At 44.8% G+C, this 72,089-nt stretch overlaps 1 long non-coding RNA gene across 2 annotated transcripts; it reads right to left on the reverse strand.

Annotated features, from left to right (window-relative positions):
- Positions 1 to 5,708: 5,708 nt before the first annotated feature.
- On the reverse strand, positions 5,709 to 49,494 carry LOC102395002. 2 transcript variants are annotated; one of them, XR_006553344.1, is made up of 5 exons: positions 48,145 to 49,492; positions 45,311 to 45,405; positions 42,476 to 42,548; positions 41,949 to 42,046; positions 5,709 to 6,113 (listed from the first exon to the last, which is right to left on the reverse strand). It is a non-coding gene; the product is annotated as an uncharacterized LOC102395002 (long non-coding RNA). The 2 variants fall into 2 exon arrangements; XR_006553348.1 differs by lacking the exon at positions 5,709 to 6,113 and adding an exon at positions 36,888 to 39,231 and having other exon boundaries at positions 48,145 to 49,494.
- Between the last annotated feature and the right edge of the window lie 22,595 nt (positions 49,495 to 72,089).

Consider the following 72,089-nt stretch of genomic DNA (forward strand, 5'->3'; position numbering starts at 1 on the left):
GAACAAGGAGATGCAAAGAGACATCTATTAATGCATTCATTCAATGAACATGAAAGATGCACAGGACAGCCAAGCCTGGTACTGCTTTCTGGAGCTTCAGTCTGATAGGAAAGCCAGAGACGGATGAGTTAATGCACGTTACTGTATACTCATGACCACTGGGACACGCGGCAAGGAAAAGTTTACAATGCGATGGGTGTAGATAAGGAGCGGTGACAAGAAATCTGAGGCAGGTCCTTTCAAGGGTTCACTGAGTGAAGAGTGACCTTTCTTGGAAAGAACATGGCAAATCTGAGGAAATGACGGAAAGTGGAGAGACTAGGGTGCACAAGGGAGGTGAGGGAGGTGGGGGACAGGACAGGAGTCTGGAGAGATTGGCAGCAGAGAAGACTGAGAAAGTGGTGGGAAGCCAGGCCGCAGGGAGCACATAGGCCAGGCCGGGAAGCCTCCGCCCACAGGTCTGGGGGAAGCAGACACTGAGGCAGGCACAGCTCTATCTAGGGAAGCTCATGTGGAAACAGGAATTGGGAGATTTAGGAGGAAGCAGGGCTAGAGGCACTGAAACAACACAATCCAGAGAAAAGGTAGTGGGTACCTGGAAGTGTACTTTTGAGTACTTTTTGATGCTTTGGAGCTGTGGTTTGGAGAAGACCCTTGAGAGTCCCTTGGACTGCAAGGAGATCAAACCAGTCAATCCTAAAGGAAAACAATCCTGAATATTCATTGGAAAGACTAATGCTGAAGTTGAAGCTCTAATACTTTGCAAAGAGCCGACTCATTGGAAGAGACCCTGATGCTGGGAAAGATTCAGGGCAGGAGGAGAAGGGGATGACAGAGGATGGGATGGTTGGACGGCATCACTGACTCAATGGACATTAGTTTCAGCAAACTCCGGGAGATGGTGAAGGACAGGGAAGCCTGGTGCACTGCAGTCCATGGGGTCACAAAGAGTCAGACACAACTGAGCAACTGGAGAGGATGGTGGCAGGAGAGGAGGGAAGGGATTCAAGAGAACCAGCAGAAACAGAAGGGACAGGAGCCTGTGATGCCTCAGGGGTCACAGGGGAAAGATGAGTCCATGTGGGGACTGGGAGCATGGGGCTCTTTAAAAACCAGCAGGAAGACCCAGGGGCCATGCCAAGTGCAGTGTGAGCAAGCGCACTGAAGGACTGCTGGAGTGACAGCTTCTGGGCTCTGGGCAGGACACCCAGAAATGCTCTAAGAAACAAATGCCTCTGGCCCCATTTCACTCACCAGCAAGCTGAGGCTCAGCGAGGCAGGCTGATGGTGTCTCCCTGGGCCAAGGCCATCTCCCCCCACCTCCCCAGGCGGCTTCCCTGCAGCTCTTCTTTGGGTTTAAATCCTTCTCTCATCTATACTCATTTGCTTGTGTTCTGCCAATCAAAGTAACAGAGCCTTCCTAATGACCCACCCTGCGCTGGTCTGGGGACTGCCAGTCTTCAGGGAAAAGGTAACTCACAGGGAAGCTGTGTTTGACACACACACAATTTTCTGAAACATGGGTTTGTTGTCAATATTTAAAAATCAGGTAATTCTACATACAAATCCAGATCTCAAAAGTCTCTCAGAAACCCAGATTATCTGGTGACGTTGGGTCCACATCCTCACGAGCCAACAACTGCCTTGAGTGGAGGCACTGCCCTCCTGAGTAACCACAGGACTTCTGGTTTACCACAGTCCTCACCCCAAACAACTAACACCCACAAAAGGAACGCAGCTATGTGCCCACTGAAGAAGCCTGCTCCTTTAAAATCAGCAGTCATTTTTATCTTCAGGGCAAAACGGAGTGGAGCAGACTGGGGCTAACCAGAGAATACAGCCTTCAAGTGTAGGAGAGCTCCCAACCTGCCTCGTCTTCATAGACATTTGAGCCTCTGACCTCTGACTGTTAATATTTTCTTCTTATCAGGAGGTCAAGGAGCAAGGCTGCTTGCTACATGCTTGCATCCCTATCTGGGATCACCCAAGAGTCCCTCCTCCATCTTGCTGCTACCCCTCTCTACCCACTGCCACATGGATTCTAAGTTTCCATTCACAAGGCTGTCCAGCAGACATCCCAGGGAAGTGAGGACACAGAAGTGTATCTGCCCAGAACCAGTGTATCTATTCCCACTGGGGAATAAATACAGTCCAAGTGAAATAAGGGCTCCTGCTGAGGCTGGCTCGGGTCTTCAATAAAACAGGACATTCTTTCAGAGCAGCGTCCTCACGAAGGAGCTGAGAAGGGAAAACACTTCTGATTGCACAGCATCCTCTCCCTCGTGGAGACTTGGCATAAAACAGAAAAATGAAACACACCCCGGTTCCTCTCTAGAAAATCTCAACATGGGGACAGGAGTCAAGACGTAAAAAGGGAGAGGCAGGAGAGAGATCAGGGAAACAAAAAAGGAGGTGCCTGGTGGCCTGCTCTGAAGGTAAAAGGGTGACTATTATTTCAGGGGTCCTGAGCTCCTGGGGTTAAGGATAGGACATGCCCAGTATCTCCCAACACTCTCTAATACTTAGCATTCCTACCCTCTCTCATTTCCATCTTACTGAATTCTCTGAAGTCTAGAGAGGATTTGCCAACAACTGACTAGTTCAGGCCCCTGGGAGAAAGAGCCATGCCCTCCAGCTTTGGGAGCCACCCACGTGCACACACTTGGCAAGCTTCCATCTGTGTCTAGCAGTGCTCTGGAGAACCCAGCCACCAAAGAGTTAAGCAGGGGAGTACACTGGGGTGATGTGATGAGCAATCACAGACATGTTCCCGCCCCTCACAGAGTTTACAGCCAAGTAGGGGAGACAAACAGTAATTGAATGTTCACAGACATTCATGCATGCATTATTCAAAACAGAACCATGCACTCTGAAGACAAGAGATCACCCTGCACATGCATATAATAAAGTGATCAGGCATAGTGAGGGTGGTCAGGGGAGGAAGGATTCCCTGGGCAGCAGCTGCTCAAGAGAATGGGGCGGGAAAAGCATTCCAGCAGAGGGAACAGCCAGTGCCCAGGAGGCAGCCACATCACTGTGTCTCCTGTCCTGTCTCCTCTTAATAAGCTCTGGTTTGGTTCCAGTGTGGTCCACTGGAAGGAGCTGAAGCAAAGCTGAGTGGGCTCTGGGAAGAAGCTGGAATAAGGACAGGTGGGAGAGAGCTCCATAGCCAGCAGGGGCAGGATTCCCCAGAGACACCCCCAACAAGGTACAAGCTGCCTGGGAGGCAGTGGGACCACTGGGTCATTTCTAGAGTGCAAGGATGTCAGCTCCCATCAGTGACAAACCAAACACAAAATGAGGACATAAGACATGTCCCCACCAAGCTCTCTGGAAGGCGGAGTCAGAAATTACTCAAGTCTAATTTCAAATACAAAAATTACTCAGAATTTTTAAAATCATCTTTTGTGATACCTCTGATTCTTACAAACAATACCTTCAATGTACAATCATTTTCAATTTGCGCAAGAGACTTCATTTCAACCTGGCAACTACCTTCAGAGGTGCTTCAAATAGCAGCCAGTGATCTGCATAAAACATGCCTCAGCTCATGAGGGGCCCCAGTTTTCAACTTTCCAATGGCTCCCACTGCATCTAAAATGAGGTTGAAAAGCCACTCCTTGATCTGGCCCTTACCCATGGCATCAAGCTCACCTCATCCCCTCTACTCCCTGCCCACCATTCTGCAATCAAAATGCCCTTTTGCTCAGTTCCTCAACCAGGCCAAACATGCCCCAGCCTCCGGGCCTTTGCATATGCTATTCCCTCTGCCAGAAATGCAATCACCACCTGCTCCCTTTCTCTTTCCTTGGCACTTTCTCTTTCCTTGGATCTCAACTTAAATACCACCACCTAAGAGACAGGCCTTCCTTGTTAGTCACATCATCAGAAGTAATGCTCTTCCCACTCAGTTCATCTCAAGCCTATTTTCTTTCTTTTTCATTTGTGTGTCCAACCAGGAATTCTCTCCAGTCCCTCCCAGCACTTTTCACTTTTCCACAATTTGCTTATTTCTCGTTAGGCTCTCCCACTAGACAAGCTCCAAAAGGAAAAAGATCACATTGGCCCTGACAGTGATGTCTTCCTACTACCAGCACAGTGCCTGGCACATAGGAGCTGTCCAACCAGTGAGAACTGCTGAGTGAATATGTTGTGGGTTCTGCAAAATGCCTGTTGCGAATGCCTCCAAGACGTCCACCTGGCAAAGAAACAAGGCTGGGGAACCACATTCTCGATCACAGGACACCAGAAAGATATGACGATTGAACACCATTTGTCCTTGATTAGACTGAATCAGAAACAGAGCTTATAATCATAAAGGACATTGTTGAGACCATAATGGAGCTTCTAACATGGGCTGAACATCAGACAAAAGTATTGCATCAATATAAAAGTTCCTGATAATTTGATAATTCCACCATTCTAAACTAGGAAAAGACAGATATTTTAGGAGGGAAGTGCCATGAGGTCTGCAACTTACTTTCAAAAGTTCAGCAAAAATAAATATATTTGTGTATGTCTACAGACACTCACATACTGCATTTGTTCTCTCCATGCAATTTTTCTGTAGGGTTTTCAAAGTACAAGGGGGGAGGGGCAGGGGGAAATAAACTGATGGACAAATAAGCAAATAAAAAGAGTTTAATTTCTCATTTTTGGTTGAAGTGATGTGATTTACCCAAGTCATATGTATAGCCTCTGGCAGGGTTGAGATTTTGACTGAAATATCCAAACTCTCAGACTTTTTACATTTCCACTGCAAGTGACTCACCTGGACTTGTGACAGTTTCAAACAGGTAAATTTCAGGGCCCTGAACTGAATTACTGGTTGGATATGCGCCAGCTTAAAGAAATCAAAACGATGTTGGGTGACTTTAATCTAGGACTCAGGCTTCCAGACATTTTGCCTTATGAAATAAAAGCCTTCTCATTTGCATATATCTAGCACCGAAACAATCATTCAAACGTAAACCCTTTCTGCCTGCTCCCACATGCTATGTGGATTATACCTCTAATAACAGTGAGTTACAGAAGTGGTGGAGGGAGAAAGACTAGTAATGAAGTTTTAATTTTCTATTTTTACTATAAGTATTAAAACAATCTTTCTTGTTTCTTTTCCACCTACGACCATTAAAGCCTGTGCAACTCTGCATGGTCAAACTCCTATTCACCCTTCAACTCCCAGCCTAGACTCCTCTTCCTCCTGGAAGACTTCCCTGATTTCTCCAGGATAATTTAGGAACCCTCCTTCTGGGTTCCCATGAGCCCTCTTCTTTCTGAATAAAAAATTAAATCTCATCATACTAATTTTTATTGCCTGGTTGTTTGCTGCTCCCCATCACAGAATTGCACCCCTCACGAGGGCAGAAGCTGGGATGTCAGTGGTAAACCTGTGCCTAGCCCACAGAGCACATGTGGTAATCCACTGAGTGAGCTGGCCCATTCCCACTCCTCACCAGATCTTAGATGACCTGCGGAGGGCAGGCTGGGGCTGGCTCTCCCCAAGCAGCTCTAGTGAAGCTTTTCTTCTGCCTGTTGTTTCAGGTGTCCTGTATCACATCCCCTTTGGGACAGGAAGTGTCCTATGTCACTGTTTTCTCCTCTTGTTCTGTTATCAAAGGCTGGACCAGGGAGTTCCTGAGCCAGAATCAGGGGGCTTGGGTCCAGTTACCCACCACCTGCTAGAACAGTGACTTGGCCACAGTGCCAAATAGGGAACAACACATGCTTTATTAAATAATAATAACATACTGCTCACTCCATCTGGTCATTTCAGCTGAGGGATCAGCTTTAAAGTCTTGCCAGGGTGGGATAAGCAGAATGGCCTTCACGGGTGGCAGAAGGGGCAGATATGCAGGATAGAAGTTTTGGGGGCTCTGTGGATTTGACTACGGGGCTGTTTTTCACTTGTTCATTCCTTCCCAGGAAGAGTCCAAACAGAAACTGTACGCTTCTGGTGTCCATTTCAGTAACTGCAACTCAACATGGTGGAAAAAGCAGTCCAATAATGCAGGTTTGATTCCCAGCTCCCTCCCCATCTGGGCGTGTTATTTAACCTCTTGGAAACCCAGTTCCAGTTGCCATGAGTGGTGGCCAACACCTTCCTCATGAGACTGTGAACAGAAATGAAGACAATAATCAGATAACCCAGCATGTTGTAAATGATACACACTGCACAGAGTATTGCAAAACTGTGACAGGATTCAGGAAAACCGCTCCCTTGAACAGATGACCTGCAGGAACTGGGAGAGTATGAAAGAGGAGGCGTGTTGGGGGCTGCAGACTCGCTTAGGAGAGACAGCACAGACACCTGCTAGAAATTCATCATGTACTCAGTCAGTCACCGTTATAAAACTTGCTGGGGCCACGTGGGTACACAGGGAGGCACAGATGCTACATACGTTTTCTCATTCCTTAGCCCCACTTGCCACTCCTAGGCCCAGGATTTTCACAAGCCTAACACCTGACATGATGACACTCTTCATTCACCTAAGGGCCCTACGAGGGTTGAGAAGACTGAATCTTTGTACATTACTGCCTTTTCTATTTTACACACACACACATCACCAGCTAAGAATTAAACTCAAAACTCTTTGTGTTTCTGTTTAGGGAAGTGTTTGCCCACATGGGGATCTTCTGGTCCTTGAACAGAACTCAGCATTCAGGAGACATCATCACCCTGGGGGGGAAGCAGGAAGCAGAATCATTGCCCGCGTCCATGAACAGGATCTTTGTCCTATGTCCCAACATCCTTGAAAGCCACCTTCTGTGGGATCTGTCCCCCACGGAGCCTTTCTCCACCAAAGCCTGCCCGTATCTCCTGACTTCCGTCTAGCTCACCCCCCACACCCCAGCGACCAGAGCCCTACCTTTGTCCTCGTTACCTCTCAACTGGACTAGAGCCACGGCCTCCCGCAGTCTTCCTGGCTACGCATGCTGATGCCCCTCCCCTCCCCACACCCACCCTCCACTCTGCCATCAGAAAGGGCTGACTATAATGCTCGGAGCACAGAAGCCCCTTCCTGGGATCCCCCAGGGGCCCCATGGCCTGCGGGTTCCATCCCACAGTCCCTAGGAAAGCACAAAAGCTTCATTTTGTTCTGCAGCTTCAGCCTCCATGCTGTCCTTTCCTCCTCCATCTTATCAAAATATTTGCAGCTTTCCCTCCCCCTCCCCACTGCCCCCCAACCCCCACCCTGGGCTTTTGCTATCTCTTTCTACCTCCCGGAAAGCCTCTCCCATCTCTGCCTTACTCTTATCACTCTTGATGACTCACTGGACACTTCCTCTAGGATGTGCTCTCGAAAGCCACAGCTGGGGCCGAAGACCCTTCCTCTGGTCCCACAGGCTCCCATTTAACTAGTTTAAACTGGAATTACAGGTCCATGACCCCGATTCCCCAACTAGGTATTACCTTCCTCCAGGTAGGGAGTGGACTGGATCCCCAGCATTCCCCAGCACCTAGCACCTCGGCTTAACACTGCCAATGACCAACAAGTGTTTGCCAAGCTGAAATGAACCTCCAATCCCCAAACAGAATCGCAATGAGCACTTCAACCAAGAGCCCCCTCCATCTGAGGAAGGGAAGAAACAAAAGGCTCCAGGTTGATGGAGCCCACACTGCCCTGGAAAACCTGGGACCTGGATACTCAGTGCAACAGGAAGACACCTAAGCGCTGCCTAAGGAGAGAATAGGCATTACCCTGAAGCTGCCTCAGGTCAAGGACACCGTATCAGCCCAGCCCGCCTTGGGACTGTCCATCTCAAAAGCAGATGTGTACATCTGAGGGCACGTCCTTATGCCAAGGACTGCACGAAGCCACAGGACAAGAAGGGACACTTTCCTGGACAGTCAATCTAATACTCTTCAGCTTTTTAATAACAGGCTCCCCTGGTGGCTCAGTGGTAAAGAATTCACCTGCCAACACAGAAGATGTGTGTTCAATCCCTGGGTCAGGAAGACACCCTGGAGGAGGGCATGGCAACCCACTCCAGTGTTCTTGCCTGGAGAATCCCATGGACAGAGGAGCCTGGTGGGCCACAGTCCATGGGGTCACAAAAGAGTCGGCAAGACTTAGTGACTAAACAGCAACATATATGGCGTTCTTGCTATGTCTTAGGCACATATGTCAGTTCGTTTAATCTTCAAATTGGTCCCACAAAGTGGGTACTACGAGTTGCCCCCATTTTATGATGTAGAAACTGAGGCCCAGGAAGGTTAAATGAGCTGCCTGAGGTTATAAAGACAGCAAGCGGCAGTAGTGGGGTTCAGACATGGGCATAGATCTCAAGTCCACTGCTAACCACTACACTACACTGCTTTTCTTCAAACCCCTTTACAGAAACAGAAAACAATGTCATGGAATGAGTTGCAAATCTCATGAGTTCTGGTTTTTTGTTTTTAAGATAACATATAGGACTTCAACACCCAGGCCTTGCTCACCCACCCCTCCAAGCTCTTCTCCAACTCCCTCTCTCCACTTCGGCTTCTTCTCAGTTTCTGGTAGGTGCCAAGTTCATTTCCAACAAGGAACTTTCACACATAGCGACCCTCTGCTGGGACTGTTCCACAGACTTTGCCAGGTCTCCAGCCAGCTGACCCCCTGGCTCAGGTTTCACCATCTCAGATGGACCTTGCCTGACGACCCCGCCCAGGTCTCCTCTGCTTCTCCATCCCAGCACCATGGTCATCCTCTCCACAGCAGGGCTCCCGGTGGGTGGCCACATGGTTGCCTTCTACAGCTGGACACTGTTTTCCCCATTGCCCCACAAAGCTCATGAGGACAGGAACCTTTCTGTTTTGCTCACCTGGCACCCAGCAGTGAAGCAGTCAAATGTTTACTAGATGTACAAACAACCGGGTGAACTGAGTGAACTCATTAATCAAAGGAAGGAAGAGCTGCAGGAGAGGAGGAACTGCCCCCTTAGGCTTTCAACTCTGGGAGATAAGCCTTCACTAAGAGCAACGGTATTTTGATGGACAAAATTAAAACGAGACTTAAGATTATGAGCCCATGCTTTTGGAGAAAGTGACCTACAGTAAACTCCAAGTGGCTCATCTGTTCTGATTTCTGTGAACATGAACTTTGCCCTTAAAGAGGCAGTCCTTGGAGAGGACCATGGAACTGCCCAGGATGACTTGCTTCAGGCAAGATTGGGCAGGCAAGCACCCTTAATGCTGTTTGAAATCTGCCTCAACTTCACCGAGCTAGAAGCACCTCGAATCCCTAGAGGAACATTCCTGGGAATGAGCTCACACAATTACTATTACCCTCAAATGTAACAGCCAAACCTCCAAGTCTGTACCATCCAAACTTAAGGCTGCAGTTCACCTTGCAAAGGGGTGGGTTCAGGCTGCTGCAGCCCCAGAAGTGGGGGGAAATCAAGCCTCAAACACAGCTAGCCTTTGGGGCACACAAGCACACCCCTGAAGCTTTTCCACCCTGGCCCCTGGGAACATGTTTATGAAAGGCAGCAGAGGGGTAGGGGGTGAGGGGGGGATCATTATTAAAAAGAAAACTGGAACCACAGGAGAGGAAATGTCTCTGCTATTACTCCCAGCAGGTCACTATTGTAGAAGAGAAGTAATACCATTTTAAAAGTGCCAAACAGGAAGGGAGGGCAAGGTGGGGGATAAAGGAGGTCAGAGTGGGTCAAAAAAAATAAAAAATTTTTAATGTCCTTCTTAAAGCAGAATTGTTCTGCAGGGAGACACCTTCAGAAATTTCCCTTCCTCCGTTCTAATGAGATTTTTTTCCCCCTAGTGTACAAATTTTTTTTCCAGGAAAGGGCAGGTCTTCTCTGCTTTTCTCTTCCTTTCTTTTTGGCTCCCTTACCAGGCCTCTTACACCTTCTGGCTTCCAAGAGCATCCTGAGGATACTTACTAACAGGAAGCCAGGCAAGAAGGGAACTGACACAGTCACGAGGTGACATAAGCCCACTGACAAGCTGCCACTTCAGCCTATTGAAGATGTAACTGAAAAGCCAGCATTTCATTCAAACTAGGTCACCTCCAAGTGCTGAGGGTGTCAGCTGTTCATCACTGACAGAGAACGGAGGAGCCAAGAGGTTAGTGGTTTCCCTGGGGACACACAGAGGCCAAGGGGATGAGGGAGAGACAGAGAGCAAGGAGGGAATTTGTGAAAAGAGCCGGAGCAGAAGAATGGGAGGGAGACATGCGCAGGCAAGTGGGTCTCTGAAAGCAAACTGTGGAGATGCCACTTGTGTGGTATTCGACTTTCATGTTTCATACACTCCCTTCTTTTTGCTTGCTAATAAGCATTGTCTTCATTCAACAACAAAAGTTCCCCCAGATGAAGTGTCAGTACCTTAAGGCAAGGACTGTTGTTTTGTTGGTGTCCTCAGTTTCACCAAATAACAAGCCACACCCAAAGTCAACATCTAATAGATGCCTGATGACTAGGTGATTGTAAGGAAAAAAAAAAAAAAATACAGTGAACTGATGCACATATGGGCTCTAGGGTCAGTCAAGCTTGGGTCTGACACCTGGCTCCTTTTCTCATTAGCTGTGTCCCCGTGAGTAACTCTTCCAAGCTCTTGATACTTCCAGCTCCCCATTAATAAAATAAGGACCACAGTATTGCCCAACTCCTACAGTTCCTAGAGATACTACATATGAAGCCCTGAGTGATGTGCCTGGCATAAAGTAAACATTCAGTAACCGAGTTATCCTTGACTATTACTATTGCAAATGATGACAAGCACGCCCTGGCTCTGGGTTTCCCTAAGAGTGTCCTCATATGCCTGCCTTCTGCCCTTAACACCTGAGAAAACACCCATCTATTGGGCACTCAAGCTTCACTGGGCAGACTGAGGATGAGAGTAGCCCCAGGTTTTAAATAATTTCCTTTCTGAATAGGTGAAAGACTGGCAAGATAAACTGGTTTTCAGCAAGGCATTTTACATTATCTCTCATCTTACCCTTGTGGGTAAAAACAGAACGTGGACCAGATGATAAGACAATTAAACAACTGATAACTGGTTGAACATCTACATGAGCCATTTCTCCCTCAGACTGTGCTCTCTAGAATATTTGTTTACAGATCATTATTAGGTGTATCATTATTAGCAGGGCAGGGGAGAAGACTTTATGGTCAAAAATATTTAGAAAACTGTGTTTAACAATTCCTTTTATTAGATTTTTTTAATGTACTCATAAGCATCATGAGTCTTCAAGAATGGGTCATGGTCTGTAGCCCGATCCCTATGTATTTTATTATAGGGTTCCATTTTTTAGAATCATCCTGCAGTCTACAATCCTTCAGAATACACTCTGAGAACTGTTCATTCAAGTCCAAAGGGTACATGACACCAATCGGCAGGAGTGTCCAGGCAGCAAGCTGTGGCTCTGTTCTTGAACCTATGTGGTTCAACATCACTAATCTGTTGGCACGCTGATCAGATCTGAAGATGACCCTAAGCTTAATAGGGAGGCTGATAGGAGAGATGGTATCATCTGGGTTATGGGCTAACAAGACATGTCAAAGCAATAAATATCAGGTCTGGCATATGTGGTCCAAAAACAATACAAAGCATTCAGGATGGTGGAAAATGGGGTTCAATGTAGTACATGTGTAAATGACTGGAACTGTTTTGACTATGCAGAGGGAAAACAAGAAGCTGGATCCTTGGTGAATGTGTCTGAGCTGCTAGATCAAACTTCACCTGAAAGCAGAGCCAACCCCCAGCCCAGCTCTGTTACATTTATCAACAAACTCTAAACAATGAGTTTTCTTTTTTAAAATCTGCAACATAAACATTCCAAATGGACTGCACTGTCAAGAACACTGAGGTTTCCAAAGGAGACATACTTTAAAGAAGAAATGAAGTGAGTCTCAGGTCAAATCAAGGGGATATGTCTTACCGTTCTGGCTGGTCAGATGACTCCTGGAGCTTAGCTTGTGCATACTGGGGGGCCAACCTTAGAGGGACACAGACAAACTAGGAAAATTTGGCAGGATGAACTGGGTGCCTCAAACCATGTTACACAAAGAATTACAGAAAAAAAATTTTTTAAAGAGAGACACACAGACAAGAGATACAGAGATTTGGGAGGGTCTAGCCTTCCAAAGAGAAGATGTGTGAGGGACACAGCATGCCACGAAGTAGGAAGCCAATGCTCCTTAATCTTCTAGAGGGAATAGAAACACTTGAAAAACTACTGAAAGCTATGGAAACTCTCTCCAGGAAAATGTACATGCTAACAAAACTCTGTAAATATTTTCAGGGCATTGCTGCTTCCCCACCCCCAACTTCCATTACTACCATAGAAGCCCATTCATGGACTTACACTATAGAAGACCAAAACCAAGTTAAATCCTCACCAGGATTAGGCATTACCTGTATGATGTCCCCGCACCCACCCCTGCCACAAAAATGAGATAGGAGCATGTGTGCATGCAAAGTCACTTCAGTCATGTGGAACTCTTTGCAACCCATGGACTATATAGTCCACCAGGCTCCTCTGTCCATGTAATTTTCCGGGTAAGAATACTGGAGTGGGTTTCCATGCCCTCCTCCAGGGGCTTGTCCTGATTCTGGGATCAAACCCACATCTCTTACATCTCCTGCACTGGCAGATGGGTTCTTTACCACTAGTGCCACCTGAGAAGCCCCAATGGATGCTATTATAAGGAGGCAAGCATCAGCTCAGTAAGAGATACACAGTCCCCCTCCTACACTGTTGGTGGGAATGTAAACTGGTACAGCCACTATAGAAAACAGTATGGAGGTTCCTTAAAAAACAAAAACATTTTGCATTTCTCTAACAATGAGTGATGGTGAACACCTTTCACGTGTTTAGTCGTCATATGATTCATGTTGATACATGGCAGAAACCAACACAATATTTTAAAGCAATTATCCTCTAATAAACAATAAGGAGATCCAAACAGTCCATCCTAAAGGAGATCAGTCCTGGGTGTTCATTAGAAGGACTGATGTTGAAGCTGAAATTCCAATACTTTGGCCACCTCATGCGAAGAGCTAACCCATTGGAAAAGACCCTGATGCTGGGAAACATTGAGGGCAGGAGGAGAAGGGGACGACAGAGGATAAGATGGTTGGATGGCATCACCGACTCAATGGACATGGGTTTGGGTGGACTCCGGGAGTAGATGATGGACAGGGAGGCCTGGCCGTGCTGCGGTTCATGGGGTCGCAAAGAGTCGGATGTGACTGAGCAACTGAACTGAACTGAAACAATAAATAAATTTAAATAAAAATTTAAACAAGAGTTGTCACATGATCCAGAAATCCCACTCCTGGGCATATGTCCTGGGAAAATTCTAATTCAAAAAGATACATGCTACCCCATGTTCACAGCAGCATTATTTACAATAGCCAAGACACGGAAGCAATCTAAATGCCCATCGACAGAGGAATGTAGAAAGAAGATGAACTATTACATGAACTATTACTCAGCCATTAAAAAAATGAAATAATGCCATTATAGATGGCATTGAGATTATCATACTAAGTGAAATAAGTCAGAAAGAGAAACACAAATACTATATGGTATCACTTATGTGTGGAATCTAAAATATGACACAAGAGAACTTATTTACAAAACAGAAATGTACTCACAGACATAGAAAACAAATTATGGTTACCAAAGGGAAGAGTGGGGGGATAGGGGAGGGAGGAGGGATAAATTAGGAGTTTGGGACTAACAGATAAACACTACTACATATAAAACAGATAAAACAACAAGGTCCTACTGCATAGCTCAGAGAACTATATTTGATATCCTATAATAAACCATAATGGAAAAGAATATGAAAAAGCGTAAGTATATATATGTATAACTGAATCACTTTGCTATATACCAGAAATTAATACTACATTGTAAATCATCTATATTTCAATAAAAAACAAGAACACACAAGCATGCAAATACACAGTCTAAGTTGAGAATCAGTGTTTAGAAAAATTAAGCTTTCTTTAAAAAAAAAAAAGACACAGACTTCTATCATGTCCTGCCATCTGGAAACAGGAAGGGCTGCCTGGCAAGTGGGGGGAGCTTATCTTCAGTGGAGATATGCAAGCAAAACTGGAAGAGCATTTTCAGGGAGGTAATAAAGAGGTTCAACCATCCTGGACTCAGTAAGCCAAAGCCTTTCAGGTCTTTGCTACTTTAAAGGTGGTTTAAGGACCAGGAGCATCACCTGGGAGCTTGTTAGAAATGCAGAATCTCAGGTGACTTGTATGCCTGTTGGTGTTTAAGAAGCATTGCTCTAAGGTATCTCAGATTCTCTAAGAGGAGAGAAATAACAATACTGCAGTCCCTCAGCAACCTATGCCTCCAGAGATCTGTCCTTTTAAGTTATGGGTTTTGAGGCTATGAAGCAGGAACCTTTCTCTAAATCTTTTTCCTGTCCTCAACCCACCATCCTCAATCCATTGCTTGAATTATTTCTTTGTCGTCTCAAAAGCTACAGATGGAAAACTAAGGGGAAGAATGGAATAATATCCACTTTGACTCTAATCCAGGTCCAGAACCTAAAGAATGAAAAAGCAATTTATAACAGGCATTTCAAGATGATCTCCTTTAGTAAAAATAAAGGTAGGATTTATCATGTTCTCATATGGGCCATAATACCTATACAGGTTTTTTAATCCCTTATTGTACTTAGTCTTCATAATTACAAGGTAATGATTATCATTTTTTTCTTTCATTTTACAGATGATGAATCCGAAGCTCAGAAAGGGTAAGTGACTTGCTCAGCCACACACAGCCAGTAAGAGGGGGCAACAGGTCTTGATGCCAATGTTCAAGTTCTTAACCACTAAGTCACAAAATTATCGCCTTTAGAGAAAACCTCTGGTCTTCTGTTCTCTTCAACAAGCGGTAAAAGTAGTCCGAATCTGTCAGGTTCCCATAAAGCTCACCCAGGTTCTCCAGGGATGCAGCCGGGCCACTGGCTGGGCAGCTCCAAACACAGGTGCACCGGGGTCTCAGATCTCAGCCCTCCATTATATTCTGTTCATTACACAGGAAGACTTAGAGGTCATGCTTTCAAATCCTGGCCCCTTCCTCATTATCTGCTCCAGCATCAGAGTCCTCCCAGTCCTGTATTGACTTGCTTTATCTCCTGGCTGCTGTCCCATCGCCATTAGATCCCAGGCATTTGAGCAAAGCACACAGCTATCCAGTTCTGGCTGAACAGAATTGACTCGCCATTTCTCCTCTGTAATTTTGGGCATAGTCTGAGAGGATTTAGAAGGTGTCATTGACTTGGAATTACAGTTCTTTGTTACAGAATGAATTTCCGGACCACGCTGAGGAGGCCAGCATTCCCCCTGGCTCCCACACAAGCAGCTTTGTTCCCCTTCAAAGTGTCCCTCTAATTGCACTGTGAACATTCACTCTGGACTCTGCTGCGTCTCGAGGAGGAACCTTATCAAAGAGAACTCAGACTTCCTCTAGCTCTTAACATCTGTGGCCTTCATTTGGAAATTCATCACGGGCTGCGTATTCTCCCTTTTGCTTCTTATTAAATTTTTAATTTCCTATAGCTACTATACACTTCCATGCTTTTGCCTTATATGCCCCAACTGGGTCCCTTAAGGCAGGGACCACCTTTTAGTTAACTTTGTTCGCATTGCACCAGTCTGGCACAGCATCTTACCTGTGTTAGATAGTCAATGACGGCAGAATTGATTCAAAACTGTTTGAATTTTACATATTACCAAGCACATCTGTTGTTATGTTCAAAGTGGATTCACTCTTCCAGATACAGAACTTATTTGGAAGAAGGGGATCACAATGGGGAGAAAACTAAGCATATTGAGCGCCTGAAGCAGATGGTGCTGTGTAAAAAACCCTAACATTACAGTTTCGGCCCTAAAAGAGGTAACAATAAAACTTGCTCCCATGAGGTAAGACTAAGCTACTAATCCCCCTGGTACAGCTGGAAACACAAAAGTTTCTTTAAGTTCAAGGATCCCAGCCCACCTGGTTAGACAATACCCAAGCCAAAACCTTCTTCCTCAGCTGCTCTTATTAGCACATACTCTTAATTTTCAAACTGCTTCAGGAGGATTCTGGGAATTTTAAAATAAAGTAGCCTGAGAAATGGGCCACATAGTATTTTTTTTTTTTCCTTTCTAAAAACAAACAAACAAAAATCCTGCTAGAAAAAGCAGGGTATTTCCTCTAGTAATAAGGGGCAGAGGGGAGTTAAGTAAAGTATTTTAAAACTTACATACGAGGTACCGATTCATGTTTTGAAACATTGTCAGGTTTCTCTCCTCTCTTCAAGAATAACTCTTTCTGGTCTATTTTTCACTCAGTGAATGGTTCTAGAGAGCCGACTATGCCCTGTAGCGGTCTACTCTATGCACAGACAAAAACAGACGTGGGCTGCTGGCTATTTTACACTGGGTTCCTTCAGTATTGCAATTTCTTCTGCTCTAATTATCAGCCTTTACCCTAGAATCTCGAACAGGGTCAGAGGAACCCCCAGCCCCCAAGGCGAGGCAGAATAATACAGTAACCAAAGCACAGACCTGGAAAAAAGTTCATGTCTGTGTTACTCTACATGATGACCTCACAGGGAAAATAGGGCTGAAAACACGCCTCATCTTGGAGTGCCTGACACTTTCATAAATATTCATTCATATCTACAAATATTTTTCTAATTTATAATGTATGTGAACAAAAGAGAAACTTCTATCAAGAAGTTCCCATAAAGCCAACACTTTGAGACATTAGTTCTGATACACTCATGGGGCACACACCTCAGCCTCGCACAGCTGCAAAGGCTGAGTGAGAAGACACTCTGCTTCTACTGCCAGCCATCCCAAGGCTCGGGGACTCTGTGTAGCTAGACTATGGAGGGTTCTGGGCACTACATGTTAATGCATATCAGTTATCTCTCCTTGCTGGTCCCCTCACTCCCCAGGGGTAAGAGTGAACTGAGGCCTTCTCTGCCAGGAAGCTAAGGATGCCTCCTCAGGCAGCACCTTTAGTCACAGAGATGTTCTGGGCACAAAGAGCCCAGTGGAAAGCATGGTCCTGCTCAGGAATTCATGGAGCTTTTAGCCCAGGGCTACTGCATTATTCCTTCCACAGTATTTTCAGGACCAGCCATCACCCTGGGGGCTATGAGGCATGGCAGGCCTAGCTTCCTGGATCACTACAAAATTGCAAAGAGGCTTTCCAAGTCCCTTGCCTATATGTTTGGCATCAGCCCATGCAATTCTCTCACCTCTCCTCACACTGCAAAGTGTTTTCTCCAGTTCTTCTTACAATTCCTACTAAGCTAACAGTGATGTATCTGCTAGCACTTAACAATAGAAGGCTTAGTTTTTTTAGGTGGTTAGAATAGGAAAAAGGAGTCCAGAATGGTGGTGGCTAAAAGACAAGGGAAAAGCCTGCGAAAATAGGACAAAGGAAGGTCCCAGGACCAGAGTGAGGACCTCAGGTAGAACAAAGAGCACTCCTGGCTAGCCCAATTTACACAGGGCAGGCCCAGGGGGAGGAGAAAAAACATAAAAAAAGGAGCCAAAGGGCCAGCGACCTCCCTCACTCCCTCCCTGTCGCACGCGCACTCTCTCTCCTCTTCGTGCTTTTTGGGTCGACATGCCCTCACGCTTCAAGGCTGTATTTTCCTTTTATTTTCTAAATAAAACTGCGCTGTAACACGGAGCTGTAACACTGATCTGTCCAAGAGCTGAGACACGGTCTGTCCAAGGGCTTTAACGTCCATCGCTTCAAATTTTTGTTGTGATGAGACAGAATCGAGGAAATTACACACTCCCACAACAACTAAAAAGCCTCTTGATGAAAGTGAAAGAGGAGAGTGAAAAAGGTGGCTTAAAGCTCAACATTCAGTAAACTAAGATCATGGCGTCCAGTCCCATCACTTCATGAGAAACAGACGGGGAAACAGTGGAAACAGTGTCAGACTTTATTTTGGGGGCTCCAAAATCACTGCAGATGGTGATTGCAGCCATGAAATTAAAAGACACTTACTCCTTGGAAGGAAAGTTAGGACCAACCTAGATAGCATATTGAAAAGCAGAGATATTACTTTGCCAACAAAGGTCCATCTAGTCAAGGCTATGGTTTTTCCAGTGGTCATGTATGGATGTGAGAGTTGGACTGTGAAGAAGGCTGAATGCTGAAGAATTGATGCTTTTGAACTGTGGTCTTGGAGAAGACTCTTGAGAGTCCCTTGGACTGCAAGGAGATCCAACCAGTCCATCCTAAAGGAGATCAGTCCTTGGTGTTCATTGGAAGGACTGATGCTGAGGCTGAAACTCCAATACTTTGGCCACCTCATGTGAAGAGTTGACTCACTGGAAAAGACCCTGATGCTGGGAGGGATTGGGGGCAGAAGGAGAAGGGGACGACAGAGGATGAGATGGTTGGATGGCATCACCAACTCGATGGACATGAGTTTGAGTGAACTCCGGGAGTTGGTGATGGACAGGGAGGCCTGGCGTGCTGTGATTCATGGGGTCGCAGAGTCGGACACAACTGAGTGACTGAACTGAACTGAACGACAGTTTTAAAAAAAAAAAGGAGGGGTTTGAGGGGAGATAGTAACTAGAAGTCATATCTTCAGCCCTTATAAAAAATTGTCCTTTTCTTCCTTTGATTTCCTTTCATCTGGTCTCATTTCTTTCTACTGCTATGTTTTCCTTCATAACAGTAACAACAAAAGCTAACGTTTATCAAGCACCTCACTGATTTCAGATCCTTACATCCAAGCCTCACAACCACCCCTGGACATATATACTACCAGGATCCTAATGTTCTAGATGAGGAAACCTAGCGCATAGCCCGGAGAAGGCGATGGCACCCCACTCCAGTACCCTTGCCTGGAAAATCCCATGGACGGAGGAGCCTGGTAGGCTGCAGTCCATGGGGTCGCTAGAGTCGGACATGACTGAGCGACTTCACTTTCACTTTTCACTTTCATGCATCGGAGAAGGAAATGGCAACCCACTCCAGTGTTCTTGCCTGGAGAATCCCAGGGAAGGGGAAGTCTGGTGGGCTGCCGTCTATGGGGTCGCACAGAGTTGGACACGACTGAAGTGACTTAGCAGCAGCAGCAGCAGCGCATAGCCTGTAAGAATCTTGGCCACAGTCACACAGCTGCTGCTACTGCTGCTGCTAAGTTGCTTCAGTCGTGTCCGACTCTGTGTGACCCCAGAGACGGCAGCCCACCAGGCTCCCCTGTCCCTGGGATTCTCCAGGCAAGAACACTGGAGTGGGTTGCCATTTCCTTCTCCGATGCATGAAAGTGAAAAGTGAAAGTGAAGTTGCTCAGTCGTGTCTGACTCCTAGTGACTCCATGGACTTCAGCCTACCAGGCTTTTCCGTCCATGGAATTTTCCAGCCAGAGTACTGGAGTGGGATGCCATTGCCTTCTCCAGATCACACAGCTAGTAGGTGGTAAAGGCAGAGGTCAAAAACAGGTGTGTGAATGCAAAGCCCACGTGCTTACCCACCTGAAGAAATGAGAACATCCTATTTCTGTCAAGTGATAGCTGAGCTTTCCTAGGAACAGGAGTACAAAGCTGCAGTCCACACTCACACACTAACTTAGACATAGCATCCACCCCTCCTGGACTTCACCTCCCCCTTTACCACCCCAAAAAGTTATCTGAAGGTGAAAATCAGATCATAAGGTAAAAGCAGCTTGCATTTTAGGAAAATGCTACATAAACCTAAAATGTTAAAATTAACCTAAGAATTAATTTTGGAAAGTATCTAAAATAAGTTTACAATAGTAAGTCTTACTGGTCAGGCATATATGTTAAACCTCTGTAGGGTTTTTTTTAATTTTTATTTATTCATTTATTTTTGGCTGTGCTGGATCTTTGTTGCTGTGTGAACTTATCTCTAGTTGCTGCAAGCAGGGGCTACTCTCTAGCTGTGGTGCACGCTTCTCATTGCAGCAGCTTCTCTTGTTGCGGAGCACAGGCTCTAGGGCTTCAGTCATCGTGGCCTGTTAGCTCAGTAGTTGCAGCTGCCAAGCTCTACAGCACAGGCACAATAGTTATGGCACACAGGCACAGTTGCTCAACAGTATGTGGGATCTTCGTGGATCAGGAATGGAACCCACGTCTCTTGCACTGGCAGGCGGATTCTTTACCACTGAGCCCCCAGGAAAGCCCTGTGTGGGTTTTTTAATTACTAAAGCAAAACATGCTCATAACAAGATCAAATGATGCTGAAGCATATAAAGTGATTTTTTTTAAGGGAGAAAATGAGAAAGAAAAGAAGTTTTCCCCATTGGATTCAGCCCAAGTATTTTTCAAGATTTTTCCAAGAACATACTAATATAGTATACATACATATTTATATGCATATACTATTTTGTTTCTCAGAAATCAGGATCATATTCTATACTTCTGAAACTTCTTCTTATTCAATACTGTATTTTTTACATATCTCCACATCAGAAATATTTGTACAGAACTACCTCAGTGTTTTTAATCAACACAACAGCATTATATGCATCAACTACAATTTAATCAGTTACTTGAAAAACACTTGGATTATTAATATTTCAGTCATATACATAAGAACCTTTAGTTGACAGTATGTGTCCCAGTGACTCATCAACTGATTAGGGTTATGATGTTTGGTATCAGTGCTGAAAGAGAGCATTATCTTCAGTAACTTATATATAAAACCATCCCAGCTGCCGAGATCACTGTTTTTCAACAAACGTACAACTGAACACCAAATTGTTCCTTCGTTCACTCATTTATAAGTACTTCTGGTCTACCAAACTCTATTCTAACCCCAAAAGGTTAAACTAAACAAAAGACCAAGCTTCACTTCCTATACTTAAGGAACTGAGGATTCAGGGGGCAGACACAGTAACAGTGCATTCTGTATTATGTTTAAGAGCTATTCTAGATTAAAGTCGGAGATGGCAATGGCACCCCACTCCAGTACTCTTGCCTGGAAAATCCCATGGACAGAGGAGCCTGGAGGGCTGCAGTCCATGGGATCGCTGAGGGTCGGACATGACTGAGCGACTTCACTTTCACTTTTCACTTTCATGCATTGGAGAAGGAAATGGCAACCCACTCCAGTGTTCTTGCCTGGAGAATCCTAGGGACAGGGGAGCCTGGTGGGCTGCCGTCTATGGGGTCGCACAGAGTCGGACATGACTGAAGTTACTTAGCAGCGAGATTAAAGTGAAGGAGCATGTCAGTCTGGAGGAGATGCAGGTGCCTGAGAACAAACAGCTAAGAAGTGCCTGCAGTAGGAGTTTGCTGCAATAAGAAAGCCACAATAAGAGACAGGGCAATCTGATTTTACAAGATCTTATAAAAGCACTCAGGGTGTTCAGAGAACTTAGATCATTCACTACAGAGAGCTTCTAGAAGGGAAATGCCAGGAAAGAATGATGGAAAGAGAAATTGAAATTGAGGTTGAAGGGCCTTGACTATAAAATTATGAAATTTGGATTGGAGGTTGCCAGAGGGGAAATACCTCTCTAGGGGCATTTTAGATATACCACAATTTCTTTATCCATTCATCTGTAAATGGACTTTTGTGTTGTTTCTGGGTTTTGACCACTACAAATAAAGCTGCTATGAATATTCATATATGAGTCAGCTTGCATCCTTTCTTTTCTCTTGGGTAAATAACTAGAAGCAGAATAGCTAGATAACGAAGGAGGTGTGTGCTTAACTTTTTAAGAAATTTGCCAAACTATTTTCCAAAGTGGCCATACTATTTAACTTTCCCACCAGGAGTGTAGCAGAGTCCAGTATCCACATCTGTGCCAACGCTTAGTATGGTCAGTTTTTCAATTTCCAGCAATTCTAACAGGTACTAGTGTTATCTCATAGCATGCATCAATCAACATATAAATTGTTTTAATTTGTATTTTCCTAATGACTAATGAGTTAACTCTTCGGAAAAGGGTACGACAGAGGATGAGATGGCTGGATGGCATCACTGACTCAATGGACATGAGTCTGAGTGAACTCCGGGATTTGGTGATGGACAGGGAGGCCTGGCATGCTGTGATTCATAGGGTCACAAAGAGTCAGACACGACTGAGCAACTAAACTGAACTGAACTGAATGACTACTGATGCCAAACATCTTTCCATATGTTTGTTATCTATATAACTTCTTTGATGGAGTCTTTTCGTATTATTTCCTCATTTTTCTTTAATGGGGTGGTTTTATTATTCTATTTTAAGAGATCTTTATAAATTACTGTACAAACTCCTTATCAGAATTATGCTGTGCAAATATTTTCTCCCAGTCTGTGGCTTTTTATTCTTGTCTTTTCATTCTCTTAACAATATCTTTTGAAGAGCAAAAGTTTTCAGCTTTGATGTAGTCCAATTTATCCATTTTTTGTTTGATGCATCAGGCTTTTAGTGTCATGTCTAAGAAATTTTTGCCTAAGTAAAGATCACAAAGATTTTTCTCCTATGTTTTCTTCTACAAGTATTATAGTTTAGGCTTTAGATTTAGGCTTATGATCCATCTCCAGAGGGCATTTTGGACACTTGTGGGGGCATTTTTGCCACAGTGACAACCAGCAACTGGTGGGCAGGGACGCTCGAGGACTTACAATACACAGGGAACATATATCCCATGCACCACAGGACTCTCAAATGTCCTGCCAAACATTCATGTGGGTAAACTGCTTATAGTCACATGGATATCTATTTAGTTCTTGCTTCAAAATACCAAAAACTTTAAGTAGTTGACTCTCCTTAACTTCTCTTAAATCTAAAGCTTTTCCTTAAAAGCAGCAATTTCATGTCTTCTAGTACATTTGTGCCTGTGTATTTATATATCAAATTATATATTTTATTATAAGCTAACTTCCTTTCATCTTTCCTTTTAAATTCAATTATGGCATTAATCTTTTATCTAGTGTGTGCAGCTGGTTATGTTATCATACATTAGCAACACAAAGATATTAAAGACACTGAACTAAGAAACAAAATGACTTCTGTAACAATACCACTTAGATATTAAAATATCACAATTATATAATTGAAGGTTTTAGAAACTTCAGCATAAACTATACAAACTTTCTAAAAATGCATAAAAAAAGGCTACCTCTTCTACACATAGAGCCTAAGGAAAGGAGGAAATGGAAGCAGGGGAGGAGGAGGATCGGGAGCCAACAGCATCACAGGAGGGGCAGGAGCCTTGCACAGACAATGACAAGACTGTGCTGCACACAGAGAGACACACTTCATTCAGTGCCCTACCCTTGAGGACCAGCCACAACACAAAATAACATTTTAAAAAATTAAGTTGCCCAGGGAACCCTGCCTATCCTAAGACTCATTTATAGTTACACACCTAAGAAGATGAAAGATGCAGATGGCCTGACAGCTGGCAAAGGAGAGCTGGGTATTGCTCCTGCCACATTTCCAGTATCACCACAAAGGGCAGGGTCCCAAACCACTAACATGGGCCCCGATTCTGGAGTGAAGGTCCTCAGACGCAGTGTATAGAGGACTGTGAAACTGCTAAAGAGATACAGATATGGGCCGGGAGAGAGGCAGAAAGGAAAGAAACTTGCTCAAGTACAGGATAAAGCAAAAGTGTCCATTCAGCACTTCAACACTGGACTAGAATCCAAGCCAGGGGCATAAAGCCAGAAAAATAAATAAAAAGCATTAAATTGGAAAAGAACAAGTAAACTGTAATTTGTAAGCAACCTGATTGTATATGCAGAAAATCCTAAGGAACCTACAGAAGAATTACTAATACTAATAAGTAAATATAGCAAAGTTGCAGGACAGAAAATCAAAATAGTTAATATATAGTAATCAACTGTATTTCTATATACCAGGAATAAGCACTGGAATATTTATTTTAAAATAGTGCCATTTACAACAGCACTTTAAAAACTTAAAACACTTACAGATAAATTTAACAAAAGACATGCACGGCCTATACACTGAAAACCACAAACCACTGCCAGGAGGAAAAAAGACCAAACCAAACCAAAAGGTCTATCCTGTGCATAGTTTTGAAGATTCACTATTTTTAAGCTGAATCTATAAATAATTTATCAGTATGAATTAATTCATTTGAATATGTTTTAACATCTTTTATGTACTGGATGGTTAGTTAGCATCACCGATTAAATGAACTCAAATGAATTTGAGCAAACTTCGGGACACAGGGGAGGAGAGAGGAGCCTGGCATGCTGCGGTCCATGGGGTTACCAAGAGTCGGACAGAACTTAGTGTCTGAACAACAAAATGCACTGGACACTGTTCTAAATGCCAAAGACACAGCAGTGAAAAACATTTTAAAAAATCCCTGCCCCCACAGGGCTTACATTTTAATCAGGAAAGACAAAAACACACAGAATATGTACTTTAAACACAATTTTAAGTGCTAGGGAAGAAAACAATGCAAAAACAAAAAGGAGAAGGGGATAAGGAATGACCCAGGAGAAAAGAATGAAAACTCAGAGCGGGTGGAGTCACTTAAAGATCAGATAAAAGAGTGGCAGTGAGGCTTATCAATACCTGGAGGGACACTACTCCAGGCAGAGGAAATAACAAAAATTCTGTTAGATGGGATCAAGCCTAGAATGTTCTAAGAACAACAAGAAAGGCAGTGCAGCTGGGGCAGAGTAAGCAAGGGGAGGGTAACAGTAGATGAGATCAGAGAAACAGCAGATGGCCAGTTCCAGTATGGCTTTGTAGGTCACTGCCATTTTAAAAGACTGGCTTTTATTACAGGTGACACGTGCAGCCATTGAAGGATTTTGAACAGAGTGACATAACCATGACCTGATTATACTTTAGAAGGATCCTTCTGGCTGCGTGTTGAGAATGGCAGGGTCAGGAACAGAAGAACAGTTAGGGTCTGATCACTATATTCTAAGCAAGAGACACTGCTGCCTTGGAGCAAAGTTGGTGATGGAGGTGCCAAGAAGGGAATGGCCTCGAGATAAACTCTGAAGAGAGTACACAGGGTCCACTGAAGCACTGAGTGTGAGTGGATGGGGGGCGGGGACAGGGGTCCAGGTTGACTCCAAGGTTTGTGGCTTGAATTCACCTTGGAATAATTACTTCCCAGGGTCAGGGAAGACTGCAGGAAGAATAAAGTTGTAGAGAGAAGCAGACAAACTGATTTGGGCCTTGTTAATTTTAAGATGACTGATGGTTCGAGTAGGGAGGCTGAATTGTTGGATATATGAGTCTGACACCGAGGAGTCAGGTCATTTGAAGCTACAGTTGAAGGTCACCAAGAGAGTGAGGGTAGGCAGAAGAGATCCAAGGACAAAACCCTAGGGACCTCAACAGGTAAGGCCTGAAGGAAGAGGAGGATCAAGAAGGGAGTCTGAGGAGGAGTTGCTAGGCAGCAGGAAGAACACCAGCAGAGTGTGGTATCCTGGGAGCCACATGGAAAATTGTTCCAAAGAGAAGGGAGTGATCAGTTGTGCCCAACAGTGCTAACAAGTCAATTAAGACAAGGCTGGTGAAATGACCACTGGATTGGACAAGAAGGGCTAGAAGGGCAGGCAGCCAGGCTATTTGGGGTGCTATTTGGCACAGACAAGGTAGGCAAGGCTCTCTCATTGCCCCTAGGAGGCTTTTGTCCTCTCCTCCCAGCTTCTCTCTCTCACCACCCTGTCTTTGAACAGCTGTGCCCTTGACCTCAGCTCTCCAGGAAGTCTTCCCAATCAGGCCAGATCCCCACCGTAGACTCTCATGGTAGCAGGCACCCATCTCACTGCCAGTCTGGGTCCCACGGGATTTTCCTTTGGTAGGTTGGACAGTGGGAGCAGTGTCTTAGTCTACATGCCTGTACTCCAGGGGTAGGGACCAGGCCTCTTAACTCAGAAACTTACTCCCTGCACCAAGCATGGAACTGGGCACAGAATAAGCACTAAACCAACGAAGAGGAGACTGAGGAATGGGAGACTTACAGGCACTAGTGTGATCAGGCAGAAGCAGAAAGGTGATGAGGTGAGATGTGTGGCCAACTCAGAGTGGGGAAGGGGATCTGGCTTCCAACGGAGAGCAGGAGAAGGCAGTGTATGAACAGAAAAAGCCTCCCTCCAACATGCAGAGCTAGACCAGGTCAGGAATCGGAAGCCACTGGAAGAGAACTGACTACCAGGACTGGAGGAGACAGCAGAAGGCTCTGAAATCCTCTCTACCCGTTTTAGACCCTTGTTTTTGACAGAGAAGCCAGCAGAGGTGGACTTTGTGATCACAGACTGAGAAGCCCATTTGGCCACCATGGCAGGGAGACAAGGCTGCTCCCAGCATATCAAGAAAACAGAGGTTTTGTTTGAGGGTGGAAATCCATCATCTACTGCTGCAAATTAAAAACCCCAAAGAGAGTCAGGAGATAAAATGTTCATCCTTGAAGCAAGGGTAATAACCATATCTAGCACCTATCACATGCTGTAGGGAGTTATCTCATTTAATCCTCAACTCCCTGACTACCCCATTGGAGATCACTCTCTCCTATCACCTGGTTATTCCCTTCAAAGAATTTTATCACCATCCACAGTTATCTTGTTTGCATGTTTCTTTCCTGCTTATCATCTGCCCTCCGTGTGCAACTTAAGCTCCTCCGGGCAGGAAGCTTCTCTGATCTTAAGCTACATCCCTCTGCTATCACAGCGCCAGGCACAGAGTACACCACAAACATTCAGCAAGAGAACTGAAGAGCTTCGTGGAAATCCTTCTACCTACCTGTCCTACACATGGAAGATTCTTGCTCCTCTTTCTTTTTTTTTACTACCTAAATGTTTAAAGTATTTGTATGAGGCAGACCTACACAACCTCGCTGCTTTTCTACTAACGATGAGGCTGGTCTCAGTCCCAGCTTCTCTCTCCAAACAGCAAGACCTGTCCCTTCCCAGGGTTTAAAGTCCCAGCACCCGCCCCCTGCCTATCTGAACAAGCCCCTGCTCCCTCTCCCTTACCTGCCTCTGCCTCCCTTGGGTGTGCCCAGCAAATCCACTCAGCTGCCCTTGTTTGTTCTCTTCCACGCCCCTGTGTTTGTTCCCTAGGACTGCCATAACCAGGTACTGTCAACTGTGGGGCTTAAAGCAACAAATGAATTCTTCCAGTTCTGGAGGAGAGGTCCAAGTCAAGGTGTCACAGAGCCATGAAGGATCTAAAGGATCTACGGAAGAAACTTTTCTCTCTACTTTCTCTCTGCTTTAGGCATCTATCAAAAACAAGCCTTGACGCTTTTTGGATTGCAGCTACATAACTCCAATCTCTGTCCCACAAAGAGATTTTACCACATGTACCAACTCAAACATATAATTAGTAAAAAAATTCTTCAATGGACAAGTGTCGTCACAGGTGAAGAAATAAGGCAGGGACAAACGTGGGCTTGAATGGAGATGTGAAGCATGGCGGGGAGGTGAGGGACTCCTGGACAATTTAAGTTTGTGATAACGCAAATTCTAATAAAGTTGGGATGCAACTTGGAATTCTGCATTTCTAACAGGTTTCCTGGGGCTGTTGATGCTATTGGACTATGGACCATCCCTGAGGGCAGAGACCAAGTCTTATTATGTTTGTATTATACATTGCATGGTTTAAGGCTGAAAGAATGAGTGAATATTAAACTGCTGCAATCTACTTTAAAAACCAGGGCAACTGAACTCCTGCTATTTCTCTCATTTAGTTGCCCTTCAGAAAGACCCTCTGGCAGGCATGCGTCAACTGCTGACCTGGAATGTTCTCCTGGTAGCCCACCACTTTGTTTAGGGAGGGCAGCTCTTCATCCCTGTAGATCAGCTCTTAACCCCTGCAGACCAGAGGTCTCAGCTCTGCAGACTGAGCTTTGTAGAGCTAGGGAAGTACAGTTTCAAGGCCAGTGCAAGTTCATCTCCTCTCACTTGCATCAGCTTGGATAGGCTTCATGTGAAGCAATTCCATCTTTCTGTGTGTCTCAGAGGATGGTGGGGAACAGGACTCAGCATGTAATGAGTTTAGAGTGGTGATGCCCTTTAGCAACCCTAGCTTACCTGGCAGACGAGCTCTCATTGCTGTTTCAGATGGCACTCCTGTAAGTTACCATCCTCCACCCTGGCCCAGCCAGCCCCTGGTCTGGGACCCAATCTCCACCAAGAGTGGCCAGAAAGTTCAGCAAGCAAGAGCTTGGTCCCCAGCGCTCAGGAGGTCCATGCAGACCACCAGACGCTCGTCAATACCTACACAAGAGCACGCGCATGTGCATGCACGCGCGCGCGCACACACGGACACACACGCGCACACACTGCACAGGTCAACTATCTGGGATTTCTGAAGCAGGGTGGGTGGGGGTCTAGAATAACCCTGCTTTGCACTCCCACGGCTCCATGCACAAAATCCAGCAACCGTTTGGTCAGAGCTCCTTTGGGGTCAACTAGAGGGCACCCTGATTTTGCCAAGAAACACGTGTTCAATTCCATATGTGAGCCCTGCTTTTGCTGACAGGCCATGACTGTGGCTGGGAAGGGAGGGGAAGCAGGTGGATTCTGTCTGTTTGGGGGGTGACAAAAGTGGAGTGGACTGGCAGTTAAAGCTCAGAATGAAGGTGGAAGAGAAAGCAGTAAAGAAAGGGCCTGGCTGGGGTCAGGTGACAACTGCTTCTTACTTGGACGCTGTATATTTAACCAAGAACTACTGAACTAGGTTATCAGGTATGATGCATTTTAAGTTCTCTATTTTAAAAAAAATTCAACATTAATAACAAACATAGGACTTAACCTAATAGGAAAGTCAATTTTCTGGTTCTGACAGTCTACTACAATTATACAAGGTATTACTGGGGAAAGCAAGGTGAAGGCTACACAGCAATTCTCTGAGCTATTTTTGCAACTTCCTCTGAGTCAAACTATTTCAAAACAAGTTGTTTTAAAAATTATCAAACACAGAAAGATATTACTGCATCTAAAATGTTATTAAGGTCAAAAATCTAAATTTGAGGTTTTATGTAAACCCTCAGCTTTCTCAAAATTTGAAGTTTTGTGTAAATCCTCAGCTTTCTCATCAAATAAGATGTTTAATAATAAAACTATGACTGTCTAGTCATAACAAAAGAGTCCAAAATGCAGTGCTTAGGTCCAGTCCAAAAAATGACAGAATGATCTCTGTTCATTTCCAAACCAAACCATTCAGTCACAGTAATCCAAGTCTATGCCCCAACCACTAATGCCGAAGAAGGTTCTATGATGACCTACCAGACCTTCTAGAACTAACCCCCAAAAAAGATGTCCTTTTCATCACAGGGGACTGGATGCAAAAGTAAGAAGTCAAGAGATACCTGGAAGAACAAGCAAGTTTGGCCCTGGAGTGAAAAATGAAGCAGGGCAAAGGCTAACAGAGTTTTGCCAAGAGAGCGCACTGGTCATAATAGCAAACAGCCTCTTCCAACAACACAAAAGGAGACTCTACATATGGACATCACCAGGTGCTCAATACCAAAATCAGATTCATTATATTCCTTGCAGCCAAAGATGGAGAAGCTCTAATACAGTCCACAAAAACAATACCAGGAGCTGACTCAGATCATGAACTCCTTATTGCAAAATTCAGACTTAAATTGAAGAAAGTAGGGAAAATGGCTAGACCATTCAGGTATGACCTAAATCAAATCCCTTACAATTATATAGTGGAAGTGACAAATAGATTCACGCGATTAGATCTGATAGACTGCCTGAAGAACTATGGATGGAGGTTTGTGACATTGTACAGGAGGCAGTAATCAAGACCATCCCCAAGAAAAAGAAATGCAAAAAGGTAAAATGGTTGTGTGAAGATGCCTTACAAATAGCTGAGAAAAGAAGAGAAGGGAAAGGCAAAGGAAAAAAGGAAAGATATACCCATATTAATGCAGCGTTCCAAAGAACAGCAAGGAGAGATAGCAAGCCTTCCTCAGAGATCAATGCAAAGAAACAGAGGAAAACGATAGAATGGGAAAGACTAGAGATCTCTTCAAGAAAATTAGAGATAGCAAGGGAACATTTCATGCAAAGATGGGCACAATAAAGGACAGAAACAGTATGAACCCAAGAGAAGCAGAAGATATTAAGAGGTGGCAAGAATACACAGAAGAACTATTAAAAAAAAAAAATCTTAATGACCCATATAACCACAAAGGTGTGATCACTCATCTAGAGTCAGACATCCTAGAGTGTGAAATCAAGTGGACTTTAGACAGCATCACTATGAACAAAGCTAGTGGAGGTGACAGAATTCCAGCTGAGCTATTTCAAATCCTAAAAGATGCTGTTGTGAAAGTGCTACACTCAATATGCCAGCAAATTTGGAAAACTCAGCAGTGGCCACAGGATTGGAAAAGGTCAGTTTTCATCCCAAACCTAAAGAAAGGCAATGCCAAAGAATGTCCAAACTACTGCACAATTGCACTCATCTCACATGCTAGCAAAGTAATGCTCAAACTTCTCTAGGCCAGGCTTCAACAGTACGTGAACGGTGAACTTCCAGATGTTCAAGCTGGATTTAGAAAAGGCAGAGGTTCTGATGTTTGGCAAAACTAATACAGTGTTTCAGGTTTAAAAATAAAATAAAATAAAAAAGAAAAGGCAGAGGAACCAGAGATCAAATTGCCAACATCCACTGGATCATAGAAAAAGCAAGAGAATGTCAGAAAAACATCTACTTCTACTTTATTGACTATGCTAAAGTCTTTGACTATATGGATCACAACAAACTGTGGAAAATTCTTAAAGAGATGGGAAGAGCAGACCATCTTACCGGCCTCCTGAGAAATCTGTATGCAGGTCAAGAAGTAACAGTTAGAACCGGTCATCGAACAACGGACTGGTTCCAAATGTGAAAGGAGTACGTCAAGGCTGTATATTGTCATCCTGCTTATTTAACTTATATGCAGAGTACATCAGGCAAAATGCCAAACTGGATGAAGCACAAGCTGGAATCAAGATTTCCAGAAGAAATATCAATAACCTCAGACATGCAGATGACACCACCCTTACAGCAGAAAGTGAAGAGGAACTAAAGAGCCTCTTGATGTAAGTGAAAGAAAACAGTGAAAATGCTGGCTTAAAATGCAACATTAAAAAAACCTAAGATCATGGCATCTGGTCCCATCACTTCATGGGAAATAGATGGGGAAACAATGGAAACAGTGACAGACTTTATTTTCTTGGGCTCCAAAATCACTGTAGATGGTGACTGCAGCCATGAAATTTAAAAATGCCTGCTCCTTGGAAGAAAAGCTATGACAAACCTAGACAGCATATTAAAAAGCAGAGACATTACTTTGCCGACAAAGGTACATATAGTCAAAGCTATGGTTTTCCAGTAGTCATGTATGGATGTGAGAGTTGGACCATAAAGAAAGCTGAGCACCAAAGAATTGATGCTCTTGAACTGTGGTGTTGGAGAAGACTCTTGAGAGTCCCTTGGACTGCAAGGAGATCCAACCAGTCCACCCTAAAGGAGATCAGTCCTGAATATTCATTGGAATATTGAAGTACTGAATATTGGAAGTATGGAATATTGAAGCTCCAATACTTTGGCCACCTGATGCGAAGAACTGACTCATTGGAAAAATCCATGATGCTGGGTAAGATTGAAGGCAGGAGGAGAACGGCATTACAGAGCATGAGATGGTTGGATGGCATCACCGACTCAATGGACATGAGTTTGAGCAAGCTCCAAGAGTTGGTGACTGACAGGGAAGCCTGGTGTGCTCCAGTCCATGGGGTCACAGAGTCAGACAGGACTGACTGACTGAACTGTACTGATGACTGTTTAAGAAAAGCTGTACTGTCACAAGAACATCTAGGTTGATAGCGGTACTCTATTTCTTGATTCAGGTCTTAATTACAAAATTGTTTGCATTATAAATATTATTAACATTCTATATTCTTTTTTGCTTTTGCACTTCTCAGTATGTGAGATATAATTTCATAATAAAATGATAAAATTAGTAATAATAATAAAACCAATCACTGGATTGAGTAATTAAATCAGTGCATACATGTAAAGTGCTGGCAAATAATAACATTCATATATTAGCCATCAATTAGATTTTATTTGACATTAATTCATAGTCATTAGGAAAGAGTCTGGAAGAACATAGAAACAACAAAACCATCAGTAGCCACTATCCTGAATGATGTTTGTTTTTTTTTTAAATAAAAGTATGGTTGCTTTACAGTGTTTCAGGTATATAACAAAATGATTCAGTTACATATACATCTATTCTTTTTCAGATTTGTTTCCATTATAGGTTATTACAAGCTACTGAATTTATTTCCCTGTGCTTCTTGTTCTTGTTGTTTAGCTATATTATATGCAATACTGAATGACAAGGTTGCAAAGGACTTTTATTTTTGCTGATATTCTAATTTTCCCACAATCAATACAAGTTAAAAACAAACCTACAGTTCTTAGGATAAAAAAATGCTTTAAAAAAATTTTAATGTGCATACTGTTTCCATATAACACATGGAAGAAAACCGGGGGAGAGAGTTTGTAACAAAAACAAAATAGCAGATCCTACCGGAAGTCTGACTTTTCTCAGTGTTTCATAGTAGTTAGTCGCGTGTGTCCCACAGCCCATGGTTCTCAAAAAATATGGAGAGAGCAAGGGGTGGAACACACCCATGCAGGTCAAAAAATGTAATGGCGATATATTTTTAACCACACATGTAATCCCATGTCCAAATATACCTCATACACGTAGGTACATATTACCAAAGAGAGGAGATATTAAATGTAGGTTAAACCTAGTTATGGGAAGCTCCTTGGCAGGCGGTAACCAAAAGCACAGAGACCATTCTGTAAGTTCCCCACAATATGGCTCCCATGGCGGTCCCAACCCCAGCGCCTTCTGCGGACCTATGGCTGCCTGCCTTCTCCCACTGCCACCACCTCCCTCACTGACACCAACCATAGGGAACACTGAAGAACCATGACAAGCCAGGCCAGCATCTAGAGGCGCCGGGCATCCTGCCCCTGCCTCCCTGAGGCTCACCTGCCAGCAGGCTGTTGCAGGGGGTGGGCGGGCTCCTGCTGCCCTGGACCCAGGTCCCCCCGCCTCCCTCCACAGGCAGGGTCCCAGGCAAGCCGCTGCTGGAGAGCTGCCCCTGATCCACTGGGCTCCATTACGTGAAAATAAAACACCAGCCTGTTCTGGGCCTGCCCAGCACATTACGGGGAGGAAGCTATAAAAGCTGCCAACACGGGTTACCTCAAGCATGTTCCTTCTCAAATACGCTGGGAGCGAGGCATGGCCTTTCCTCTCCTCCCCGCCTTCCATCTTTCAGGCAAAGGCTTTCTGTGTCCTGTTTATTGACATCCTCGCCTCTTGGCTGGTCCAGCTGCGCCAGAGCCAGTTGCCCTCCTGGCCATTCAAAGTGCCCCCGTTCCGACCCACTGCCTGTAATGCGCACTTCCAGACCGCATGGCCCACTGGCTGCTCAAAGTCTGGCTCTGAAACCAAATAAAAAGCTTTTCATTTACACTCCAGTTTATGTGCAACAGCTCAAAAGCCTTATTTTCATGTCTTAGGCAGCTCCCACCTGAATAAATTCGCTCTAAGTGCCACTTTTCCTTTTGTGGATTATAAAGCAGTGAGGAGGGCTGAGGGATGGCCCTGCAGGATGCCACAGGCAGGCAAGGATGCAAAGTGACCCCTCGGGGACCAAGACAACTGAGCGATGCCAAGACCCTCGACGATGCACACCACAGCCGGGAAGGGCAGAAACCACAGCTACTCTTGGCTTTGTCATAGTTGAAAGCACAGCCCTGCCCAGTCCTGGTTCCAAATCCCAGCTCTGCGGATTTCTCAGTGTGTATCCTTGGGACATGGGCCTGCCTTAGAGCTTATTTCTTTACATATAAATAGGGAGAACACCTCAGGGAGGGGCTACTCTAATGACTGAACCTGACGATAAAATACATAAAATTCTTACCACAGTAACTGGCACATAGAAACCCCCTGAGAGGTAGCATCCATTATCACTCAAATTCATTTTTAAGTGTTTGAAGGATGTACTTGATGCTAGGTGCCAGGTATAAGCAAAATCAACATGGTCCCTGGCTTCAAGGACTCAGAGGGCAAAGGGCAACAATCCTAACCCTTTGGGACCTCTGCTACAATGGCTGTGCACACACAAGACAGGGAAGGAGAGCTAAACCTGCCTGCGAAGGTCTGGAAATAATGAATGTCTAAAACATTCAACTCATTTAAGGCTGATGTTATCTGGTGGTTTCCAGCACCTATCTCTCCCTGCCGCCCCCAACTCCTGGGGGCCTTCCCACTATACCAGCCCCACCCTGGGGCCTCTGCCTGGGATGTGCCCCCCTCCCCCAACATTCCCATGATTGGCACCCTTGCTTCACTAGGCTTTCTGTTCACATGTCACCTTCCTGGTCACTCCAAAAAGACTTCTGTCCCCTTCTGCTGCTGTATTATTCTGCACTCACCAATACTGCATTCAAATCTATCTGCCTGCTTTTTTATTGTGCACCTTCTCCACTAGGATGGGATCTCCGTGGGGTTGGGGACTTGGTTCATCGCTGTGAACTCTGAATCTAAAACAGTGCAGAATCAAATTAATGAGCCACAGTTAGAAACTGGGGACTCCTCACCCGTAAAGCACGAGGCTAAGAGTGTCATGTACATGGGCATTTAATCCTTACCACATCCTACTGGCCTCTTCTGCTGGGCCATCACCAAGAAGAGTGGAGGTGAATCACTCTAGGAGTGCCATAGCCAGCCCTAGTCTTCCCCATCATCCTTCCAAACTTCTGATAAACAGCTCCCAGGGAAACATCCCAAGAAGTAAGTTAAGCCCAAGGTCTCTCCTGTATCTGAGAGGCTTGCCCTCCAGAGTCTGCCCTTCCTAAAGATCAGAAAGGGCTCCACAAGTCCTACACAACCAAACAGCCACCATGTATTAGATGCTTCTTGTTGTGGTTTAGTCACTCAGTCGTGTCCAAGTCTTTGCAACCCCATGGACTGTAGCCCACCAGGCTTTGCTGTCCATGGGATTCTCCAGGCAAGAATACTAGATGGGGTTGCCATTTCCTTCTCCAGGGGACCTTCCCAGATCAGGGATGGAACCTGCATCTCCTGCACTGATAGGTGGGTTCTTTACCTCTGAGCCACCAGTTAAGTCCACATTGGCTACTCATGTACAGACTTTGTCTCACATCCTCCCCACACTCTCCTTCATGGTCATGACCCCTCAATCTAGAGGGGAAACCAAGGGTCAGAAAGGTTAACTCACTTTTCATAAACACACAGTTAAGAAGTGTCAGAGCTAGGAATCTGAACCCTGGTCTGTCTGATTTCAAAGGCCATGCCATTACCCACTATTTCGCCAGTGCCTCTGGGTGCCCACATGGGTTCTCCCCTAGCTTGGGTCAGCCTCCTTGGTCACTGATGGTGCACAGCAGATCAGAGAGCATGAGCTCTGGGCCAGACAGACACACTTTCCCCACTTCCACCAGCTGGGTCGTGCCCAGGGGCCACCAAAGGCTGGGTCAGAGGCTCCCTCTGCTTCACAGGAGAACTGCTCCAGGAAGGCAGAAGACAGGGGCTCTGCCAGCACCTAGCAAGTACCCAACCCACTTTAAGTACATGAGCCCCAAACTCTCCGTGCAGGTCAGCATCATCTGTGGCCAAGTTATATGATTTATTAAAGTCTCAGTTTACTTTTTTATGGGAGAGATGGTCATTTATCTGCCTTCAGTTATTAGTCAAAGAGGTGAAACATGTCAAATGCTTACAGCAATACCTGGCCCATGAGAAACACTCAATAAATGTTAGCTCATCATTGCATCCTATTTCGTAACCCAGGAAACAGACAACTAGGAAGGCAACCAACTTGCTTGACACCTCTCATCTGGTTCAGGGATTTGACCCCAGCCTGCCTGACCCCAGGCCACTTCGAGGTTGACATTAACACACCCACCCAGTGACCAGCAACACGGTAGAGAGAAATGTTATGTTTCAATAAAAAACTACAGCACACCCTTGCTGCTAAGTCACTTCAGTCATGTCCGACACTGTGCAACCCCATAGACGGCAGCCCACAAGGCTCCCCCGTCCCTGGGATTCTCCAGGCAAGAACACTGGAGTGGGTTGCCATTTCCTTCTCCAATGCATGAAAGTGAAAAGTGAAAGTGAAGTCGCTCAGTTGTCAGCACACCCTTATGGCTATCCAATTCTGGTCCTGCTCTTTGTCATTGACATAGTTTTCACCTCTTGGTAAATTGCAATTTTTACTTTGTTACCCCCCTGTAAATTGGATTGGATCCTGCCATCATAGACATTTCTGTACTCACCAAATTCTCCATTCTTCTAGTTTCCCACTTTTTCCCACCCTCCTGGCATGGATTCCTTGAGAACTACAACCTGACCACCCAGTTCCTTATCAGAAGTCCAAGCTGGTGGTGGCTGACCTTCCCCTCCAGATCTAAAGAAGTCTCACAAGCTGAAGCCAGACTACAATGTGATAAAAACTTCAAAAGACTCATCACCACAGCAGATCGTGAACTCTCTCATTTAAATGCCTGACCGTTCACACTATCCAGCAAACACCCTCCACTGCATGAGGCCAACAGGCGGTTCAGCTGGTCCTGCATGAACGAAAGGTGACTGAGCAAGAAACGAACTTACACCGTTCAAAAGAAGAATGCATCCTCTGTCCTTGAACAAGAGGACGGGCGACAAAGACTCTCCCCTTGATCAAACTTTAGCTGGCTTCTCTGAGCCCCAAGCCCTCTTCTCAAAGGGCCCTGACCTTGGCCTTCCTAGGCAGGCTTGCATAGCCCAGTCTTCGCAAGAATCCTGCTGAGTCAGTTCAGAGACAATCTCCCACCTTTGATGTGTCAGTACTTGGCCTGCCTTTAGCAAGAATCCTGTTAGATCAGTGTAGTAAGAATCAGCTACCCTGGATGCCTCCTCTTAGTAATTTTCCATCCACTGAGGCCTTCATCCTGCTGCTTGGGGCTAAATCCCCACCTGCCCTTGTGTTCAGAGTTCAACCCGATACTGCAGTACCCCTACTGCAATACCCCTGAATAAAACATTCTTTATTATTCTAACAAGCATAAAAATAATTTTTTCTTTAACTACCCTAAGGCTTGCTTCAAGTAGGAGGGCTTCCCTTCCTGAAAATTCTCCAGTCATGTCCCAGTCAAATCCCATCCCAGATCTCCTGCAAGTAACCTTTCTCTTCTGCTCAGCACGAGCAAACCTCCAACAACCAAGGCGCTGCTTCCCTGCTCTATGGATCTTTGCCTCTCGCAGGCTGGCTGCCAGCCCACCACTTCCCAGCCGTCTATGCACGCAGAGAACATGAAAATACAGAAATGCCTTCCCCATCTGGAAACGCCTCAGAGCTAAACATTATGTAGGATGTGATGGTGTTCGTCTACCCAAAGCGAGACTAAGAGAAACAGCGAGACAGGAGGAGACTGCTGCCGAAGGCCAGTGCGTCAGCAAGAGCTAAATTTAGCAACCGAAGCCTCTAACTTATTCTTTTAGGAAGAAAGAGCAGCAGAAGAAAAAAATGTATGCACATATTTAAGTGAAAAAACCTTTGAGAGAGGTAGAGAGTCCACATCCTTAGTGACCTGAAGAAATGCATGAGGAGGGACCACTCTTGGGGACCCTGCCTCAAGTCAGGTGGTGGGGGGGGTCCTTTGGACCCAGTGAATGCATGATACAAAGGAAGCTGTAGACTGAGAAATCCAAACATTAAGTGCTGAGGGCAAGCGGAACATGTGGATTCCGAAAAGTTACCAATTCTGGAAAAAACCGTAACACAGGTTTTCAAACAGATTTTGTCTTCTAGTAGAGTGGCTAGTATAAAAACATACATCAAAAAAATAAATAAATAAAAAGAAAAACATACATCATCTAGGCCCCAGTGCCTCCAGGGAGGGTCTGGAAACCTGGGAGAAGAGATGGAGACGTTCCAAGTGATGCAAAGTGGTCATCTGAGCACACGTGGGGAGCCTCAGCTCTGTCTGTAGCCAGCTCTGCCCGGTTGAGCCATTTCCCCATCTCTGGGCTAAGGATAACTGTCTGTGAAATAACGGTACAGCCTGGCTGCACTGAGACATTATAACATAGGGAGACACACTCTGTTCTGGATTTATGTGTGGGGAAGCTGGTGGACATTATCAGATTCTACCCCACTCCCACCAGAATCAAGACTTCTGCCTTGACCTTGATAAAAGATCCGTTATTAAGGTATTTCACCACGCTCTTAGAAATGTATCAGTTCCCACAAAGGGCTAATAATCTCACTGTAAACAGAGTCCTCATAAGTCAGTAAGAAAAATACAAGAACCTCAACTGGAAAATGAATGAGGGACATGAGCAATTCACAAAAACATACAATAACTTAATTCTAGGGGCGAGGGGGCGGAATGAGAATCCTTACTGGTAACAAGAAAAAGGACATAATTAAAATAAACATGAGACAGTTTTCCCCACATGTCAATTAGCAAGTTCCTAAAATCTCAATAATACCCAGCAAGGGCTGGGACTCAGAGAATTTCAAATCCTAGTGTATCATCAGTAGACAGCAAGGCAGCCTGACTTAACCAGTGGCAACCTGGCCAGATGACACCCCAAGCCACCTAGTAATTCTGTTGGGGAAGCACCGCCTGAAACCGTTACTATGGCCAGACACCACAGTAACCACGCGCACGAGCTGTTTTACAACAGGAGGCCCTGGTAAGGAACACAGAACTAATAAGCCATCACCGACCGGAAGAGTTCATAGATCAAGAACTTCTTATTTTCAGCATATGAGTCAGAAATCACTCAGCCATGATTAATAGAAGCCACCAAAGTTGACATGGGATGGCTTAAGTGGAGAAAAATGGAATTCATTAGCTCACGTTACTGGGTTGTCCGGAGCACACATATAGCTTTAGGCATGACTGGATCTAGGTGTTCAAACATCAGGGCTCTATTTGTCTGACTTTCTCCATTTATTGACCAAGATATTCACCAACAGAACCAATAAATTGCCTTCAGTGGAAGAAATTTTTCAATAAAAAAGATATTCGCCAACAGGCTTACATTTATACCCTATCAATCCCAGCAAAAGTACATCATCTTCCCCAAGAGCTCTGGCGGAGAAGTGCCGGGAAGGACTCAACTGGCTACATTCAACAGGCTACTCCTAGGGACACAGGGCAAAGGAGTGCCTTCCAGTCACACGGAAAAGGTATTCTCTTCCTAGAAGGGAGTGGGAGCTGCTGGAAAGGAAAAAAACAGTTCCACCTTAATGAATCTCTCCCACTTTAAGAACACGTTAGTTTCTTGGCACAGGCATTCACTGGCAGTGGTAGGCATGAATGACACCATCAAGCTGGGGTTACTTTGCCACTAAGGCAAAATGAATTATTAGTCTACATTCAGACTACAACAACAATCTAAGTGAGAATGCATTTTTTTTAACTCACATTTGAGGTATGAGTTACATATAGTAAGACTCACCTTTTTTAGTAAAGAGTTCTACCCATGTTAGTGAATGCACACAGCTATGTGTGACCACCACAATCAGGATATAGAACATTTCCATATCCCCCACTCCCAGCCCCTAGCAACCACTGATTTGCTCTGAAGCCTTATAACTGAGTACAATGAAGTTATATTTCCAGAATATCATAAAGTTCTTCAATGTGCAGCCTTTTAAGTCTGGGAGCAACCCACTCCAGTACTATTGCCTGGAAAATTCCATGGATGGAGGAGCCTGGTAGGCTACAGTCCATGGGATCGCAAAGAGTCGGACACAACTGAGCAACTTCACTCACTCTCTCTCACTTAGAACACACTTGAGATTCATCATGTCAGCGCACGTGTCAAGTAGTTCACTCCTTTTATTGCTGATCATGGATACACTCCCCCCAACACACACACACCCCATACCCCAAATGCTTAAATTTCCTGTATGTGCCCAGGAACATGGGTTACATCCAAGAGCAAAATAACGTTTTTACTTTATTCTCGTGGCACTTTCATTTTAATGGTAAGAAACCAAAAATGGATAAACACACACAGTTCATCAGGAAGTAAGAAATGACATGAATCTAAACAGAGCAGGCTGGCACATGGAGGGGGTGGTGCCACTGCAATAAAGGATCAAGAAGAGCCTCCGAGGGACGCACAGCAAGCAAGGCAGACACCTTACCACATTCCAGACAGAAGCAATCACCGGAGCAGAGGCCTGAGATCTAAATGGGCTTGGGGTGTTGGAAGAACAGCAAGCTGCCCAGAGGCTGCAGGGATCACAAACATGGAGAGGACAGGAGATGAGGTGGGAAGGAGGGCAGGGCCTCGTAGACAAGGGTGATGAAACCTTTGGGTTTCACCCAAGTGAGATGGCAAACTGTCTAATCCAGACACCCCACACCCTCTGCCTTCTCCACACCGACACACAAGAGGCTGGGTCCTGCTGGAGACCTTTCCAGAGCCTCCCAAGTAAGAGCCACGGCAAACCCCACCTCCACACCCACCGCCTCCCCTGCTCTGACACCTCACAGAGCAAGCTCCTTGGAGCCTGCCTGCGACTCCACTTGCTACCCATATACACTGGGTCCTATGTCTTCCCAGCAGGACCAGCTACATCCTTTGCCAGTCCCAGATGGGACTGCCAGATAAAATGGGTTAACCTTGAATTTCAGATATACCATGAGTATTTTTTAATGAAAGTATGTCCCAGATACTGCATGGGACCTACCTGGGCCTCTCTTCCAGCTACTTTACAGAGGAAACAAGTATCAGCCTCTCCGTACTACACTCTCCACAGCTGCGTCCTCACCCACTCAGACAGTCTTTGCCTCAGCCCTGGATCCAACGCACTCCTGCCTACTCAGTTTTTTGTACCATGTATTCCCCTTCTCCTCTCTGCATCTTCAACTTCTGGTCTCCCAGAGGTCTACTTTTCTCCTGCAGTTCAACGTGCTCCAGTCTTCCCCAGTTTGTTAAACCCTCCCTGGATCCTCCCATACTATTACCCTTCCCTCCGTGTTCAGATACTTTGAATGATGTATCACCTTCCCTCGACTTCCTCACCTCCCCATGTCCAGTCAACTCCCCACTCCCTGGCCATCTCCTCCTGAACTCAAGGACACTGCTCTTGCTACAATCATCAGTGACCTTCTCGGCATTCAATTCTCAAGTGCCATCTTTCTCTCCATCTTAAAGCTCTCTTGGCTTGGCTTCAGTGACACCAAATTTCCTGGCTTACTCTATTGGAGGCAGCTTCTTCACAGTTGGCTCCTCCTCCATATACACTGGGATCCTGAGTCTCTGTCCTGGACTCTCCATGGACACAGTCCATGCTCACCCTCAGTGGAAACCATAGGGTCTACATGAGGAAGAAGTCCTCATCTCTCTACACTTCTCTCCTGAGCTTCAGATTCTAATGAATACAAGGCAGCTCCACTGTTACCTCCTTGAACTCAGTATGTCCAAAATCAAACTAAACCAGGGAAGAGTGGACTCATATTCCCAACCTCCCTCACCCCTGGCATCACCTCCTATTTTCCATATGTGACTGGCACATCCATTAATCCATTTCCAAGTCACAAACTCAGGTTTCAACCTTGGCTCTTCTTCCTCCTTCTCTCTGATATAGAAATCCTATCAGTTCTGTTCTCTAAGTGTCTCTTGATTACATACATTCTCTCCCCTGTTTCAGTTACTGCTCTCTCCCCACTACTGGAATCTCAACAGCCTCCCAGCCTGGCCTGTTTCCAGTCTTGCCCCTTCTGCTTGCACCCAGCAGCCCCATCCCTCAATGCCGCCTCTCAAAGGATAGACCAAGGTTCTCTCAATATACCTCAATCCTCAGCCAGACCACACCATCTCTGGCCTCCCTCCAGGCTTCTGCACACCCCCCTTCCTCTGCCCAGCATGCCCTTTTCACCCCATTTATGTCCTCACTCCCCAGCAGAGCTAGCCGACTCACCAGCCACAAGCAGTCAGCAGTGGTGAGGGTGCCAGTACACTCGGGTTCCCTGGGCTCCAGCCACAGTCTCCCCACTTCACGGGTGTGTGCCTTTAACCCTTCAGGAAAGGAGGAGTGATAATTGAGAGGACGTCATTGGTTAGGTACCAAACCATCTCCGCTCCTTCCTAACAGAACCCCAAATCTGTTCAGGGGCCACATGCTCATTCCAGTGAACCCATCATGATTGGTATAACTTATAGAAACCTGCCTTCTTTTTGCCCATGATTAATTCTGGCCAGTGCAATGTAAGAGGAAATCTACAGAGGACTCTTGGAAAATACGACACTAGTCTTTTAGAACCAGGCAAGAGAACCCCCTGCTCAGGGCCCCAACGGGCAGGAGGGTCCCATTGATCATAGACCACAGGTACAAGTTAAACAACACATTGGCACCCCATCCCTCAGAGTCACACAGCATCATCCATAACCCTCAACATCTGCTTTGAAGACTAACACAGTTCAGGTCCCAAAGAAAATACTTCACACCTCTTGCCCTAGGTCTTGAAAACAAAAGGTAACTGCGTCCAACGGAGAAGGTTGGTAGATGTGCTTTGGCCAGCTGAAGAGACAAAGACAAACACTGCTGTAGAGTGTTGGGAGCACTTGAGAGCAGACAAATGAGCTTGTCAAACCCTTCCTCTCAGCACAAACACAACACGTTCTTGCAAAATGAGAAATTCAGGAAGGCTTAACATCATGAGAAATTCAGGAAGGCTGAACGTCCCTCTTCTTGCTTCTGTTCCTATTCAAGGTTCCACAGATCAGTGTTATATTAGCACCAGTGACACACGTGGCTGAGCAACTTTTTGCAAAACTGTATCATTTTTCCATAGATACATGTTATATGCAGATACACAACTCACACATATACGAAATAAAACACGCATGAAGCATAATACTAATTCTTATTTTTGGAAATGAAATGGACATTGAGCACTGTAATTACAGACATTAAATTTTTAAAACTAAAACTAAGATTTAATTTTCAAAACATTAAATGACTTTGGGCTTTTAAAGAATTTTGACTAAAATGTTAATATTAATTATTAATTTTATTCTGCCTCATTATTTTTAATAGATAAATCTAAGTATTTTAGAAGAAAAATAGCTTCTTAAAAAGACCACACTACTATCTTATTTGAATATAATTGTGAGTATAATTGTGTAATTTGGGTAATTTTGTAGGCAAGGTAAATGCTCTTATGTTTGCACCTAACACTGGCACTGCACAATATAAAGATAAACGGCAAAACTCATGCTAACAAGTTAATTTTTCTTTACCTAGAATGTTCAACAGCAAACAAAAAATGACGAGAGACAACAAAACAAAGTCAAAAGCTCTGTTTTAGTATCTTAAGTGGCAATTTTTTCCTGCTTTTTGAAAAGGGATCTCACACTTTTCACCTTTCACTGGGCCCCCACAAACTATGTAGCTGGCCCTGATGGCAGAGCAGAAAGAATCTTCATCCTTTTGGTCACTGGCCAGCCACTGCCAACCTTAGGCCCACCAATCCCAGATTTGTCGGTTGGTTATTTTTTTTAAGGTTTTTTTGATGTAGGCCATTTTTAAAGTTCTTATTGAATTCATTACAATATTGCTTCTATGTTTTATGTTTTGGTTTTTTGGCCACAAGGCATGTGGGACCCTAGCTCCTCAACCAGGGTTCGAATCCACACCCCCTGCATTGGAGGGCAAAATCTTAACCACTGGATCCAAGGCAGTCTCCAGATTTCTTGTTTAATCAACAATCAATGTCATTCTGATTAAAGCCACTGTAAGGCTTTGACTTGAGGTAAGTGACTAACAAATAGCTCAGTTTTGAGTACTCACTATGAGCCAGAACAATGCTGAAGAGGAAGCTCTTGCAGCACTGCTCGGCACATAGTAGGGTGCCATGCAATTCACCATCTTAACTGAGTACTTTTCAGAGTTAAAAGAGGGTACATAAAAAACAATGTCAGAACCAGAGGACCTTACCAGGCCAGCTAAGAATCATCACGCTATTGTTAGCTCTTCTTCCCGTGTATTAACTTGAACAATATTCTCTGTTCCCCAAATCTTCATGAAGGGCCCACAGCACCCTTCAGGTGCTCTGCTGCAGCACTGCTCACAGTCTGTAGCTCAAGGATGTCTTACAAGTCCATCTACCTGAGCAGACAGCAGCTCTAAGGAGGTAGGGGCTGGGTGTGTTCTGTCCTCCACTGCAGGCACCCACAGGGCCTCCTGAAGAGTGGGTGCTCAATTTCTTCTGCAAAATGAACTCATCTGGTCTCTCCTGTGGATGCCTGCCTGACCATGGTGATGCCACTATAGAGTGAAATGCCCTTACATTTTCATTTGGGTTCTGTGGGAATGGGCCCTTTACTTCCTTCACTAACATGTCCCCTGAAGTCCTAAATGCAGTGCCCAGGAGGTAACGGTACTCAGGCAGTGCCTGCTGTGCTTCCAGCATCCTTTCCAACAACCAGGTAACACCTGGGGATTTTAACAACAGAGGGAAGGTGAACCTAGCATTCCTACTGCGCTGTATCTAGTTATAACGTCTTGTTCCAGAAGATTAAGGATCAAGACAAGGGAGCCCATCCTACCTAGGCACTAGGCCTTATTTCTCTCTTGTCATGTGACTTTTTTAAGCTGTGCTTTTCTGGCAGAAGCTCGCATGTATCTCACCGGATGAGGAGGAACCCAACTTCCTAGCCCCTTCCGCCCCCAGACATGGCTCTCCATATCATGAGATAGTAATCCATCTCTTCCAGCAGACCCCAGAGCACAAAATCCTCTCCCAAGAAGGAAAAGACCAGTCCAACACAGGCTTCAATGAGCTAGAAAGGAAGGACAGAAGGAAACACAAAGGCTGCTCTCTTTCCCGCCTGCCTTCTTTTCACATGCAATCAGCGCACAGTCCCTTTGGGAGTCAGATACAACGGTGGCCAAGCAGTTCAGCTGCCTCACCCCAGCTGCCTACCACCATCCAACCCCACTGGCAGAGCCCCATTCCACTCTCCAGAAGAAGACGAGTCCTGCTCTGGACTTTCATCAGCATCAAGGACCAGCTGCGGTTTGGGGGTTAACATCCTACCAGCTGTCCAGCTGCCTGCAGCCATGCCAGAGACATCACTCTACTGGGGACCCTCCCCTGGCAGCCAATCAAATCCATCATGGCCCACTTTACATCACCTCTCCTATGGTCTGCTCTCAGGCAACCCGTCCTGCAGAACACAAGTGGTGGTGAAAGCCATGCAAATACTTAAACAGCTCCCATAAGACATTAGCCACTTTGTTGCTCCCACACTGTGTGGGATTTCAGAAACATGCCTTACCTTTCACTACCCAGGGGTACTCTTTCTCCATCAGTGAGGGATCCTTTTTCTCTTCCCCCTCATTAATGCAGATGTCACTGGAGCAGCCATTAAACCTAAAATGAAATTTTGAGGTAATTATCTGTCTTTAGACATAGAAGAAGGCTTTACAACGTAAAGTAAATTCTTTCTGGAATTTTGTGGATTTTTCTTCCTGACCCTTTATATCTCACTTTCCTACTTTATAGGACTTAATTTTTTTTTCCTGAGTCAACTTCACTAGCTAAAAAAAGAAACACTTCTGGTTGTGGGAGGAAGGGAGGGGGAAACAAGCAAATACAATGGGGTCCCCTGGCCCCCATCTGTTCCAAATCTTCCCCTCACAGGATGTAATGTCTAAAAAGCAAGAAAAATACTCCTTCCTCTTCCAATATTAGGCAGGATCTTGCATGCTAAGAGAAGAATGTCTGGATACTCAGTGGGTTTTCATCTGTTTTTTAACTCACATATGGCCGAATTACCCTGGCCGCCCAATCCCATTTCCCCCTCTCCCTCAAAACCTCAGGTGCTCAGCAGGGCTCACGGCTAGCAAAGTGCATCCTGGTTTAGCCAAGGAGCCCCCACCCCTCCACACCACACCACCAACCCCTCTGGCACAAAAGATTTGCTCTAAGCCTCCCCAATAACTTCTGCAGATTGCTTAGCTGATGACCTGCCAAAGGGAAGCCAGGACCCCCCGAGGAAGTAGGCCACATGCTCAGTTGCTCAGTTGTGTCCGACTCTTTGCAACCCCATGAACTGTAGCCCGCTAGGCTCCTCTGTCCATTGGATTTTGCAGGCAAGAATACTGGAGTGAGTCGCCATTTCCTCCTTCAGGAAGTGGGCCACCCGGGGAAGGTAAGATGAGTGGGCTCACTGGTCTGCACTTCTCCTGCGCCCTCATGTCCTGCTTCCAGGGACGACACAGGCGCAGATAAACACGCGCAGCCAAGGCCAGCGCATTCCAACAGGAAGGAGGTTCCCCAGTAGCTGCTACAATCCTACCAATGCCTTTCCAAGACAGCGAGAACGCTATTTATAGGAAGGGGAGCCAACTGGGCGAGGCCAGTCCCACCAACCCTTCTTCCCAGCTTCTGTAGTTCTCCTTCAAATTAAGTGAAGAGGGCTTCCTCCCTGAATTGCCCAGTTTTTACAAGGGCAGAGCTCTCATTTAAATGACTGAGAAACCCCGACTGAGACGGCAAAGAATCTGCTTGATCTGCCCCTCCCTCTCTGGCCCTCCAGGTTCCTCTACTCTGGCTCCACAGCCACCTATGTTTTTCCCACATCGTACACCTAGGATTTCAGAAACACTCCTTTCTGCCCTCCCTGAACCACGTTCCCTCATGCATCTTGGCATGTGATCCAAATTATCCTTCCTTCCTGCGCTCTCACCACTTCTTATCACAACCAACAAGACCCTGTGTGCTCTACCCTGGCGTGCTACCTCCTCCCTGCTGTTCCTCAATATGTCCCAGGGACTTTGCACTTGCTGTTGCCCCTACCCAGACCACGTTCTTCTGGGTGTTTGAAATTCTGGCTCCTTCACATGATATAAATTTCTGCCTTAAAATCACCCCCCTAGATGGGCCTTGCTCATAGAAACCATCTCCATTATTCTCTCCTTGCTCTACCCCACATGCCACACAAAACAGTCAAAAAAAAATTTTTTTAAGGGGAAGAGGAAGAGGAGCCCTCTTGGGATCAGCTCTCTGCTCTCTAAAACCAAGCCCAAAGAATGAACGTGCAGACACAGGAGTGGAAGGGGAGGGTGGAACAAATTGGGAGAGTTGGATTGACATATATATACTACCGTGTATAAAATGGCTAGCTCCTAGGAAGCTGCCGTGTAGTACAGGGAGCTCAGCTCAGTGCTATGTGATGACCTAGAGCAGCGGGATGGGGGGATGCGGGAGGGAGGCTCAAGAGGGAATCCATCTAGTGTACTTATAGCTGATTCACTTCACTGTACAGCAGAAACTAACACAACATTGTAAAAGCAATCATGTGCGCCTGCTAAGCTGCTTCAGTCTTGTCTGACTCTTTGAGACACTATGGACTGTAGCTGCCAGGCTCCTCTGTCCATGGGATTTTCCATGCAAGAATACTGGTGTGGGTTGCCATGCCCTCCTCCAGGGGATCTTTTTGAGCCAGGGCAATTACTCCAATAATAAAATAAAAATCAAACAAATTAAAAAAATAAAACCAAGCCCGGCTTTGTCCCCATCTTCCTGACTTTCTCTGCCCCTCTATGCCCAGCCCCCACCAAAGACGCCATTTCTGTTGGCTGCCCTGCAAGAGGGTGATGGATTCCACAGGCCAACCCCTCTCAGCTCACTTCTCTGCTCCCCACAAAATTAGAAGGCCAGCGAGGAGCAGAGTGAGCTGCCCGAGCCCTTTTGCGCTCTACTGCTCAAAGCAGAGAGCCTGGGAGGAAGGAGAGTTCATTAGGCCAGAAAGCCACGCAGGGAGGCCCACGCCCTAGTGGCTGGTGAGTTCCAGCGGCTAGCTTGGAGGGCGGGGAGGGGAGCTGGTTGTAGAACAAGCCCAAGTAAGTTTCCACATAAAGGAAAAAAGTAAACAGATGAAGGCTCTTCCTCAGCCCTTTCAGCCTCTCAGAGGAGAGCAAACCTTCAAGTGTTTGTCAAAAAGCTAATCCGATTTAAAAATGCTTTGAAAGGGCTGAAAGAGGAAACAGCAACTACTGACCACCCCGTGCACTGGCCTGCAGCCTAGGCGCGCCCACTTTCCCCTCGCTTGGCTCGCTCTGTCTTGCGGGTACTGTTCACACAGAGACCCAGAAAATCGGAAGGTACCTGGGTGGAAGAGGGAACCAACCCTCATCCCCTCAGTCGTCCACTACGGTCTGCGGACCCCTTTTCCCGCCAAGAAAGAAGGCTTCACGAGAGCAGAAAACCGGCCAGGACTGGAAAACGCGGATTCCACACAGCCATCACTCCAAGACACTCATCCCCCTCTCGCGCATGGAATCTGGGAGCTACTGAATGGGTCTGTCCCTGTCTCCCAGAAGCAGTTCTCTCTCCCACCCCAACCCCCCAGCACAGGTGGGCCTCGTTAGTGGCAGCACGTTTAAGTTCAGGTGGAAGGAACTTCCAAATGGTTTTGCCCAGCAATTAAAGGAATGAAGCCTCCCCAGTGGCTCAGTGGTAAAGAATCTGGCTGCAGTGCAGGAGCCACAGGAGACATGGGTTCAATCCCTAGATCAGGAAGATTCCCTGGCAGAGGACGTGGCAACCCACTTCAGTATTCCTGCCTGGAGAACCCCATGGACAGAGGAGCTTGGCAGGCTACAGTCCACAGGGTCACAAAGAGTCGAACACAACTGAAGCCACTTAGCACACAGGCAACAATTAAAGAAATAGAAACCCTTCTCAAATATTCCAGATTCTGGTTCTGTCTTGCTTCGGAAATTTTACCAGATGCTGTCACCTAGTACCATCATGCTACTTACGGTGACCAACCACCCAGGTTGCTGGGGACTTGTCCAGGTCTTAGCACTGAAACTTCTGCATCCCAGGATGGTCGGTTAATGATCACTCCCCAACCTCCTCCCCTCCCTTTCCCACAGTTTCATGTGGGCACATATTTTGGCAAAGCGGACTTCCTGGTATTGCTCCCTAATCCTTATGCCCTTGCTGTGTGTTAGAGGGAAGAAAAGTGATGAATCCAGAGGCAAGTCTCCTTCTACCAGAGCCTTTAACTTAAAAAGAGGAAAACAGATAAGAATAATATCAAACCTGCAGCACTTTGCTGTATATACTTTGTTTTGATTAATCTATGAGGTTGGTACCATTTCCAGACTGGAAAACTGAGGCCCAGAGTCACACATAATAAGTGGTAGGGCTGGTAGCCCAGCGCAGACAATTGACACCAGGGCTCATAGACTAATTCACTATATTGATTTGTGATCTGTAAAGATATAAAGAGGCCTTGTCATTTTGATCACAGGGGAAGGAAACAACATCAAGCTACTTATGTGAGACCGAAAAGGCATAAATTCACACAGGTGGAGCAAAACACTAAGAAAGCACAATTCTGAGAGAAAAGGGAACCTTCATACACTGTTGGTGTGAATGCAAATTGGTGCAGCCACTGTGGAACACAGTTTCTCAAAAAACAAAAAATAGAATTACCATGCGTGTGCATGTGTGTCTTAAGTCACTTCGGTCATGTCTGACTCTGCAACCCCGTGGACTATAGCCCCCCAGGTTCCTCTTCCATGGGATTCTCCAGGCAAGAATACCTAAGTCAGTTGCCATGCCCTGCTCCAGGGATCTGCCCAACCCAGGGATCAAACTCACAGTCTCTTATGTCTCCTGCTTTGGGAGGCAGATTCTTTACCACTAGCACCACCTGGGAAACCCTAGAACTATCTAACATATGACCTAGGAATTTCACTCCTGGGTACAGATCTGAAAAATACAAAATCACAAGTTAGAAAATATACATGCACTCCAATAGCAGCATTATTTATTACTGCCAAGATATGGAAACAACTTGTGTTCATCAACAGATAAGTTAGATACGAGAGAGAGATATATATATATCAGTTCAGTTCAGTCGCTTGGTCGTGTCCGACTCTTTGTGATCCCATGAATCGCAGCATGCCCGGCCTCCCTATCCATCACCAACTCCTGGAGTTCACCCAAACTCATGTGTATCGAGTCAGTGCTGCCATCCAGCAATTTTATCCTCTGTCGTCGCCTTCTCCTCCTGCCCCCTATCTCTCCCAGCATCAGGGTCTTTTCCAATGACTCAAATCTCATGAGGTGGCCAAAGTACTGGAGTTTCAGCCTCAGCATCAGTCCTTCCAATGAACACCCAGGACTGGTCTCCTTTAGGATGGACTGGTTGCATCTCCTTGCAGTCCAAGGGACTCTCAAGAGTCTTCTCCAAAACCACAGTTCAAAAGCATCAATTCTTCAGTGCTCAGCTTTCTTCACAGTCTAACTCTCACATCCATACATGTCCAATGGAAAAACCACAGCCTTGACTAAACGGACCTTTGTTGGCAAAGTAATTTCTCGCTTTTTAATACACTATCTAGGTTGCTCATAACTTTCCTTCCAAGGAGTAAGCGTCTTAAATTTCATGGATGCAATCACCGTCTGAAGTGACTTTGAAGCCCCCCAAAATAAAGTCTGACACTGTTTCCACTGTTTCACCATCTATTTCCCATGAAGTGATGGGACCAGATGCCATGATCTAAGTTTTCTGAATGTTGAGCTTTAAGCCAACTTTTTCACTCTCCTCTTTCACTTTCATCAAGAGGCTTTTGAGTTCCTCTTCACTTTCTGCCATGAGGGTGGTGTCATCTGCATATCTGAGATTATTGATATTTCTCCCGGCAATCTTGATTCCAGCTTGTGCTTCTTCCAGCCCAGCGTTGCTCATGATGTACTCTGCATATAAGTTAAATAAGCAGGGTGACAATATACAGCCTTGACGTACTCCTTTCCCTATTTGGAACCAGTCTGTTGTTCCATGTCCAGTTCTAACTGTTGCTTCCTGACCTGCATACAGATTTCTCAAGAGGCAGGTCAGGTGGTCTGGTATTCCCATCTCTTTGAGAATTTTCCACAGTTTATTGTGATCCACACAGTCAAAGGCTTTGGCATAGTCAATAAAACAGAAAAATAGATGTTTTTCTGGAGCTCTCTTGCTTTTTCCATGATCCAGCAGATGTTGGCAATTTGATCTCTGGTTCCTCTGCCTCTTCTAAAACCAGCTTGAACATCTGGAAGTTCACGGTTCACATATTGCTGAAGCCTGGCTGGGAGAATTTTGAGCTTTACTTTACTAGCGTGTGAGATGAGTGCAATTGTGCGGTAGTTTGAGCATTCTTTGGCATTGCCTTTCTTTGGGATTGGAATGAAAACTGACCTTTTCCAGTCCTGTGGCCACTGCTAAGTTTTCCAAATTTGGTGGCATATTGAGTACAGCACTTTCATGAACAGCATCATCTTTCAGGATTTGAAATAGCTCAACTGGAATTCCATCACCTCCACTAGCTTTGTTCATAGTGATACTTTCTAAGGCCCACTTGACTTCATATTCCAGGATGTCTGGCTCTAGGTGAGTGATCACACCATCGTGATTATCTGGGTCATGAAGATCTTTTTTGCACAGTTCTTCTGTGTATTCTTGCCACCTCTTCTTAATATCTTCTGCTTCTGTTAGGTCCATGCCATTTCTGTCCTTTATCGAGCCCATCTTTGCATGAAATATTCCCTTGGTATCTCTAATTTTCTTGAAGAGATCTCTCGTCTTTCCCATTCTGTTGTTTTCCTTTGTTTCTTTGCATTGATTGCTGAGGAAGGCTTTCTTATCTCCTTGCTATTCTTTGGAACTCTGCATTCAGAAGCTTATGTCTTTCCTTTTCTCCTTTGCTTTTCGCTTCTCTTCTTTTTACAGCTATTTGTAAGGCCTCCCCAGACAGCCATTTTGCTTTTTTGCATTTCTTTTCCATGGGGATGGTCTTGATCCCTGTCTCCTGTACAATGTCATGAACCTCAGTCCATAGTTCATCAGGTGCTCTATCAGATCTAGCTCCTTAAATATATTTCTCACTTCTACAGTATAATCATAAGGGATTTACGTCATACCTGAATGGTCTAGTGGTTTTCCCTACTTTCTTCAATTTAAGTCTGAATTTGGCAATAAGGAGTTCATGATCTGAGCCACAGTCAGCTCCTGGTCTTGTTTTTGTTGACTGTATAGAGCTTCTCCATCTTTGGCTGCAAAGAATATAATCAATCTGATTTCGGCATTGACCATCTGGTGATGTCCATGTGTAGAGTCTTCTCTTGTGTTGTTGGAAGATGGTGTTCGCTATGACCGGTGCGTTCTCTTGGCAAAACTCTATTAGCCTTTGCCCCGCTTCATTCCATATTCCAAGGCCAAATTTGCCTGTTATTCCAGATGTTTCTTGACATCCTACTTTTGCATTCCAGTCCCCTATAATGAAAAGAACATCTTTTTTGGGTGCTAGTTCTAAAAGGTCTTGTAGGTCTTCATAGAACCGTTCAACATCAGCTTCTTCAGCGTTACTGGTTGGGGCATAGGCTTGGATCACCGTGATACTGAATGCTTTGCCTTGGAAATGAACAGAGATCATTCTGTCATTTTTGAGACTGCATCCAAGTACTGCATTTTGTACTCTTTTGTTGACCATGATGGCTACTCCATTTCTTCTAAGGGATTCCTGCCCACAATAGTAGAAATAATGGTCATCTGAGTTAAATTCACCCATCCCAGTCCATTTGAGTTTGCTGATTCCTAGAATGTCAACGTTTACTCTTGCCATCTCTTGTTTGACCACTTCCAATTTGCCTTGATTCATGGACCTGACATTCCAGGTTCCTATGCAATATTGCTCTTTACATCATCGGACCTTGCTTCTGTCACCAGTCACATCCACAACTGGGTATTGTTTTTGCTTTGGCTCCATCCTTTCACTCCTTCTGGAGTTATTTTCCACTGATCTCCAGTAGCATATTGGGCACCTACCGACCTGGGAGTTCCTCTTTCAGTATCCTATCACTTTGCTTTGTTCCTAGTGATGCTTTCTAAGGCCCACTTGATTTCACATTCCAGGATGTCTTGCTCTAGGTGAGTGATCACACCATCGTGATTATCTGGGTCCTGAAGATCTTTTTTGTAGAGTTCTTTGGTGTATTCTTGCCACCTCTTCAGTATCCTATCATTTTGCCTTTTTATACTGTTCACGGGGTTCTCAAGGCAAGAATACTGAAGTGGTTTGCCATTCCCTTCTCCAGTGGACCACATTCTGTCAGACCTCTCTACCATGACCCCTCCGTCTTGGTTGGCCCCACAGGGCACTGCTTAGTTTGAGTGGAGCAACCCCACGTCCAAGGAGCGGCAGCTGCACGGGTGCAGGAGGGCCGAGAGGAACTACTCCACATTCAAGGTCAGGAGGGGCGACTTCATCCAAGGTAAGGAGCAGCAGCTGCACTTTGCTGGAGCAGCTGTGAAGAGATACCCCACATCCATGGTAAGAAAAACCCAAGTGAGATGGTAGGTGTTGCGAGAGGGCATCAGAGGGCAGACACACTGAAACCATAATCACAGAAAACTAGCCAATCTGATCACATGGACCACAGCCTTGTCTAACTCAATGGAATATTACTCAGCCACAAAAAGGAATGGAATTTTGCCATTTGTGGCAACTCAAAGGAGTTGGCAGCTCAGAGGAGATGGACTCAGAGGGTATTATGCTAAGTGAAGTAAGTCAGAGAGAGTAAGATAAATATTGTATATTATCACTTATATATGGAATCCAAAATGTACAACAAACTATTGAATATAATAGAAAAGAGGCAGACTCACAGATACAGAGAATAAACTAGTGGTTGCCATGGTAAGAGGAAAACGGGGAGGGCCAATATATAGGTAGGGGGCTAAGAGGTACAAACGATTATATATAAAATCAGCTATAAGGATATATTGTACAAGATGAAAATAGAGCCAGTATTTTACAATAACTATAAATGGAGTATATCTTTTAAAAATTGTGAATCACTATATTGTACACCTTTAACTTATTTAATATTATACATCACTATACTTCATTTTTTAAGAGAAAAACTAAATTTAAAAAATTGTGTGGAACCTATGAAAAAGCAAGTGGGATTGTGAGACTGTGACCACAGATTCTCCTGTAGATGAGACTAACAGGTGCTGTGAGGTAAGGGCCAGGTTCACGTCAGTCAGGACACTGCTGCCCTGCTGCAGAGTCTCACCACATCACTAACATTGGCCACACCCCTATCCACACGCCCAGTGACTGCCAGATGCATCCATTAAGACTCCATCTGATTGTGTTTCTCCAAAACTGACTGACACTCTCAATAGCTGCCCTTGATAACAAAATCCAGGTCCCTCAGCCTGACTGTCATCCACTGCCTTGAAGATAAAAGTACAGGCCAACTTTACAGGAACCAATTTGGCAGGATAGGTCACAAATCTTAATAAATGTTCATGTCCTCTGACTTTATAATTTCCCTTCTAAGAATTTTCCCTAAGGAAATGGTTGTAACTGGCAATGACTGGGAGTAGGAGGGTGACATTTTACACATAAAAGTGTTCATACATAGAGTTATCTCAAACAATGAACCTGGAATAATGCCCATGGCTAACAATAAAGAAATAGTTAACTAAGCTATGATGTATCTGATCCATCCATTCAACTGGCTGTTATGCAACCACTAAAATGTATGTTTCTGAAAAGCTGACTATAGCTTAGAAAATGCTTGGGCTACCATGTTAAGCAAAACACACAGAAAATAAAATTAAATATATAAACAGTGTGATCACAACTATCTGAAAACAAAAACACTATACTTACAGAGAAAGGACTGAAAGGAAATGAATAAGATGAAAAAGAACTAACACTTACCAAGCACTCTAACTGCTTTACCTTCTTGTCTCATTTAACCTTCACGGCAAGCCTACCAGTTAGGAACTATTTTTACCCTCACCTAACCAAGAAGAGAATCCCAGGGATGGGGGAGCCTGGTGGGCTGCCGTCTATGGGGTTGCACAGAGTCAGACATGACAGAAGCAACTTAGCAGCAGCAGCAGCAACCAAGAAGAAAACCAGGGCTACAAGGGATAATGAAGCTGCCCAATGGATGCCAACTGTTAACAGCAGGGTTGGGGGGGAGAAGGGATTTGAACAAGATGTGCCCAATTCATGCCCTTACACTGCATGCTATACCACACCCAGAAGCAGACAGTAGCTTGACCTGGCTAGAGAAACAGCTAGCAACTTACTGTCCCTTTACTTTCTACTTTATTTTCCAAATTGTATCAACTATTAGTACATTTTTGCTTCACTTTTTCTTTCCATTTCGAAGATCATAGAGGCATATAACATCTGATGGGTAGTACTGCTTTTTTAACGTGGAAAACAATAAACTTAAACTAAAGGGCGGTGGCCGAGCAGAGCAACCCCACGTCCAAGGAGCAGTGGCTGCGCGGGCACAGGAGGGCCAAGAGGAGCTACTCCACGTTCAAGGTCAGGAGGGGCGGTGGTGAGGAGATACCCTTTGTCCAATGTAAGGAGCAGTGGCTGCACTTTGCTGAAGCAGCCGTGAAGAGATACCCCACATCCAAGGTAAGAGAAACCCAAGTAAGATGGTAGGTGTTGTGAGAGGGCATCAGAGGGTAAACACACTGAAACCATAATCACAGAAAACTAGTCAATATAATCACACAGACCACAGCCTTGTCTAAATCAATGAAACTAAACCATGCCATGTGGGGCCACCCAAGATGGGTGGGTCATGGTGGAGAGGTCTGACAGAATGTGGTCCACTGGAGAAGGGAGTGGCAAACCACTTCAGTATTCTTGCCTTGAGAACCCCATGAACAGTATGAAAAGGCAAAATGATAGGATACTGAAAGAGGAACTCCCCAGGTCGGTAGGTGCCCAATATGCTACTGGAGATCAGTGGAAAATAACTCCAGAAAGAATGAAGGGATGGAGCCAAAGCAAAAACAATACCCAGTTGTGGATGTGACTGGTGACAGAAGCAAGGTCCGATGATGTAAAGAGCAATATTGCATAGGAACCTGGAATGTCAGGCCCATGAATCAAGGCAAATTGGAAGTGGTCAAACAAGAGATGGCAAGAGTAAACGTTGACATTCTAGGAATCAGCAAACTCAAATGGACTGGGATGGGTGAATTTAACTCAGATGACCATTATTTCTACTACTGTGGGCAGGAATCCCTTAGAAGAAATGGAGTAGCCATCATGGTCAACAAAAGAGTACAAAATGCAGTACTTGGATGCAGTCTCAAAAATGACAGAATGATCTCTGTTCATTTCCAAGGCAAAGCATTCAGTATCACGGTGATCCAAGCCTATGCCCCAACCAGTAACACTGAAGAAGCTGAAGTTGGACGGTTCTATGAAGACCTACAAGACCTTTTAGAACTAGCACCCAAAAAAGATGTTCTTTTCATTATAGGGGACTGGAATGCAAAAGTAGGATGTCAAGAAACACCTGGAATAACAGGCAAATTTGGCCTTGGAATATGGAATGAAGCGGGGCAAAGGCTAATAGAGTTTTGCCAAGAGAACGCACCGGTCATAGCGAACACCATCTTCCAACAACACAAGAGAAGACTCTACACATGGACATCACCAGATGGTCAATGCCGAAATCAGATTGATTATATTCTTTGCAGCCAAAGATGGAGAAGCTCTATACAGTCAACAAAAACAAGACCAGGAGCTGACTGTGGCTCAGATCATGAACTCCTTATTGCCAAATTCAGACTTAAATTGAAGAAAGTAGGGAAAACCACTAGACCATTCAGGTATGACCTAAATCAAATCCCTTATGATTATACAGTGGAAGTGAGAAATAGATTTAAGGGCCTAGATCTGATAGACAGAGCGCCTGATGAACTATGGAATGAGGTTCGTGACACTGTACAGGAGACAGGGATCAAGACCATCCCCATGGAAAAGAAATGCAAAAAAGCAAAATGGCTCTCTGGGGAGGCCTTACAAATAGCTGTGAAAAGAAGAGAAGTGAAAAGCAAAGGAGAAAAGGAAAGATATAAGCATCTGAATGCAGAGTTCCAAAGAATAGCAAGGAGATAAGAAAGCCTTCCTCAGCGACCAATGCAAAGAAACAGAGGAAAACAACAGAATGGGAAAGTCGAGAGATCTCTTCAAGAAAATTAAGAGATACCAAGGGAACATTTCATGCAAAGATGGGCTCGATAAAGGACAGAAATGGTATGGACCTAACAGAAGCAGAAGATATTAAGAAGAGGTGGCAAGAATACACAGAAGAACTGTACAAAAAAGATCTTCATGACCCAGATAATCACGATGGTGTGATTACTCACCTAGAGCCAGACATCCTGGAATATGAAGTCAAGTGGGCCTTAGAAAATATCACTACGAAGAAAGCTGGTGGAGGTGATGGAATTCCAGTAGAGATATTTCAAATCCTGAAAGATGATGCTGTTCATGAAAGTGCTGCACTCAATATGCCAGCAAATTTGGAAAACTTAGCAGTAGCCACAGGACTGGAAAAGGTCAGTTTTCATTCCAATCCCAAAGAAAGGCAATGCCAAAGAATGCTCAAACTACTGCACAATTGCACTCATCTCACATGCTAGTAAAGTAATGCCCACAATTCTCCCAGCCAGGCTTCAGCAATATGTGAACCGTGAACTTCCAGATGTTCAAGCTGGTTTTAGAAGAGGCAGTGGAACCAGAGATCAAATTGCCAACATCTACTGGATCATCGAAAAAGCAAGAGAGCTCCAGAAAAACATCTATTTTTCTGTTTTATTGACTATGCCAAAGCCTTTGACTGTGTGGATCACAATAAACTGTGGAAAATTCTCAAAGAGATGGGAATACCAGACCACCTGACCTGCCTCTTGAGAAATCTGTATGCAGGTCAGGAAGCAACAGTTAGAACTGGACATGGAACAACAGACTGGTTCCAAATAGGGAAAGGAGTACGTCAAGGCTGTATATTGTCACCCTGCTTATTTAACTTATATGCAGAGTACATCATGAGAAACGCTGGGCTGGAAGAAGCACAAGCTGGAATCAAGATTGCCGGGAGAAATATCAATAATCTCAGATATGCAGATGACACCACCCTCATGGCAGAAAGTGAAGAGGAACTCAAAAGCCTCTTGATGAAAGTGAAAGAGGAGAGTGAAAAAGTTGGCTTAAAGCTCAACATTCAGAAAACTTAGATCATGGCATCTGGTCCCATCACTTCATGGGAAATAGATGGTGAAACAGTGGAAACAGTGTCAGACTTTATTTTTTGGGGCTCCAAAAATCACTCAGAGAAGGCAATGGCACCCCACTCCAGTACTCTTGCCTGGAAAATCCCATGGGCGGAGGAGCCTGGTAGGCTGCAGTCCATGGGGTCGCTAAGAGTCAGACACGACTGAGCACCCTCACTTTCACTTTTCACATTCATGCATTGGAGAAGGCAATGGCAACCCACTCCAGTGTTCTTGCCTGGAGAATCCCAGGGACGGGGGAGCCTAGTGGGCTGCCGTCTATGGGGTCACACAGAGTCGGACATGACTGAAGCGACTTAGCAGCAGCAGCAGCAGCAGCCAAAATCACTGCAGATGGTGATTGCAGCCATGAAATTAAAAGACGCTTACTTCTTGGAAGCAAAGTTATGACCAACCTAGATAGTATATTCAAAAGCAAAGACATTACTTTGCCAACAAAGGTCCATCTAGTCAAGGCTATGGTTTTTCCAGTAGTCATGTATGGATGTGAGAGTTGGACTGTGAAGAAAGCTGAGCGCCAAAGAATTGATGCTTTTGAACTGTGGTATTTGAGAAGACTCTTGAGAGTCCCTTGCACTGCAAGGAGATCCAACCAGTCCATTCTAAAGGAGATGAGTCCTGGGTGTTCTTTGGAAGGAATGATGCTAAAGATGAAACTCCAGTATTTTGGCCACCTCATGAGAAGAGCTGACTCACTGGAAAAGACTCTGATGCTGGGAGGGATTGGGGGCAGAAGGAAAAGGGGACAACAGAGAATGAGATGGCTGGATGGCATCACCGACTTGATGGACGTGAGTTTGAGTTAAGTCTGGGAGTTGGTGATGGACAGGGAGGCCTGGCGTGCTGCAATCCATGGGGTCGCAAAGAGTAGGACACGACTGAGCAACTGAACTGAACTGAAATAACATAAAAGACAATATCAATTCTTTCATCTTAAATTTGCCACAATTTGGCTTTCTGCTATCGTTCTGGCCACATTTCTAACTATTCCTTTTCACAGTCATTCAGTCCCCAAGCTAAGTTATTTGGTGACATGGTCTGATCCACGAGCTAGAAAGAACAGCTCTGGGGGAGGTGAGGAAGGTGGACAGTGGAGGCAGGTGGTGCAGAAGGTGGGGGCAGGTGAGGGACTGGGTAGAGGTGGCACTTGTGAAGACGACCTGGCCATCTAACACACACATAACACGCACATGGAAAGGCCATGCCCACAGCGGCCAAAGGAAAAAAAGTATGCACAGAAAAGCATCAGCATTAGACAAAAGAAACAGCAAAAGGACCTGGAGTTGGAATATGGTCTCCCTCCCCATTTCAGGGCCTCCTGGCTGCATCTGCAAGGGAGCCAGGAGAGGGCAGGCCTCCAGTGTCCATGCCCTGGAACATTCAGGATGAGAGGACTGGGGGGAAGGAGGAGCACCAGCATCCACACCACATGGCTTTCTGGACCAGACCTCCCCGGGAACGGCCTTCTCTAGTTGGAGGGAGACAGCAAGTTTTTGAGGAAACAAATTACAGACAGCTTGGCTGCAGCTAAGCAGTAGCAGCACAAAGTGTGAAAAGTTGCAACAATTGCTCAGATTTCACTCACTTTTCTCAATCCCTGCACTTTGGAGGGCTTTCCAAGTGAGGAAGCCACAATATTGCTGGAGGAAATAATATCAAGAGGAGGAACCTTTTCTACAGTAGTTCTCAGCCCTAGAAGGGCCCCAGAATTACAGAAGATGGTGGGTGTTTAAAATACAGATTTTCAAGCTTGTCCCCAAACATTCAGATTTCATTGATCCTGCTCAGGCCTACAAGTCTGCATTTTAATGAGAATTTCCCCAAGTTGTTATTATGTTAGGTTCTAGTCTACCTAATAAGAAACTCTGGCTAACAGAACCTTGGTGTAAGGTCTAACATCTGACATTTGGGTAACATTTCTTTCAATTATGTTGTCTTTCTAAAAACATATTACAGCCTTTTCCTGGTGCCTCAGTGATAAAGAATCCATCTGCCAATATAGGAGACACGGGTTCAGTCCCTGGAGTGGTAAGATCCCACATGCCTCACAGCAACTAAGCCACGAACCACAACTACTGAGGCAGTGCTCTAGACTGAGGGAGTGCTCTAGACTGAGGCAGTGCTCTAGACTGAGGCAGTGCTCTAGACTGAGGGAGTGCTCTAGACTGAGGCAGTGCTCTAGACTGAGGGAATGCTCTAGACTGAGGGAGTGCTCTAGACTGAGGGGAGTGCTCTAGACTGAGGCAGTGCTCTAGACTGAGGGAATGCTCTAGACTGAGGCAGTGCTCTAGACTGAGGCAGTGCTCTAGACTGAGGGGAGTGCTCTAGACTGAGGGGAGTGCTCTAGACTGAGGCAGTGCTCTAGACTGAGGGGAGTGCTCTAGACTGAGGCAGTGCTCTAGACTGAGGGAATGCTCTAGACTGAGGCAGTGCTCTAGACTGAGGCAGTGCTCTAGACTGAGGGAGTGCTCTAGACTGAGGGGAGTGCTCTAGACTGAGGCAGTGCTCTAGACTGAGGCAGTGCTCTAGACTGAGGGAGTGCTCTAGACTGAGGGGAGTGCTCTAGACTGAGGCAGTGCTCTAGACTGAGGGAATGCTCTAGACTGAGGCAGTGCTCTAGACTGAGGCAGTGCTCTAGACTGAGGGGAGTGCTCTAGACTGAGGCAGTGCTCTAGACTGAGGCAGTGCTCTAGACTGAGGGGAGTGCTCTAGACTGAGGGAATGCTCTAGACTGAGGGAATGCTCTAGACTGAGGCAGTGCTCTAGACTGAGGCAGTGCTCTAGACTGAGGGAGTGCTCTAGACTGAGGGGAGTGCTCTAGACTGAGGCAGTGCTCTAGACTGAGGCAGTGCTCTAGACTGAGGCAGTGCTCTAGACTGAGGGGAGTGCTCTAGACTGAGGCAGTGCTCTAGACTGAGGCAGTGCTCTAGACTGAGGGGAGTGCTCTAGACTGAGGGAATGCTCTAGACTGAGGGAATGCTCTAGACTGAGGCAGTGCTCTAGACTGAGGCAGTGCTCTAGACTGAGGGAGTGCTCTAGACTGAGGGGAGTGCTCTAGACTGAGGCAGTGCTCTAGACTGAGGCAGTGCTCTAGACTGAGGCAGTGCTCTAGAGCCTGTGAGCTGCAGCTACTGAGCCCACGTGCTGCTAATTACTGAAGCTCGCACACCTGGAGCCTGTGCTCCACAACAAGAGAAACCACTGCAACGAGAAGCCCACACATCGCAATTAGAGTAGCCTGTGCTCACCGCAATTGGAGAAGGCCTGTGCACAGAAATGAAGGCCCATGACAGCCATAAATAGATTAAAAAATAAAATAAATAAATAAATCTTTTATACAAAAAATATATTACAAAGGGAATTCTTTGTATTATTTTTGCAATTGTAAGACAAGTTACTTCAAGAGTTTACAATATATATATTATCCAACCAGTCCATTCTAAAGGAAATCAGTCCTGGGTGTTCATTGGAAGGACTGATGTTGAAGCTGAAACTCCAACATTTTGGCCACCTGATGCAAAGAACTGACTCATTTGAAAAGACCCTGATGTTGGGAAGGATTGAAGGCAGGAGGAGAAGGGGACGACAGAAGATGAGATGGTTGGATAGCATCACCGACTCAATGGACATGAGTTTGGGTAAACTCCAGGAGTTGGTGATAGACAGGGAGGCCTGGCATGCTGCGGTTCATGGGGTAACAAAGAGTCGGACACGACTGAGCAACTGAACTGAACTGATACAAGTAATATATGCCTACAGTAAAATATCTGTTATAGCACCATATTACCTAAAGTGGAAAGGGGACAACCCCTTCACCATTCCCACCACCACTACCAGCCCCAATCCACTCTCCAAACTAACCACTGTGAACAGTTTGGTATATATTAAGCAAACAAGTCAGTATGTGTGTTTTTCATTTTTTAACAATAACTAATGCCTGAAAAAATGTGATGAAAGTGATACTCGAAGTTGTCTGTTAAAGTGCAAATTAATACAGCCCTTTTGAAAAGTAATTTAGCAATGTGTATTCAAAACCACAAAGATATTTTGTACACCTTATATTACATGTTATATGTTAATTATAGCACAATTTTAAAATTACAATTAAAAAAATATTCATACTCATAGACCTAGTGATTCCATGTCTAGGTATCTCTCCAAAGAACATCACTGTCCCGGAATGGTATGTAATGAGTTGTTTTTTGTTTGTTTGTTTAATTTTATTGTAGCAAGAACACAAAATGAGATCTACCCTCTTACATTTTTAAACATATAGTACATTATAGCTCACTGCAGACAGCAGGTCTCTAGAGCTTACTCATCATGTGTGTGCTCTGTTGCTGCAGTTGTGTCGACTCTGCAACTTTATGGACTGTAGCCTGCCATGCTTCTCTATCCATGGAATTCTCCAGGCAGGAATACTGGAGTGGGATGCCGTGCCCTCTTCCAGGGGATCTTCCCAACCCAGGGATCAAACCCAGGTCTCCTTCATTGCAGGCAGATTCTTCACTGCTGAGGCACCAGGGAAGCCCCTACTCATCATGTTTGACTGAAATTTTATGCCCACTGATTAGTAACACCCGCCCCCACGCCCCCCGCCATTACTCCTCCCCGCAGCCCCTGTCAACCACTGTTCTACTCTTTGATTCTATGAATTTGACTACTATAGAAACCTCATGCTAAGTGGAATCATGTAGTATTTGTCTTTCTGCAGTTGGCTTATTTCATTTAGAGCTATGTCCTCAAGCTTCACCCATACTGTCACATATTACAGAATTTCATTCCTTTTAAAAACTGAATAGTATTCCATTTTGTGCATATACCACAGTTTATCCATTCATCTATTGATGTACATGTAACTTGGTTCCACATCTTGGCTATTGTGAATAATGTGAACATAGGAGTACTGATATGGCTCCAAGATGCTGATTTCAAGTCTTTTGAGTAATTCCCACAAGTGAGGTTACTGGATCATATGGTAGTTCTATTTTGAATTTTTTGCTCCATACTACTCTCTCCATAGCAGCTGCACCATCTTGCATTCCCACCAATAGTGTCCAAGAGTTCCAATTTCTCCACATCCTCGCCAATACTTTTCTTCTGTTTGTTTTGTTTTAAAGTGTTTATAGCTATTTATTTCTTCCCAAGGAAATCTGAATGATTCATCAGAGAGTAGCGCTGACATTTAAGAAGAAGCAAGCAACTGACAAACAGCACTAATCAGTACATGGCTTTCCTTTACACAGTAGAACACACGCTCCAGAGTTAAGAAGCAATTGGCCACAAGGAAAGAAGGTTCACTTCTACTGTCCTTAGAACTCAGGTGTCAACGATTGCAGTGGCTGAGACCCATGGCTCAAAAACACAGCCTTAATGTTTTCCAATATCATTTTCACTCAACTTTTTTTGAGGCACTCAGTGGTTGTTTTGTTTTTCAATAATAGGCATCCTGACAATAAGTGATATCTCACTGTGGTTTGATTCGCATTTCCCTGATGACTGGTAATGCTGATCATTTTTTTCACATATCAGTGGGCCATTTCTATGCCATCTTTGGAGAAGTGTCTATTCAAATTCTTAAACCATCTTTTAATCAGGTTATTAGGGGGGTTTTTTTAGGCCACACCCCTTGGCATGTGGGGTCTCAGCTCCCCAACCCAGGATGATCCTTCACCCCCTGCAGTGGAAGAACAGTCTTAACCTCTGGACTACTAGGGAAGTCCTAGGTTATTGGTTTTTTTAACTACTGAGTTGGAAGAAGTATGCAGTCATTTTAAAATGACATCACAAAGACAAGGAAGATAGTGAAAGAAAGAAAACAGGATATAAACATTTGATATGATTACTTCTGATTACCAAATTGGTGTTTTTCTAATTTAGTTTTGTTTAGGTAGATAAACAAAGGAAATAAACCTAAATTGCCAACAGTGTGTTAGGGAGGTGGTATCTGAGTGATACTTTTTTTCTCTGTTATTCCTCTGTTGAGAGGCTCAGCAACTCACTTTGCAGACAGACAGGCCTGGGTGAGAAATCCATTGCCCACTGTCCACTTGTATTAACTATGAGGACTTCATGTAAACTCCCTGAGCTTCAGCTTCCTTATGGAAATAATGGGAGATAAAAAATTATTCCCTAAATTTGCTTTGAGAATTAAAATAAGAAAGCACATGGAAACACAGGATGCTCTTGACCTCACCCAATAAGTAGAGCTATTTTTCTATATTCTCTCTGTTGGGTCACAGTTCACAAATCAATATTTAAATACTGGGGGTTTTTAAATGGGGATTAAATTTTTGATAGCCCTCATTTTCCTCATCAGCCCCTCTTCTAGGCCTCTGCTTGGTTAACTCTGAAAAAGCTGTTGTACATAGGGCTTTGAAGTGACAAGGCACCAGTTCACTGACATCATGGATGAGGGTAAGATTTGCAAGCTGTAAAGCACCTAAAAATGTAATGCATCACGAGTCCATTTTTACAAGATAACTCTGAAGGGACAGTGATTAAACAAAGTCCAAGTACCTGGAGTGTTTACATAAGATGCAGTAATGCACTAAGTGAACTCATTAAATGCATTGGGGTGGGGGAGTGAAGATGGAGTGGAGAAGAGCAGTATGCCAATAGAATCACCATTTCTCTTCCACTGTCCGGGCCAAGGCTTCCAGGAGGAGGTGAGACTTCTAAGGGTAATGAAAAAAAGAATAATTATCTCAGAAAGCCTTTCAGCCAATCAGAAGAGCAATCCCTTGGACTATATCTAATTTATGGCAAGGTCTGTCTGTCAGGCTTCGCTCCACATCTTTCACTTTGGAGTTAATCACAAGGCTTACTCTGAGCCTATGTTTATAGGAAGCCTCTCCTTTCTCAATTAAAATAAAGTTATTGAGAAATAGAAACTAAATGATTATTATTTTATTATGATTATCTTGATGATGTGCTCAAGCTTACTTTTTCTAAAATTCCAAAAATACTTGTTCAAGAAAATATAAAACTGTATCCAGTTAACTATGCATAATATAAATAAGCTACAGGGACATGTTGTACTGCACAGGGAATATAGCCAGTGTTTTATAATAACTATAAATGGAGTGTAACTTTTAAAAATTGTGAATCATGAAGCAACAGTTAGAACTGGACATGGAACAACAGACTGGTTCCAAATAGGAAAAGGAGTACATCACGGCTGTATATTGTCACCCTGCTTATTTAACTTATATGCAGAGTACATCATGAGAAACGCTGGACTGGAAGAAACACAAGCTGGAATCAAGATTGCTGGGAGAAATATCAATAACCTCAGATATGCAGATGACACCACCCTTATGGCAGAAAGTGAAGAGGAACTCAAAAGCCTCTTGATGAAAGTGAAAGTGGAGAGTGAAAAAGTTGGCTTAAAACTCAACATTCAGAAAACTTAGATCATGGCATCCGGTCCCATCACTTCATGGGAAATAGATGGTGAAACAGTGGAAACAGTGTCAGACTTTATTTTTCTGGGCTCCAAAATCACTACAGATGGTGACTGCAGCCATGAAATTAAAAGACGCTTACTCCTTGGAAGGAAAGTTATGACCAACCTAGACAGCATATTCAAAAGCAGAGACATTACTTTGCCAACAAAGGTTCATCTAGTCAAGGCTATGGTTTTTCCAGTGGTCATGTATGGATGTGAGAGTTGGACTGTGAAGAAGGCTGAATGCTGAAGAATTGATGTTTTTGAACTGTGGTGTTGGAGAAGACTCTTGAGAGTCCCTTGGACTGCAAGGAGATCCAACCAGTCCATTCTGAAGGAGATCAGCCCTGGGATTTCTTTGGGGGGAATGATGCTAAAGCTGAAACTCCAGTACTTTGGCCACCTCATGCGAAGAGTTGACTCATTGGAAAAGATTCTGATGCTGGGAGGGATTGGGGGCAGGAGGAGAAGGGGACGCCAGAGGATGAGATGGCTGGATGGCATCACTGACTCGATGGACGTGAGTCTGAGTGAACTCCGGGAGTTGGTGATGGACAGGGAGGCCTGGCGTGCTGCGATTCATGGGGTCGCAAAGAGTCGGACATGACTTAGCAACTGATCTGATCTGATCAGATGCAATATACCTGAAATATTTAATATTGTATATTAACTATACCTCAACTTAAAAATCTTTTTTTTTTAATTATATTAACAAAAAAATCCTCTTTACTTACTACATCTAACATCTCCCTTAAGGGAACTGATGATTGGATATGTATTCTTTCAGACCTTTACTTTACCTTTACAAATATGTGGGACCATTCACATGGGCAAATATACACACACTATTTTTTTTTTACATCAATAAAAATCACACTCTATATCACTGCTACTTGAATTTTTCACTTATTAATAAATCAAAGGTATCTTTCCATACCTGGACATGCAGGAGTTTGTGAGGTAGTTATAGAACCTGGGGCCAGCAGACCTGAAGCCCAGCTCCCCAGCTTACAAGATATGTGACTGTGGACAAATTACTTAACATCTCTTTTCTCATCTATAAAAATATTCTAATAAAAGTAACCAGAGAATTGTTGTGAAGGTTAAATGAGTTAACATCGTAAATATGTAAATATTATAAAATATATAAAGCACTTAGGATAGTGGATGGAGTAAGTTCTCTACACACTGGCCATTGCTATGATTTATTTTGCTTTTTCTTTTTTAATGGACAATTGTATTCCATCATCTGGATAAACCATGAATTATCGAGCTGACCCCCTGCTGAGAGAAACAGGTGATTTCCTACTTTTGCAGAACTGGGAATTTGTGAACACAGGTCTTTGTATACACGGGCAGGCACACTCTAGGGTAGGTTCTAAGGCATGGAATGTCTGCATCAAAAGTCATTCTCATTTTATTTGAAACATGGTGCCAAATTTCCCTCCAAAAGGCTGCACTACTTTACATCCCTGCCAACGAATGGTGTATGTGTGCCCGTCTCCAGGCATCTTCTCAACACTGGCTGCATGGGTCTTTGGCATTCTCACTTCTGCAATCAACCTTCCCTAAATGAAAGCTCGATCAAAACCACCAGCTAGGCATTTGTCAAAGTCCTTGGGACACCTAATCCTGTGTCTTTTCTAAAAGGAATCAGATGTTTTCTCGGCTCTGACAGACCCTCAGTTGCCTGGACACAGCTCTGGGATAAGTTTGGAAAACACAAATAAAATGTTCCCTAGCATCCTCCAGAGAAGTTCAAGGGGGCCCATGTGAGGCCCCGTGCTCTGCTCTCTATTACATGCAAAAAGAGTTTCAGTCTCAGCTGGTGTTTTCCTGAGTGGAGATTAGAGCCAACATTTGCATACAAATACTATCCCAGGGCTGGAGGGAGTATAGAATTGGGCTGGAAGCAGAGGCTCCAACATCCCAGTTGTCTTATTAACGGAGCAGGGTTGGCAGGGGTGGGGGGTGGGGGGTGAGTACCCCCATTCTTTCCCTGAGCTCTCCATCAAAAGGGAAGCATCCCAGCACAGGCACTCCTCATGGGGCAGCTTGTCATGTAACAGAGGTGGAAGCTTGTGCAGGGCTTGGCTAGAAATCTATGCCAGGCAGAGCAAAAGTAGGGCAAAGAGGTGTGTTCTATCTGCAGGGCTGTGACTGGAGTCTTGTCGCCTGCTTTGCACAGCTGCATGAGTGCCCACCTGCAGCCACCTGGCTCTTTAGCTCATAGCTCCTGTCAGTGACAAGGTGACCACTCAACTGGTAGCCCCTCCAGCCTCATCTCCATGGTTCCGTAGCATAGTGACTTCCAGCTGTGCTCAAGGACCTCTCAGAATCCAGGGGAGCTACAAAGGAAGGGACTCCTGGTGTTCTCAGAAGGTAATGTCAATAATTTCGAGGGTTGTCCCTGCTAAACCCTAGAGCCATTCATCTTCTAGACTTGATTTTTCATGCTATTTCATGGCTCAAAACCATTCACCTTGGTTCTCCCAGCTCTCTCCTTGCCTCTCACCATCCCCCAGGACCCAAGTCAGGTCAGGGAAGGAGAGAAGGCAGGTGAGTCTCTGAACAGTGGGCTCCACTGGTCAGAGCAAATTCCAGATATGAGATCCAGGGACCCTGGCTCACGTCCATAACAGAGGGAATATCCGTTTGGAGACGATTATCTCAGGTTCTCGGAAGTGAGTTAAGCTTCCCCTTCTTATTCAGCTCACATGGGAGGGTCAGCAGGAAGGAAAGGAGGCCTACAGACCCAAGGTCTCCCTCTGACCAGAGGCAGCGTGTAGTACAGAAAAGGGACTTAAGCTCACTGTGCCCCAAATTCCTTTTCTCTGAGAGCCTGAGGCTCAACACCCAAACATCCTGCTTTTCATTAAACCCACAAAGCTGATGTTTGAGTATGCACTATGTGTCCTGCACACTGTGGACATGGCAATAAACAGACCAGTGCCTGCCCTCATGGAGTTCACATCCCCAGAGAGGTAAATACTAGGAGGAAGGAATGTCACGCTTACTCCTTAGTAAGGAGTTCAGGGAGGTTCAGGGAGGAATCACTAAGCCAAGATTACACAGCTCCCAAGCAAGCTGCATGACTCCCAGAGACCCTCTCTTAACCAGAACATGAACAACAGCTAACCAGATGCTGGCAGAGCTCAAAGCCCTGAAGCTTCAGAGTCCTGGCCTGCAGCAGCCCCTTCCAAAGCCCTACAAGGGGGCCCGGAAAGAAACGTGCTCACATGATCTTGGGTTTCTCTAAGTTTTGCCAAAGTCAAGTCTAAGCCACGAAGGGAAAGAGCACTGTTTCGCCTCACCCCAGTTTCCGTCTATCACTCCTGCCCTCATGCTGGGTGATGTTCCAGTGGCCCAGGGCATCCAAGGACTCTTCAAGTAGGAGTCAAAAGTAGTTTGAGGCTAGTGGGCTGTTTATGTGGCTCACCATCACCTCCACGCATGCTGAATTACTGCTAACTTCTGGTGCAGGCCCAACCCCAGGAGTCCTCCTCTACACAGGGCCCACTAGCCTCTTCCTGAAGCCACAGGACATGTCTGGCAGCAGCCAACATTGACACGTGTGGTAGGGAAAAAGGAGAAAGGTTTAAAACGTACAGCGTCAGACACCAGCCTGTGGGAAATGCTTCTAATTCCTAGACCTGTAAAATCCTAAGTGGAGTATTTGGTTCCCCTAGTCGCAGGAAGTTCCCTTGTGTCAGAAACATGCTCCGTGCTTACAATTATAACATACCAGAGCTTCTTTTTCATTTTTGATGGGAACTATATAAAATAGAATTCACCAAAATTCCTCTGTTTATGAGACACGAACAAGAAGTAGCACTACAGTGTGTGTGAATTTGCTCGTTTTCCACAACTAAACTAAATGACAACCCCTGAGTTGATAGAAGCATTATTCACAATTGGAAAGACGTGGAAGCAACCTAAGTGTCCGTCAACAGACGAATGAATAAAGAAGTTGTGCAATATATACACAATGGAATACTACTCAGCTATAAAAAATAAAATAATGCCATTTGCAGCAGCATGGATAGACGTAGATATTATTATATGAAATGAAGTAAGTCAGACAAAGACAAATATCATATGATATCAGCTGCATGTGAAAACTAAAAAGATACAAATGAACTGACTTACAAAACAGAAATAGACCCACAGACATAGAAAACAAACTTATGGTAACCAAGGGAGGAAGGAGAGGTAGGGTTAAACTAGGAATTTCAAATTTATATGGTAGGGTGTAACATATACACCCTACCATATAAAAAACAAGAACCTATGGCATGGCATAGGCAACGATACTCAGTATCTTATAATAACCAAAAATGGAAAAGAATCTTTAAAAGAATAGATATATAGATATATGGTATAACTGAATCACTTTGTTGTTCTCTTGAAACTAATACAACATTCCATAAAAATTAAAAAAATAATTACAAAAAGCAAATTTTGATTAACCATGCCAGAGAAAAGGCCGAATTATCTTTTATTCTTGTTTCATACAATTATTTTAGAAGTGTTGTTTGTTTGTTGTTTGTATGTTTGGCTACAGGATCTTAGTTCCCCAACCAGAGATCGAACCTGGGGCCCTGGCAATAAGAGTGTGGAATCCTAACCACTGGACCCCTGGCGAATTCCCAGAATATTGTTTTATAAAATTGTTATCAAAGTAAGAAGTGATCTTATGAGTATCAATGAGTATGTGATCACTGAGTATGTGATCAATGAGTATGAAGCCAGAAAATGTAGGAATGGAAAGTATAATAGAGCGTCCCAGCAGTTAATTGACAAAAATGTTCTGTTACGTATTCTTACAGTGCTGGAAGTATCTGGTAGCTTTTAAAATACGTAACTTGTTGGACCTCTTTTCTCTAAACAAATATTTTTAATACTGGATTCATAATTTTGTATTATTTCTCATATAGATGGCTCTCAAATTGTACAAGCTTCAGGTCCCCATAAAACCTTGATCCTCCCCTACAGCCATCATCTTCTGAACAGTTCTGATGTGCCAGGAACACTGATAAATCCCTCTTCATGGATTATCTAATTTAATCCTCAATTAATGCACTGAGGTAAACTAAGCCTTGGAGCATTTATTCTACATAATACAGTTCATGCTGCAGGGTTGAAACAAGGATTCAAGATCACACAGCACAGGAGCAGTCCTCCACACACAGAACAGGAACTATTATGACAAACGGCTGTGCTTCTTCCCCAAGCACAAGTTTCCTCTATATAAAGTTGAAGGGGTAAAAAGATATTTAAATCTTTGTACGTGCACAGAGGACACCTGTAAAGACACACAGAGTATCAGTAATAGTGGCTGTCTCTGTGGAGGGGGACTGAGATGGGAAGGAGACACCCCACTTGAACTTTCACAGTTTTAAACAAGTTAACGTATGAGAAGTACTTGGCACAGTGGCTGGCCCATGGTAAGTATTCAATAACTGTTAGCTATTAGTTCTTATTACTGTCAATGACTTAAATAAATTAATTTTTTTTAATAGAGTGGTGGGCCCTGCTGTCTAAAGTCCCTTCCAGTTGGATTTGGTGTCTGTTTTACCTAACAGTTCTCAGCACTTATCTGAGCCTGGGTTCTAATGCACTATTGCATCCAGTACGCCCTGCATCTCTATGAAGTACTATTCTCATTACCATTTTTCAAGTTTGGAAACAGAGGCACAGAGAGATCAAATAATATAGTCCAGGTCACAACAGCCAATGGGGCAGAGGCTAGGATGAACACCCAGGCTGAGTGACTCTAAAGTCTGACAAATATAGAATGGCTTCACTGGACTCCCTCCTGGGATGTTACGCTGGGTGGGGCAGGGGGAGGCGGGGACGGACCCCAGCATTTTTTACTGTTCCTCTGTGTGCCTCACATGAGCTTCATGTGTGGCAGGACAGCCTCTGGGGTACAAGACAGGGAATTGCTGTGAAGACACTGAAGATGTGAAGGCAGCAGGAAAGCCCTACGGGGCTAATCAACTAGACATTAAGAGGGAAGAGAGGCAAGGATGAAAGAGGAAGGAAAGAAACCCTTGTGAAGCATCTATTCATGTCCGGCAATGGACTTAGCTATTTCTCACCTCTCCTCCCAAGGACTCCACATTATCCTGCTGCCCACTTCTAAGCACAGCAGATAGGCTGGGAGTGTTCCCAAAGCTCCTAGGTGTGGGTCCTGAAAACCTGGGCCCTCGGCCCATAGAGACAGCAAAGGGCATCCCCCAGCCCCACCTTCTTGCCCTGCCCCTCCAGGCTTTTCTCCTCTTCTGCACCCTAAAGCAAATATTTCTACACTGCATGGCTCAACTCAGCAGGCCTCAGTGAAGCTTTGGGGATGGGAGGTCTCTGGAGTCAGCTTGCCAAAGCGGGGACCCCTCCCCACAGGGAGGAGAAGTGGGTGAGCCCGTGAATTCTGCTGCACATACAGTCACAGACCCAGGAGCCTCTAGGCGT

Source organism: Bubalus bubalis, chromosome 9, assembly GCF_019923935.1.
Source record: "Bubalus bubalis isolate 160015118507 breed Murrah chromosome 9, NDDB_SH_1, whole genome shotgun sequence".
In the NCBI taxonomy this organism is placed as follows: domain Eukaryota; kingdom Metazoa; phylum Chordata; class Mammalia; order Artiodactyla; family Bovidae; genus Bubalus; species Bubalus bubalis.